The 60,948-nt window shown below is 35.1% G+C and overlaps 2 protein-coding genes and 1 non-coding gene across 3 annotated transcripts; 2 read left to right on the forward strand and 1 right to left on the reverse strand.

Annotated features, from left to right (window-relative positions):
* Nucleotides 1–25,155: 25,155 nt before the first annotated feature.
* Nucleotides 25,156–31,764, forward strand: LOC147384034 (BTB/POZ domain and ankyrin repeat-containing protein NBCL-like). Its single transcript, XM_086426481.1, has 2 exons — nt 25,156–25,880; nt 26,651–31,764. Exons 1-2 carry the CDS (start codon nt 25,416–25,418, stop codon nt 27,638–27,640), a joined length of 1,455 nt encoding a protein of 484 aa, XP_086282607.1. The 5' UTR covers nt 25,156–25,415; the 3' UTR covers nt 27,641–31,764.
* Nucleotides 31,765–39,213: 7,449 nt separating this feature from the next.
* On the reverse strand, nt 39,214–39,320 carry LOC147384035 (small nucleolar RNA R71). Its single transcript, XR_015173161.1, has one exon. It is a non-coding gene; the product is annotated as a small nucleolar RNA R71 (small nucleolar RNA).
* A 1,327-nt stretch (nt 39,321–40,647) lies between these two features.
* Nucleotides 40,648–58,650, forward strand: LOC147384036 (uncharacterized). Its single transcript, XM_086426260.1, has 9 exons — nt 40,648–41,013; nt 41,695–41,847; nt 41,947–42,138; nt 42,970–43,041; nt 54,354–54,503; nt 55,191–55,428; nt 56,303–56,383; nt 56,942–57,526; nt 58,460–58,650. Exons 1-9 carry the CDS (start codon nt 40,648–40,650, stop codon nt 58,648–58,650), a joined length of 2,028 nt encoding a protein of 675 aa, XP_086282386.1.
* Nucleotides 58,651–60,948: the final 2,298 nt, after the last annotated feature.

The raw sequence follows: 60,948 nt of genomic DNA on the forward strand, positions 1-60,948 counted from the left end.
AAAGAAAAAAATCCTAATTTGAATCTGAACTCTTAGCAGCTCGGGCACTCGCACATGCCTTATGCTCCTCAATATAGGCCAACATCTATCTCTATTGTTCAATCAACAAGTGTTAACTAGTCTGCAAATCTTTATATTATTGGTTGACCTTTTTGAGTCCCCTAAAAACCTTCCCAAAGGCATTTCTATGCCCTTGCTAAAGTACTTGATCAAGCCAAAAGACATCCTCAAAGTCAAGGCTAGGTGTACGCTCATCGTCAGGTGCTGGTTCGTCAAACTCTACCCCTACGGGTCCATAATCATGAGGGCTACCATGTTCTTCCTCGTTAAGACCAAGAGTCCAAAAACCATGAACCCAAGTTTTAAAAGCCCTTTCTCTTTTAAATGTTGGTATTTTCCTGAGTCAATCCTGAGTAAATAGGCCAACCATGGGAATACCCATCCGTCATTGAAAAATACAACAAATAAGATAAGGCAAGTCCAAGGAATGAATCTAGGTCATCATCACATCGGTGATTGTCTCAAGAACCAAGCGGACCACACAAAAGGTTGGATCACGAATTTGAATAGTGTGTAAAATATAGAAATGTTTTGTGTACATCTCAATTGAATGTTGAGTGCCCAAAATATTGCTCGTGATACATCACTAATAGAGGTACTAATTCTCGTAAAAGCATTTTGACTTGAGACCACCATCAGTAAAGCGGATTTCTTATTTAGAGAGTCCGGGCTGGGTGACATAATGTTCAAAACAAAACTTGGCTCGCAAACACCATTCTCAACCAACTTAATGCCTGAAATTGTATGAATATCAAGGGCATCAATTGTGATCAAAATTCCTCAAAAGTTGATATTGATTGACGGGATGGATAGGTTAACAGAGATGAAAGAATCATAGAATTCTTTAACGAGTTCGTTAGAAAATGTCTCACCACCCTCATAGAATAACTGACTCTATCCTCGGACAAGGAGCTCATCATGAAACCACGCTTATTGATGTGAATTGAAGGGTTGTGGTGTAAGCTTCCTCAGAAAATATTGTCCAAACTTTTGATGGCATGATTGGAGAGAGGGTGAGGACAAAAGGTTTCTATGAAAAAATAGAATAAGGGAGGCCAATCAGCACCGTAACACTGAGAGAAGGTTGGACAATGGGGTAGGGTGGTGTGGGTTGGTCGATGGTCAATCAGAGTTTGTTCACCACGTGCTATAAGTGCAAATGCATTGATCGATTTCGTCATGGGTTTCTTAGAAGTGGGTCAGTTGAAACTATGGTAAGAAGGGGTTTCTAGAGGTTGGTTATTTATTGGAGAAAAAAATGATGAGAAAGATATTAGGGTTGAGGGTTGTAAGTGAGTAATTTTCTCAAAAAATAAAGTTCCCCCCTTGAAAAAACCTAAGAAAATAATTTTTGAGGAACATTTTTAGTGGAAAATAATTTTTCCAAGAAATTTTTTTTAAAAATTCTGAATCTCTCCCATGTTTGCGAGAATTCTTCATCGAGTCGTCCATTGAAATTTCGAATGGCATTCTTAAATTGTTCAATTTTTTCTATTGGAAAGAATTTGGTTATGAATTTCTTTTATAACTAATCCTATGTGGTGATAGAGTAGAGGCCAAGGAGTTCAATCACATTGTTGCATGATCCTACAGGGAGAGAAAGAATAACCTTAACTTGATACTTTCCTCGTTCAAGTTACCATTTTTAAAGGTCTGACACAAGGTCAAGACTTCATTGAGATGGTTGTAAGGTTTTTCACTCTCAAACCTATGAAATTTTGGGAGCATATTACTTGTGGTTGGCCTAATTTCAAATTGTACCACATTGGTTATTAGCAATGTAATACAAGAAGTTGGACTGGCTATGATAGAAGCAAACAACTCATTGAGAGTTTTTTATTCTTCTATGATAGATTGACATTGGATAGGCTGTTGATCCATGTCAAGAATTTGTTGAATAGGTATTGATTGAAATCTTTCCTTATCTTAAGGAGTGGGTAAGATTTTGTGATCTCTATATCAAATAATTCAAGAGGTTCTTATTGAGATCTCCTACCTACCATACACTACGGATTCGCATAGAATACAAGAAGGAATTCACACAGTGCCTTATCGATTCCTATAGACGAGACAACTCCTAACTATTTCAAAAGAATAGTCTAAGCCTCCAACCCAGTTATCTGAAATCAAAGTCAACCAATTCAATCCCCAATTAATAGGTAGCGCACAATGGTAAGTAAGGTCACTCTTAAATCACCTTCTGGTCTAGAATAGACATAGGTTATCCCCCTTGTATAGTAGGGTATAGGGGACAAGATTCTGCTTAGGCACTAAACTTAATCAAGAAGTGCAATTGGTACAACTTAAACTAGTTTTGCCTATTAAACTGGATGGAACCTAAAGTCAATTCTATCTAGATTTTAATTAATTATGGGTTGATTGTATATTCAAATTTCTATTAAGACAAGAAATTGGTGTTGAAATCCGATTCTTATCTTATCGTGTCATCCTCGTAAGGGTGTCTTTTTTATTAAGTACAATTCAAAGTGTGCAATTAATTCACCCAAAAGTAATACAGAAAACCTATTGACAAGAGTTTTATAGGCATTTGAGTTTTACCTCTGTAGACACCCCATTTTTGCATTCGCCTGATTAATCAACTCGTCGACCCGATCGCAAAGGTTCCCAATGATGGATGTCTATTCCAATGCTTTATTTTGTTACCAGATATGTTTCAGAAATCCGGATGAGGTATCTCGAACTGACAAAACTTAGAAACCACGCTACGTTAGGAAAATACGACCCCAGAAACATAGAAATCATCATCTTGCAAACCAAAAAAAAGCTTCACGATAAAAATCACTAAAATTACCAAATTACCCCTAACATCAAAACAACCCTAGAGCCTACATTATGCTTAGGAAAACCCACTCAAACACATTAAACAACAAATCGAAACCAAGTAAACCACTTCGCCAATTTTCATAAAATTTGACAAAATTACGAAAATACCCCACATAAAGTTCACAATCATTTCATACAAAAAACTTCATAAATGATAAAAACCAACATTCCCATTAAATTCCTTACGAAAAACTGATTCCAAAATATCCTGAAACATTGAAAAATGACTTAAAACGTAAAAAAAATCCTCTCCGAGGGCAAAATGGTAATTTCACAATTTTCATAATTAAAAAATTCGAAATTAATAAATAAAACATTAAATAATTAAAGTAAAACATTAAATAATTAAAGTAAAACATTAATGAAATTAATTTAAAATTTTGAACCTAAAAAATTGATCAATCGGACTTTCGGGTAAAATTGTTGAGGGTTCGTGGGATATTTCTTTAAGGACCCCTCCATTGGGGGTCCAAAGAATTAAAGATATAATAGAAGGGGGTTCTCCAAAAATTAAAAGTAAATCAAGCAAGACTGAAGTCAAGGTATTAAAGTCAATCAAGTGAAACTGAAGTCAAAATTAAAGTCAATCAAGCAAGACTGAAGTCAAGGTACTAATCGAGTCAATCTCATAAGACTAAGGTCAAAACCCTAAATCAAAACCCTAATCTAAAACTAATCAAGTCAATCTCATAAGACTAAGGTCAAAACCCTAAATCCAAACCCTAATCTAAAACTAATCAAGTCAATCTCATAAGACTAAAGTCAAAACCCTAAAGACTAAGTCAAAACCCTAATTGAAACCCTAAAAGAAACCCTAATCAAACCCTAAATGCTTCTAAAAACTTTATAAATAGGAGCCTCCACACCCTATTTTCGTATCAAAGAAAAAAACCTAGGAAAAGTAGGTAAAGAAGCCTCCATAGCCTCCCCAAAACCCTAATTTTGGAGCCCCAACTCCTTCCCTAACACCCCTACTCCGATTTTAGCCTAAAAAACACCCAAAAACCTTTCAAAAACACCCCAAAATCCACCACAAATTCGAAGCATCCAGATCCAAGAAAGAGACACCTTGTCTCGGAGATCAGAAATCAGATCCGGAGACAAAGCGAAGCAAGGAGTACGGTACAAGGAACTATTTTTCAGATCTGAGGGAATAGTGCTTTTGCAGATCGAAGGTAAGGTTTTTTTATTATTATTATAATTTTTTTTTAATCTAGGTTTTATCATTAGCAATGTAGATCTATTTGGGATAAGTAGAGACCGGCATTGGCCGGGCGGGGTTGGTGCCTAACACCTTCCAACCCCGTAACATAATCCCCGGATTCAGATTTCTATAGTAGATTAGTTCTTTTTATCCATTGTAGGGTCAATTTGGTTCCTAGACCGTAATAACTAGGTGGCGACTCTCAAACCTCAAGGGTCAAAAGCGGATCCGCGCACCCCGCGGATCGAGGGGCGCTTTCAGTGGCGACTCCACTGGGGACTATTGATGATCAAACTTGGAAAACCCCAAGTATGGGAGCATTGCCAAGATGACCTAGTTTTTTTTTTATTATTTAATTGGATTTATTTTATTTATTTTTTCTGTTTATTTATTTTTTATCTTGATTGTAGATGATTTTGGGTATTGCATTTTTTTTCTCCAATTAAGGATCATTTTTTGATGACCCCTAAATAATGAAAGATTCAAATTGACCTATGAAAATGATGGAATGATGAAGGTTGGACAGAAATATTAAAACATTTTTAGAGAATATTCTAGTGAGAATTAAGTCTAAGAGCCTATTAATAAAACATAGATCTCGCCGAGTAGATTAATTTAGAATCTGAGTTCACTCAATTTCGTTATCGGAAGCCTTAGATATCATCGATGCAAGTTCAATCTGTAAATTTGGAATTATTTCTGAATGAAAGTTGGGACAGCAATGTTAAAATATTTTTAGAGAATATGCTAGTAAGAATTAAGTCTGGGAGCCTCTTAATAAAATATAGATCTCGTCGAGTAGATTAATTTAGAATCTGAGTTCACTCAATTTCGTTATCGGAAGCCTTAGATATCATCGATGCAAGTTCAATTTGTAAATCTGGAATTATTTCTGAATGAAAGTTGGGACAGCAACGTTAAAACTTTTTTATAGAACATTCTAGTGAGAATTAAGTCTAGGAGCCTCTTAATAAAACATAGATCTCGTCGAGTAGATTAATTTAGAATTTGAGTTCACTCAATTTCGTTATCGAAAGCCTTAGATATCATCGATGCAAGTTCAATCTGTAAATCTGAAATTATTTCTGAATGAAAGTTGGGACAGCAACGTTAAAACGTTTTTATAGAATATTCTGGTGAGAACTAAGTCTGGACACCTATTAATAAAATGTAGATCTCATCGAGTAGATTAATTTAGAACTTGAGTTCACTCGATTTCGTTATCGGGAGCCTTAGATATCATCGATGCAAGTTCAGATTGTATTTTCCTAATTCACAGAAAATCTGAATTTATCTAATGTTGGCACAATTAATGTTCTTGAGAGTGAGCTCATCTCAACCATTGTCATTCTATCATCAATGTAACACCTATTGGAATCTCGATTTATTTTGGATCACTCAAAAGTGATCATTGATTGGACCTTAAAAATCATAAAAATTATGCCTATTGCAATGTTTGTTTGATCATTATTATATGCCATGCTCATTAATTGATTTGCCATGATCTTGACAGATATATTTGTGATGTGTTTGATTTCATCTTAATTTCGATGTGATGGGTTTGGGATTATTTTCTTGATCAATATTCATTTGATATTCATATGTGATGACATAATCTAGCCCATGGGCCCATGTGTTTGAAAAAGGCCCCGGGCACACCCCACCCTGTTTTGCACACACCACATGCACGTTTACTGCTTTACTCACTTACACGTCCCATATAGCCAACGTGGCACTAGTGCGTGGCCCGGTCTCTTCGGAGATGCGACGTCATTCATGAAAACCACAACTCCAGTCACGTACCTTAGGGTATATCAAACTGGGGGCATCAATACCGTCTGATCAGGTGATTCTGAGAGATATATTGATGCACCCAGGCTGGAGCGACCTGAGCCTTTGACCTATTGTGAGCCACACAGTCACATGTCCCGATTGCCAACGTAGTACTAGTACGTGGTCGGTCCCCTCGTGGGATGCCAAACCATTTATGAAAGCTACAACCCTTGACTCGTACCCGTAGGTATAAAAGATAATCTAAGTATATCAATTGTACTTCTTGGTCAAAACCGGTGTCTAAGCAGATCTTGCCCGTAACATGATCCCCGGATTCAGATTTCTATAGTAGATTAGTTCTTTTTATCCATTGTAGGGTCAATTTGGTTCCTAGACCGTAATAACTAGGTGGCGACTCCCAAACCTCAAGGGTCAAAAGCGGATCCGCGCACCCCGCGGATCGAGGGGCGCTTTCAACCTCCTGTTCTGGATAGAGGATGAACTATTTGACTCGACTCGGGCCACCGACACTGATCTTGGTGTACGACCTCGAAGACTAAGACAATTATGTCCTATGGTCGTCCTTCCCTAAAACTATTACACTCTAAGCCTTCTTGAATAAGTTAAAAACTATTTAAAACTAAAATAAAAACCTTCAATAAGTTTGATCTTGAGAAGAAAAGAAGAGAAAAGATAAAGAGTAATGTTATTTCTTTTGAAGAATTTGATCTCAATGATCGAATAAAACTTCAATCAAAGTTCTGTGTTAACTCCTCATCCTGAAATAGCAGACAAATCCAAAATCAAAAATTTACAATTCAAATATTTCATTCGATTCAAAATTAATGTAAGAATTTTCTGCAAAGAAGAAAATTTACATATCTTGAGGTTTCATCGTGCCATCCAAGTCACTTTAGGCGCCACAATAAATTTTCCTATTTTTGATTTTTTTTTTTTTTGCTTTGGTATTCTTCTAACAAACTAAGAATTAGAATGAATTTTTTTTTTTAATTTTAAATAAAATATGGAGTTATCATAACCCTAATCAAATTTGTCAAAAAGAAATTAGATCAAACCGTTGTCCCCAATAGCGACACCAAATTGTTCGATGTAGATTATCAATAAAATTAAAAAATAAATAAATAAATAAAAACCTTGGCAAGCAAAGGTCGATCCACAGAGACAACATTGATCTAACAATTATTTTTTACTTAAAAACGATCACAGTTCAAAGTATTAAAAAAAACTAATCTAAGATGAACAAGAGTAGGAATCCCAATGTAAAGAATTAGATCAGTCAAATTCACCAAAATAATTCATCTTATTAATTGATTTGTATACTTCATTATCTCAATACAATCGACAAATTTAATGTTATTGGGTCGGAAGATGAAGTATGTTAATCCAATTATTGATTTTAAATTTTGTGATGATATTCTAATAAGATAAAATCAAAAGATTAAATATTAAATCTATAATAAGGCCTAGTTTATACGAGCAAAATCCTGAGAATAAATATCATATCTAATGATTACTACTTAATAAATTGGTTTCATAATAAAGAATTAAAGCATAATTAAAAATAAATAAAATTATCTAAGATGATCTTGTTGAGGCTCCATCAACCTCTCTAACAGAGGTCTAGTCACAAATCATAGCAAGAATAATAAAAGCAAAATAAAATTAAAATAAGGAAAAGATTGGGAAGAAAGTACTACTCCTTTTATTAATCTTGGCCTAAAACTGGTTGAGAACTGGTTCTGTTTACCAAGCTTGAATAGTAGGTAGACTAAAATAAAAAGTAGAGAAAATAGAAGATAATAAAAGAAAATGATTCTAAGCTCTTGTTTGGTCTCTTATTTATAGATGTCAAATTAGGGTTCTTTTAGAATTCAAAATACTTTTATATTTTAAAAGAATTATGAAACCTAACGTGCTATGTTACAAATCATACCACCTCAATATTGCACAAATCTCGATGTTAAGTTTGTTTACATCACCGCGTCGTCCAAGGTGTTCACCGTGCCGCAATGCTTGTGGGCCTATTGACTTTAGTCTTCTGTCCATGGTCATGTCTTGGGTCTCGAATTGTAATGTAAGTCTTTAATTGTCTTGATTCATCCTTTTGAATCTTGCGACTTTGACCTATCACAAATAAATAATCATAATTAGTCCAAAAAATTACAATTTAATAATAAAGATGGACTATTAACGTATTATATCTATTTAGGATATTTTATGTATTATTCAACCTTAAAGTCTTTCTAAATAGGGTCTTAGAAACAACCTTCTAGGCTCTGATCACAAAACATGTAATGGTTAATTTGGCATATCTTCCAACAGATCCCGAGCTCTATACATAAATTTCAAATTACCATCCTAATGATCAAGATACAATTCGAAGAGCATATTTCCAAAAGGGTCCTTGTAAACCTCATAATCCCAATTTTTCTCAAAAGAAATTTAGAAATATGTTACGACAGTTTAACCTTATTTGGTTTAATGACCCCAATAATTGGTTGGAGTATAGTATATCAAAAGATGTCATGTTTTTCTTGCATTATTACCTTTTTAGGCCAAATAATGAAAAACAAGGGAGTGATAATTCTTTCGTTAATGATGGATTTACAAATTGGGAAAAAAATATTCTAAATTCATGTTGGAAGGCTCAAAAGTGTTCATAACCAATTTTTTAGAATGTCTCGGGATTATTAAATAAAAAACAATACATTCAGACTTTTTTTAGTAAATAGTTAGATCAAAATTGAAGAGAATATAAAGTTCATTTAAATGCATCTATGGATTGTACTAGATTTTTTTTCTACATTTGGGATTAACTTTTCGTGGGTATGATGAATCCGATGAAGCAAACAATCAAGAAAACTTTTTTCAATTTCTACAGCTTCTTGTTGATCACAATGAAGATATAAAATGTGTAGTTCTGAAAAATACTCCTGAAAATCTTAAATCGACAGTGCCTAACATTCAAAAGGACATTGTTAGTGCACTAAAACCACTAATGTTATTATCAAGGAAATTGGATATGCATATTTATAATTTTGGTTGATTAATCTCAAGATGTATCAATCAAAGAGAAAAATGATGTTTTTTTAGCGTTACGTGGATAAATGAAGATATGTAATTGGGCATTTTCTTTCTTAGGAATTATACATGTTAATGAAACTATTGCTATTTCGCTCAAAACAGCTATTGAAGCACTATTTTTCAAGCACGGATTGAGTATGGCGAGATTATGTAGACAGAGTTATGATAGGGCCAATAATATGTAAGGTGACTTTAACGATTTTAAAATGCTTATAATGAAGGAGAACGAATCTATCTTTTATGTTCATTCTTTTATGCATTAACTTCAATTGGTTCTTGTTAGTACTACAAAAAATCATATTCAAATTGCTTTACTCTTCAACTTGATTTTTAATGTATTAAACATTGTTGGATCTTCGTACAAATGTCGAGATATTCTTTGAATGAAAGAAGTTGCTAAGATTATTGAAGCACTCCATAGTGGTTAATTTTCCAATTGACAGAACTTAAATCAGGTGACTCTAGTTGAAAATTTCAAACAACGTTTGAAAATAGTGTGAAACGATGAATGAGATATTCTCATAAAAGTAGTTTTTTTTTTTAATTTTATGTTAAGTATGATATCAATATTTTTTACATGGATGATAAGTTTTCAGTTCGGGGCGACCACGACGTGAAACTGAAGAATTTAGAAACCTACATCATTATCATGTTGGATTATTCTACACTCCCATTGATATGCAGCTTCAAGAGCTTAATAACTATTTTTATAGAACTGAACGTCAAACTACTTCTTTGTATAGCATGTAAAATCAAGTGATTCATTTTCTGCTTTTGACAAGCCTAATTAATTCAACTCGCTCAATTTTATCAAGTCGAATTTTCTGTAATAGATCTTACGCTACTTGAAAATCAGCTTAAGACTTACATTCTTGATATGCGCTCCAACAATGATTTATATTAGAGAAATAAATAAGATTAGAAATGACATTTTATATCCATTAATTTATTTGATCATTGCATTGACGTTACTCCTACCAATTGCCACTACTAGAGTTGAGAAAACAATTTTTACAATGCATATTGTGAAAAATCGTTTGTGTAACTGAATGGGAGATGAATGGATGAAAGATTGTCTGATAACATAAATCGAGGAAGATATTTTTAATGGTATTGACAATGAGGCAATTATGAAACACCTTTAGAACATGAAAATCCATCGAGAACAATTGAAAAGAAATTTTTTAGTTGAAGGACAAATTGAAAATTGATTTTTTTTGGAGAAACTCCTTCTATATATATTTTGTTATTGGGGTCTTAATCCCTTTATCAATGGTACCTTGTTTATATAAAGCTAATACTTTTCTCTATCTTCTTTTACTATAGATAAAATAAACAATATTAGTTGATTACATTCCCAAGCCCCCCCCCCCCCCCCCGAGAAAATCATGACTATGTCCTTGAATGTGAGTACATGTTGTTCCATCTTATTGCAACAAATCGTATCAAGACATATGCTCCTCTTTTGGTATCTTTCTTGGAAAAAAATTTGGATTTTCAAAATTCTGTCTCCATATATTACTAGTCTATTTGAGATAAAAACAAAAATATTATCATTAAAAAGCTTTTTTTGATATTTACATAATAATACATGTATAGGAAAAAATTTGCAACTAATTATAGATGTACCGCATACATGAATTTTTTCTAGACTTTATATTAAAAAATAGGAAGAATGAACTCTTGACAGAGTAAGCTCAATGCGAATAGGAAATTGTGGTTCCTCAGGATGAGAAATGACCTTATTTGTAATATATCTTAATCATCTCGTGTAAATAACCCAACTTCATACGAATGACGTACAAGATTGGCCTATTGTGTGAATTCATTACTTGATGAGAATATACTTTGTAAGCGTAATTGATATTGTGAATTCTGAAAATTGATAAATATGGATCCCAAATATTGTTGAATTGTTCATAAGATCAAGAAGCTAATGAAAGAAATTACTGAAAAATTAGGATTGAAGGATAGCTAATAACTAGATAAATAGAAAGAAAAGAAACCATTGTTAAATTGCTTTTACACTATAGTCTAATTTAAGCCTCAAAGATTCTTTAGCAAGTACCACATCAATACCTGATGATGAAGAAAACAATGGTATTCCATTGGTGATCTTGAGGTGTTGGCAATCGACCAAAAAACTACTACATATATGTTGTAGTATGTGGCTCATCTTGAGTGGAACACATATATAGAGAAAGTAAGCGGATGCCGGAACGACGACATCTGTCTTTTGGGATGATTAATAGTTTGGGGGTGTAGTGTGACGCCCCGCCAAACGCTAACACAAATCCCAATACCGCCTCGAGGCACTAGGTGGCGCCTCGAAATTTCGGCATGGTCTCCTCTGTTTATGTTAGCGTTTCACGGAACTCAAACCTGATAAACCATACCAAACAATCCTGTATAAAGCAACGATAGACAATAGATTTTATGAACAACAAAATAAGCAAGATCAGAGTTGCGCAAAAAGGTATAAAGTTATACAGGATTACAAAGTCTATCCTCCCTCTAACATAGACCTAGCACTCGGTCCCAAAATACTATGTACACCTCCTAGGATGAACAGACTCCTAGTAGAAGTAGTCGTGTTGCTCACCGGGCAACGGACTCTGGTCGTCGATCTGACCGACCAGGCGTTCCTCGGCTAATAGCTCAGCACCCGCTGCGCCAACTGGAGGCTCTGCAACTAAAAAAAAATGGAAGGAAAAGGGTGAGTAACAATGGTTACCCAGTAGGTCCACAAATAATTCCTACTAATAACCTCCCCTAACGTGATCGAATAATCATACTTCCTTATTTCAAAACATGCAAGTTTTACAATTGAAACTACGATTAACTGGTACATATAGCCAGGGATGAGCAACTAAACAGTTGTAAAAATTACACATAACATCAATCATCCATACTCAGTATACATTTTCCATTTATGCAAATAATATTGACAACATTGGAATAATAGACATGCTTCTCAGTTTGTAATTCGAAATATAACAACAGATACATAATACAAATGGTGGAGTATTGGAATTAAAGAGTTGGGATTCACGACTGGATCGCTCCCAGTCAGGACATGATATTCCTCAACATAAATCTGGCTTTTAGTTCCTGATTTTGTGGCCGGTCGCTGCACTTACCACACTGGTGACCATTTATCCGGCTCAGGCTGGCCGTTTGACGTGACCGTAAGCAATGGGTCTCTTTTCGATGTGTCAAAACGTTCGACTACTACTAGATTGTTAGTGATCACTGACTAATCATCTTCGTCTATGCCTATCAGGCGTGCATGTGATTCTCAAATGACACTCCACTCGTATACGACCACCTTTACAAAACACGTTCACTGGTAAAGATAAGAAAGGAATGGACCCGGATTCCAGTTGTGACTCCACTCTCATACGCGTCCCATACCACGTATGAGTTTGGTGGTCCCTACCGTACATCCCAGGATAGTGCACCCCTCCGGATGATGTGACACACTATCCCTTCAGGCATTCACAAACCCTTTAACAGCTCACAAAATAGCTACGTATATATATAGTTTTTCATTTAAAACAAAAAGAGAAATTAACAGAACAGGGTTGAGAACGGATATCCAGTTCCTACCATGCAACCGTGGCCCCCCGGCCTAAAAATAAATAACAGTACTCAGCGCACGCGCTAACATAATCGGAAATAAACATGCAACCCTTTCATTAATAACCTGGATATCCTTTCACCAACCTACACACAACATACAATGTAAAAGGCAGACATCACCCCTCGGGTGTGATTCTGACAATTTACCGTTTTATCCCTTTCCCATTCTTTCAACATTCTCATTTTTCGTCTTTTCAAATCAACCATCCATTTCCAATCTCTCAAGGTCATTATTTCGGTCTTTCCATTGAAATTCATCAAAGTTTATTAAAAAACAAGGTTCCAGCGATACTTGTGACCGCAGCTGTTAAAAATAGTAAAAGCTGGTGAAAATTTGGCTAAGTGTCAAAAACTCAATTTTTCAAAGTTCTCGAAATTGAAAACGGGTTTTTCGAAATGAAAGTCTCGATCATGAGATTCGACACCATATAGTTTTTGTAATCTAATTCAAAGAAACGCGAAAGTTATTTCATTTTGAAAACTTGCCGAAAACATCGAAAATTACGTTTTGTTCTTGAAACCAAAATTCGGATTTTGATCCTTTGAGATTTGGATCTTAAAACCATTCCCATTGTTCCGAAATGGGGGGTAAAACCTTAATTTCATTAAAGAACTTAAAGTAAATGGAAAGTAAAAATTAAAGAGGACATTTACTTTAATGTTTTTAATGAAATAAAGGGTGGAAAATAGTGTATAAGGTGTGAGGAGGTCAAGCCAAGAGTCAGAATACTGTTCTGAAGAGAACTGTGTCTGTCGGTGGCTGTCGGCGGCAGGAACAAGATGCTGTCGGTGGAACCGACATAATACACATCGGCAGATGTCGGTGGGACCGACGGTCCTGCCGACAGAACAAATTTTTCGGCGGCTTCTTGATTTCATCGGTGGCAGAAGCAACATTCTGTCGGTGGGACCGACAGAATGCCTTCGGTAGGTGCCGGTGGCACCGACCCTTCCCACCTACAGCCTGAACCTCACTCGAACCTTCGAGTTTTCGATCCATGTTTCGGATTCTTCTTCCATTCTTCGAATCATTCAACCCACCCACGATTTTGTTATCAAAATTCGATAAAACATAAACAAAACGCCTACTTCTACCATGAATTTGAAATCAAACACCAATTTCTACGATTTAAATGCAAACAATAAGTTTTGTTAAAAATAACCTAAATGCACATTTTGAGAAATCTAAAGCTACCAATAAGAATTGAAAGTCCCCTACTTGTTTGTGGATGCCGAAAGCGATAAACTCGTATAAGGATCAAAGTTGGTGGTGAAGGAGTTGGTGTTGAGTTGAGTTTGATGCAAAGTGAGCTAGGGTTTGCAAATCCCCTTTTGACGACGGCACTCCTTTGCTTCTACAATGAATGGTGGCCCTAACTCTCACTCGATGGAACCCTTGATGAAGATGTGTTAAGATTCATTCGAACCACACGGCTGGGTTTTGATGGAAGATGGAGAAAACAAATGAGAATGGGTTAGCAAAGAGGGTGAGGTTGTAGCTATCGTCGTAGCCGACAACTTTGTCTTCTTCGTCGAAGTTCAACGGTCATTCGTTCTTAACGGATCTTGAGGAGAAAAGAAGAGAAACCTAGGTTTTTGGGAAAATCTGAGCTTTGGATGTTTTGGAGGAGAAAGAAAGTGATTTAAAAGAAAATAAATTTTCTTTTATAACAAGGGCGAGGGCATACTTGTAATTTCCTTATTATTTCTAGTTTCGACCGTAACTTGACTATCCGGACTCGAAAAACGACAAACGAATATATCATTTCGAATAATTTTTCGTTGCGGTCCTAATGGTGTGGTCGAATCTTCCTGATTCTCGCTCTAACGAAATTCCACTGTTTTGGGATCCCACTTAACGCGAAATTCGAGGATTTGTTAACTTTTTCACCCGAACTTGAATTCAAACTTGCTTACAGGCTAAAGTATATATTTCGATCGTTTTGAAACTAATGGCGAAGTCGATCTTCAATAAAAACGAACATATCATAACCCGGGTACTTGACTCTAAGTTTCCTTTCTAAAATATTCTTCAAATAAATACTATCTATTTTCCCCGAGATACGAGTTAAAAATACGGGGTGTTACATGTAGGGACAACACTTTCACGATACAATACAGCGGTATTATTGAAATTTTCTAATACCTATTGTACGGCTAGAGTTTACTATAAATTCATTTGATATTAACCCTAATTTGGCATATAGTAAAAATTCAACTCTTCGCTCATGTGGATGTAGACACACTATCGAACCACGTTAAATTTGTGTGTTCCTATTTCTTTCTTGTTTTTCTCTTTTCGTACTATTCATCATAATTGCCACACGTAACACAACAAAATATACAATATCTGTAGACACCCCAATTTGCACAAACCACTTTAGAAAAATCCAAATTTTCTCGAATTGATTTTAATTAAGAATTTAAGCCTCCCAATGGGCTCGTATTGCCACTTGGCATCATTCCCATGCATACATCCATACATGCATATTGTCATATAGTTTTGCATGCTTAACCTTGTCTCATATCCATCACCCATACACTAACCCAAGTCCATATCCTAATCAAGCCAAGTCACCTCAAGACCCAAGCCCATTATCCATAAAAGCAAAGCCCATAACCTTAAATATCCATTATCCATAAACAAATTCCATTCTAAACTCATTCTCTCATACCCCCTCAAAAGGTGACACATCTTGATCTCCCATAAGGCCCCAATACCCAATGCTTTAATCTAATTGGAGAGTCAACTTCCTCCTTGTGAAAATCCTAGAATACCCTTTCCAAAAAGTGTGATCAAACTAAAAAGGTTATTTAGTCTTTGATAATAATCTATAAAGTTGAGAGAACTTCTAATCATACTCTCAAAAGGTGAAAATCTTAAAGTACATACATGGAACTCTCCCATTAGTCAATTTCAAAAATACACTTGCTTTATGAGTTATTTACAAATGAACTAAGGTCTACTTTTCACCTACCACTCCACCTTTACACATGCCATTCCCGTACTCACCCTCCTAAAAATACTTTTGTTCTCCCATTGGTCTATTTCAAAAATATACTTCCACCCTTGCTTTATGAGTTATTTATATATAAACCAAGGTCTACTTTTCACTTACCACTCCACTTTTACACATGTCACTCCCCTACTCATCCTTTCAAAAGTATTTTTATTCTCTCATTGGTCCATTTCAAAAATATATTTCCACCCTTGCTTTATGAATTATTTACAAATGAACCAAGGTCTACTTTTCACCTACATTTTCACCTTTACACATGTCACTCTCTTGTTTACCCTCCCAAAAGTACTTTTGTTCTCTCACCAACATTTATCAAAAAATCAAATATCAAATAATGCTTTTAGGGTTTCTTCACAAATGTCACATTTATCCTCATACAAATGAGTTATTTACAAATGAACCAAGGTCTACTTTTCACCTACATTTTCACCTTTACACATGTCACTCTCTTGTTTACCCTCCCAAAAGTACTTTTATTTTCTCACCAACATTTATCAAAAAATCAAATATCAAATAATGCTTTTAGGGTTTCTTCACAAATGTCACATTTATCCTCATACAAATGAGTTATTTACAAATGAATCAAGGTCTACTTTTCACCTACCACTTCACCTTTACACATGTCACTTTCTTGTTCACCCTCCCAAAAGTACTTTTGTTCTCTCACCAACATTTATCAAAAACCAAATATCAAATAATACTTTTAGGATTTCTTCACAAATGTCACATTTACCCTCATACAAATGAAAAATCCAAAAAGAAATAACTTGAATCTCATGTCCATTCTCTTTATTTTTAGGGTTGGACAACTTTATCCCCAAAAGTTATCCAAAAACTCTATAAATACCTTCATTTTATATGAACAATTCATGCTTTCAAGCCCCCATCTCTCAACCTAAAACTCTACTAAAATCCCTATTCATTCTCTCATCTTTCAACATTCAACTCACTCCACCCTCAACTACATTACTCAACACTCAAGTTTATATCTCAAAGCTCAAAGTTCATTCAAGACTACCAAGGGGACAAGGTGGGTTAGAATTTAGTTGCTTTTAAGTTGCATCATCTTCTCCTATTCCTCTATTTTTTTTTCTTTTTAGTAGTTTTTAGGATGTTATGGAGAACCTTCCTTCATCCCGAGTAGATTGAACATCAACATTAGGCATGGAATGCTTGAGGCGGTTTGGTCAAAAAGATGGAGGTTGAAACTCTTCTTAACCCATTTTCTATCATGCATCATATGTATACTATGCACAGATACCACACATGTTTAGCCATGATGAAGAAAAGTATGACTCTCTCGATAGGGTTGAAACACTAAGTTTCTAGCTAAATATGTATTCATTAAGGTTATAGATCTAAGAAAATTCCATCCATGGAACTTCTCTAAAATCCTAAACCAACATTTTCACCCATGTAAAATGTGATGATTATATGGGATATCCTATTCTATAGGATATTCCTCATGTCTACACTAAAATTAAATCATTTTTCAATGAGGTATATACACATCATGTGCACCCACTCACTTTATGCATCTCATGCATTTTCTTTGTTATGTTAGTCTTTTTCAAAAATTGCCAAATTTAAAGGTAACCACCTTAGATAGAAAGAATAGAGTGCTTCACACCTTCTCCATTCTCTAATCGAATTTCCTTACCTAAATTTTAGGTAGACTATACATTTTCCATAAATGAGAGTCACTACAATACTATGAAAAAATGATTTTCAAAAAATCGATTCGGGTGCCCATTCGCACCCATTTCCAAAAAAGAATGGTGGCGACTCCAAACAACGTAGCATTGAAGTTCAAAGATGAATATTCTCATGTCTACATTATCTATAGTTCCCTTTGAAAATCGAAGGGTTTATTTGTTATGACTTCCTTCGTCAGCTTTTTGAGTTTTTTGGCTTTGAGTTGCAAAAGTTATGTTTATTAGGATAGCTTCTATTTTCGTAGATTTATTTTGAAGCCAAAAGTCATATTTTATAAAAGTAGTTCCAAGTCTGCTTTTGTGCGAGAGCCATTGCAGAAAGCCATCACCAAAAAAAATTTGTTCAAGTGAAATGTCAAAATTACCCCCATTATAAAAACACAAAAAAAAAAAACATTTTATTTGTTCCCTAGTTTGTTTTCCCTTTCAACAAGACTCATAAATATCCTGATCCCAATCACTACTTTCTAATCTTGCTTCTAGAGAAGCAACTCAATTTGCCAAATTTTTTTAGGTAGTATTAACATTCCCTATGACATTAGAGTTCCAAGCGTTGAAATCACCTTTGAGCCTTTAGGGCTTAATAAAGAAATGATAAATGGGAGAACCCTCGGCTCGAGGAGACTAACTATTACAAACTACATCTAAAAAATCACTTCTCTTTGTTCAGAAATTCATAAATCGAAATTGGTTGCGTCTCAAAATCCAATAATCGACAGATAAAATAAATGGGCAATGATCTAATGATAATCTAGAATAATGATTAATCAAGGGATTTCTTAAGCTAGAAAACCATGAGGCAGAAAGATGGATTCTATCTAAACAAGCCCAAATGTGATGATTCATATGTCTGTTGTTACACCAAGTATAGCGATTACTAGAGAAACCCACATCAACAAGACCCAAGTTAGCAATCCAAGCTTTGAATTCCACCATGGAAGAGTTGTTGGGAGGAAGACCACCTTTCTTTTCCTCAAGACACGTAATAGAATTGAAATCTCTTGCGACCATAGTCACATTTGAAAGGAAAATTTTAAGCTCAAGATTTCTCCAAAAGGTTTTTTACCCTCCAGATTATAACTACCCCTCACAATGCAAACCTTAGAAGAAATACTGTTCAAACAACATCAAAAATGATAAATCGATTATCAACCAAAGTTAAAGAAATCAACGAAGGATTACCAAACCAGAAGAACCAAATGGAATGATTAATTTCATATTTTAATCTCTCAAGAGAAGAGGTATTCATAATCCCTCTAATATTCCAAATTATGGTTGTAGTCATAAAGAAACTGAAAAATCACGACAAGCCAATATTCTAATTCCTATTTATTATGATTAATTTATCTAGTGAATGCCTATTTTTGATCCTTGGTGTCACTTCTTATACTTTGTTGAGATAATTTGATTAAATTGTCATGTTTGATAATATATTTGTATGAATAGTTATCAAGATTTATGTCAAAATGTTGCATTTTACAGTTCTTATACATGTAAGGGCATTCTAGTCATTATTACGAAATCCAAAAATAAAATTTGTGAAAGAAATAGCTTTTTATACTTTTGACGAAGTCTAGTACTTCTGTAGCTTTTGTAACAAACAAGATTCTCTCAGTTGCAGCTTCGCAAGAAATAACATTATACATTGAACAATGTAATTAGTGTTTGTCTGAGATTTTTTCCAAATATATTAATCCACATTATCCTCCTTGCCCTCTTGCTCTTGATTTTCTTTTTGTAAATTTTTCAAAAGTTGTATCTTCTTATGCATAATTAAATTCATTTGTAATAATAATAGTACACCGAAAAAGTTCATTTCCAATTCTTCACGATGATACCCATTATAATTAAGTATATTGTTTATTTCAGGTCTATAGATCCACCAGTTACACTAATTTAACTCGTCTTGGAATGAAATTTTCAAAACTATATGAACTAATAGAACCACCAAACTAAATATGTGGAATATAGAACCAAAGAGATTAGTCAATTGCATTGTATTATCTATTGTTTTTGCAATTATTTTTCAATTTGTAGTTCAAATTTCATGAAATAGAATATAGAGAATAAATGGGTGATCCCATGTATAATAAAATTGTTTTTTTTTTACTTAAAAGTTATTTACTAAAAGATTAGTGTTTTAGTATAAAAAAATTTATTTATGTTTTTTGTACTTTTTTGCAACCAAGCAACCATAAAATTTTGTAGAGAATTTTAAGAAGAAACCATCGCAAATTAGTGTTTTAAAATATCATATTGTAAAGAACTATGCTGGAGTGACCTCAAGCTTGTACCTCAAATCACACTTTTCCTGGCGTGGAAGTATGTACGAGGAAAAGTATCCATGTACACACTTCCACGCCACAATTGTACTATATGAGGTACAATCTTGAGGTCACTTTAGCATTATTCTATTGTAAATGTCATAATTACTAAACTTTACCTTACATAGAATTTTACAACATATTAACAAGAGCCATAGTAATTTTGACAAACTTGCGCGTTTTTTTTTTTTTTTGTTGTGAGTATCACTATTAAAAACATAAAACTAAGCAATGCCAATACTGGTGTAACATAAAAAATAAAAAATAAAATAAAATAAGCAAAGCAAATGCCATTACTTAAGGAACATGATGCAAATTTATTAATAAGGTAAGAAAAATTATTTTATTAATTTGTGGGCATGATTGATTATAAATTTCAAGTTTTTAAGGGTGCTATAGGAAAATTTAATTAATATGTGATAGTGGATATCAATTGTTACAAAAATCTCTAAGAGAACTTTCTAGTAGTACTATTTTTATTTCAATTAGACTAATTATAAATTGAAAGATACGACATTTTGAAAATTCTAAAACTATCTTTTAAGAGAAAGAAAAGAAAGGGGCCACGATCAAAGACCATTTTCAATGTATTTTTTTTTAAATTACAAGATAACAATCCAAAAGATATTAGAAAATAATACCGTAAAACATATTTTAATTATTACAATAAATTATTGAAATGTGGTCTCATAAGGACATTTCAGGAAAAATCAGATGGTCCTTTGACACTATCACAATGGTAAGTACTTCAGAGAAAAGCACATTTTTTCCAAATAGAAAATATGTGTGTGTGCACTTTTGCATATACGCATACATGAGTGAAGAAATTAAGTCACAAATACAATTTTTTATCGCTAATCAAGCAAAGGTGCAATAAATAAATAAAAATGAGGTGATACAAAGTGGAAAGTGGCATTCCCCTCGGATTATATGGGTCGAATGTTCGGAAGAGGAAGCAAGTCTCCACTGTAAATTTTTTTAACAAACAAAGGCAACTCAAAGCAATGTTATATAAATAGACAATCTAAATTGTAGTCCAAGCAACATTCTTAGCTCAGGGATCGACTATAAAATTTTTTTTTCTAAAATCACATTGAATCAACTAAATATCAAAAACACAATTGATCCAAGGTTTATTCTCAAAGGTAATGGACGATCTTGATGAGTAGGTTTTATACCTACAAATTAATCACTTTTAAATATAATATTTTGTTAATTTTATAGTCTTTTAGTTATTTTTAGTTAAGTTTAGTTTATTTTATCATTTTTATGTGATTCTATGTTTTTATTTGATTTTTATGCTTATTTTACAGTTTAGGAACAATATGAAACATTAGGATATTTGACAACATTTAGGAGAAATTCTAACTCCAAATTGGTTCACTTTCGGAAGAAGAAAGCTAAGCATACAAGCTAAAAAGTCTTCAAGCTGCAGCTTGATAGAAAACGAGACCGCAACGGGAATTCAAGAATTACATAACAGAAATATGAAAATACAAGCCGCGGCATGACATGTTTTGAGGCCATGGCCTATTTACGTTTCCAGCTTTACACATTAATTTTTGGGACTGAATTAGAGACGGATTTTGAGACTATTAAATCCTAATGACTCCATACCTATAAATAGGAAAATTTAACCCTTATTCTGGGATAGAAGTTTTGAGATTTTTTTTTTAGGCACAAGATCAAGAAGGAGAACGAGAGCTGGAGATTCGACTTTTGAGTTTTATCTTTCTGAACTTTGTCTCTTCTCTTGATATTTGTAATCTCTAAGAATGGCTGAATACTTTTGTGATTTTATTTTCTTTTCAATGATGAAATAATTTCTATTCTATGATTATAATGGAACCCATTCATGATATTTGATTAGTTTTATTTATTTCTTCTATGATTTCACATGTGATTGTTTATTCTATCTTATGTTTAATGCGATTTAATTAACTGGTCATTGATTGAATTGAATCGATGAACCTTAATAATATCGACAGAGTTGTTTTGTGTTCATGACCTAGATAGAGTAACATACGCTAATTTGAAATAGACATATACTCACGTTATGTGGGCATCTCTTATGAGAGCTTATTCTTAATGAATTCTTCTTGATTTAATTATCATAGACATACAGAGAGTTAGTTTAAAAGGGTATTTTTACATGACCATTGACAGAGGCTTTGTAGAGAATTTAGTGCTCTTGGGTGACAATTATAGTGGATTAATTTATCATAGAAGGAAAGATAATTTAATCAAATGGATTGTTTGGGAAAAATTATAAACCTAGATTTTATCACTCATTGATTTTAAATCTGCAAATTTATTCTCTCCGTTATTTTTCTTGTTTATTTTTTAAATCCTATTTTTACTTTTGTTTGGATAAAATTAGAGTGATAAATTGGTAATTAGCAATAGATTGGTATTTAGTCTTCGTGGGAATGATACTTTCTTATCACTTTATTACTTGTTTTGATACGAATACTTACGTGCGTAAATTTAGACAACAGATCTCCATATTCTTCCCATCCATGTTAAAATATTCTAGGAATATTTACGAAAAAGTGATTAATTTTTTATGAATTTACATTTCTAGCTTACTGTTCATTTTAATTACCAAAGCGTGAACAATAATAAGTTTGGAGGTTTTTAAAGTGAATATTTTGTAGGTTTAAAGTGACTAATTGGAAATAGTCACTTTAAAACCATCGAATTCGTTATCATTCTAAAAAAAATATTAACAAAAATGTGATTATTCACATTTTGATAATTAAAATAAACAATTAGTCAGAATAGTAAATAACTCATTTTCAGCTGACAAAATGATAATTCACCCAATATTTTTTACATTAGTAGGGCACAGATTTCAACAATGTTACTGATAACTTCTCCAATTGGAAAAGTCATAATACACGTCCATCATGTTAGTCATGCTATTTCACCAAATGATAAAATTTCTAATCAATTAAAATGATAAATTATTGGGTTTAATCAGTGGCGGATCCAAGATTTTGCTCATGTGGGGGCAACCAAGAGTACAAAAATAAATTGTAGGAACAATTTAGAGTGAAAAAAATAGTTGTGAGGGTAATAGTGATAAATTTTTTAATTCACCGTTAAAATTTGTCGCAATAACACATTAATTAATAGAATTTAAAAACTCTTGGGCCAAGTGCCCCCACAGCCCCCACTCTAAATCCTCCCCTAAGTTTAATGGATCATAAATATATATTGCAATGCAATTTTGAGATTGTAATTTTGTATTTAATTTACCCATTAAACAAGAAAACAAAATATTATAAAGAACTTAACATTATGTTGTTAAATTCACTAAAATAAACACTAATTTCTTTTCAAATTATTTAGATTATAAAAACAAAAAGAAAACAATAAGGGAGAGAAGGAAAAAGATGTAAGATGTGTACCAAGCATGAAGAGAAGAGATACGGTTAGTAAGAAAAGGAAAAAAAAAGATGAGTTTTGGGGGGATGGAGTAGAAGAAAGAATGACTAGTCAAACGTCAAATCAAAGGTCTACAAATCATAAGACAGTCAGTGATGTGTCAATCGATGGGATTTGTATTTTGTTAGGGTTTGAGGGCAAAACAACAGCTTCTCTCCTCTCCCTACTACCCTTCTCCTCACACGTGCAAACTGCATAAATGAACTTTGGTAAGTATTTACTTCTTCACTGTACCATCCAGTCCCCATAATACACCCTCCTGACACGGCCGACACGACATCCAATGCTCCACCAAACTCACTTCTTTCACTCTCACCTTTTATTTATTTATTTTTTTTATTCTATTTTTTCACTTTATATTATATTTTTATTTTTATTTTTATCTCTTTATAACTGTTATCAAAGACCAGGTTGACTAAACACATCATTTTGTGTTTAATTTTACTAAAATACCATCCTTACTTAGGCTTATAAGAAATAATGATGGATAAAGTAATAAATGGAGGTTTAATGTTAGTATAATAATTGAAGATACCAATTTGGTAAGTTTGGTACATTGTCACAAAATTAGTTGAATTATTGTTGAAAAATTCAGGAAAAAAAGGTTAGAGAAGAAGTTAATAAAAATAAAAATAAAAAAATGGAGGATTCTTTTATTTCAAAAAATTAGTTATCATTTAGAAGAAAAAAAAAATTGTCTATCTTAAAATATTGATTTTTTTTTTTTTTTTTTCAGTCATCTTCCCACCTAGAAAATTATCTAATGCAAACTTATTTAATATGATTTGATAAAGTGAGTAGTAATATCTAAGATTTGAAATAAAAGCTTTGCCTTGACCTTTGTACCTATGGAATAAAAAATTAGTTGAAATAGTAATTTGATTACTTTAACTCTTATAAACATGATCTTTATGCTTTCATAATCAAAATTAAAATGAAAATATTGATTTTGAGATGATCAAGATTAATCTTGAAGATGTCTAATTTGATAAGTATAGAATTCAATTCAACCAAAAATAATCTATATATAAAGATCAAAGAAGACTTATTATAAAATAATGAAAGCTATAAGACAAATGAGGAAAAAGTAAAAATATTACATGCATGTAAGATAAGCTACTTTAAGAACTCTCCTCAATTATAAGACCCCACTTTTAAATTAATATTTTAAATAAAAAATTAGGAAAATCTTTAACAATCTTACATCACAAATGAACAAGGTTCAAATGTCAATAATGACATTATGAATCGGTCTTTCCTTACTAAATAGGTATAATGAGATGAAGGATGATTAAGTTTTAATTGAATAATAGTTGTGATGATGATTTTTCATTGTCTCTTTACCTCAAGATACATAACAAGGCCAACCTTTCTTAAATTTCTTATTTTGAGCATTAATATGGTATTTGTCAAAGAAACTCTGATGTTTAATTAAATGTGTAATCTTTAAAAATACATACATATATATATCTTCTCAACAATAATATATAAAACTTATTAAAGAAATGAGAGTATTAATAGATATTCTCTTTTTTTTTTTTTTTAAATAAAATAAAGTTACCATTACTCCATAAGATTGTCAAATTTTATATATGTAAAAAAAAAAAAATTAAATGTTTCTTTCTGATTCATTCCTAAGAGTGTTATGGACTGAGTCACTTTATTATTATCAATAGTATTGAATTAATTATTTTTTCCCTTCTCCTCAAAAGTATTTTTTAAATAAATTAAATCCATATAACTTATGAGCTATTTAACCTAGAAATGTATAGTGTTGGCTGCATTATTCAAGGTTTTGAATGGTCAATGATTGTAGTTTCTAACACTATATTCAATAATATACGTCTTAAAATTTATTTCAATATCTTTATATATGGACGAGAAGGACTAGTTATATAATTAAATCACAAAATAAGGGTAATTTCGTACTAACATTCTTTCCTTCACATTATTTAAATACCTCAGCCGCCCAGCACAGCCACCCAAATTGCTCTCTCTCTCTTTCTTTTGGTGGAAATTACACTCCCAAAAAATATCTCATCACACTACACACTACACACTACACACTACACACCATCGATAGAATCTCAAAAGACACAACAGTAAACATTAGAGAAAGAGAAGAAGAAGAGGAAGAAGTGTGTGTGTGTGTGTGATGAAGGACACTTTTCTTTGTCTCCTTTCAACTGTTTCTCCATCTTATCCTACGCCAATTCATCTAACTTACACCATCTAATCACACACCCAAAACTCATCTTCTCACATCAAATCCTAAACCATGAGCCTAGAAGACTCCTTCAAGTCTCTCTCACTCGACTACCTTAACCTTCTCATCAACGGCCAAGCTTTCAGTGATGTAACTTTCAGTGTTGAAGGTCGTCTTGTTCATGCACATCGGTGCATTTTAGCAGCCAGAAGCCTTTTCTTCAGAAAATTTTTCTGTGGGCCTGATCAACAAACCGGACTTGACCCGGTCGGTTCAAGAATGAACCCGGCTTCTCCAAGGGCTGGGAATTCACAAGTGATCCCTGTGAATTCTGTTGGTTATGAAGTTTTTCTGTTGATGTTGCAGTTTTTGTATAGTGGGCAAGTCTCTATTGTGCCTCAGAAACATGAACCAAGGCCTAACTGTGGTGAGAGGGGTTGTTGGCACACACATTGCACCTCAGCCGTTGATCTTGCTCTTGATACCCTTGCTGCCGCTAGATCTTTTGGTGTGGAGCAGCTTGCCTTGCTTACTCAGGTGAGGTCACCCTTTTTATTGCTTCATAGTTTATGCTCTCTCTCTCTCTCTCTCTCTCTCTCTTTTGGATAGTGTGATTTTATAGGGATTGGGTTTGATTTTTTAGGCAAGTGAGCTAAAATTTTCAAGTGGGTTCTTTAATTTGTGGTCTAATTTTAGGCATCAAGGCTCAAATTTTCATGTGGGTTTTGTTTCGTTCCTCTTTTTTTTTGTGAAATTTTCTTGTTTACTTGTTAGTGTTATTTCTTTATATTTATTCCTTTGTTAGAAGTTGGGTCTGATTCTGATGGAATAAAATATCTTTTTGTTCTATGGGTTTCATCACTTCATCTTCATCTTCTACTGTTTTCTTGCATAAATCTGGTTTGGATTTCTTCTCTTTGTTAAAACTGTGAGTTTCTATTCTTGTGTTGTATATATGATGAATTGGGTCTTGATTTCATGCGTCATTTTGGATTTCTTTAATTGGGTTCTTATCTTTTTCTGTTAAACAACAATGACTTTCTAAGTTTAGATTCTGATCTGGTCTTGTCTTCCACAGTAATCTCTCTAGATCTTTCTTACACAATTCAACTTTCCTCATTTGGGTCATGGGTTTTTTTACATCTATCATTGACAATTTGAATTATTCAAGCACTAATGAAAGAACTACTTACAGCTTACAACACTTATTATCACCTCAACAACTTCACTCTTCATGGCTAATAATAGCTTTAATATTAGGTAGAATTTATCTTATGGTGTGCCAATATCGTTGTTTTGTGTTGCAGAAGCAATTGGCAAGCATGGTAGAGAAGGCCTCAATTGAAGATGTAATGAAGGTTTTAATAGCTTCAAGAAAGCAAGACATGCACCAGCTATGGACAACCTGCTCTCACCTTGTTGCAAAATCCGGACTCCCACCAGAAGTCCTCGCCAAGCATCTTCCAATCGACGTCGTCGCAAAGATAGAAGAGCTTCGCCTCAAAACCTCCCTTGCTCGCCGTTCCCTCATGCCTCACCACCATCATCACCACCACCATCACCATGATCTCAGTGTTGCTGCGGATCTCGAAGATCAAAAGATTCGAAGCATGCGCCGTGCCCTAGACTCATCCGATGTCGAGCTTGTCAAACTTATGGTAATGGGGGAAGGTCTCAATCTTGATGAAGCGCTTGCCCTACATTACGCCGTCGAGTATTGTAGTAGAGAAGTTGTTAAGGCCTTACTTGAACTCGGTGCCGCCGATGTCAATTACCCAGCCGGACCAGCCGGGAAGACAGCATTACATGTCGCAGCGGAGAAGGTGTGCCCCGACATGGTAGCCGTATTGCTCGATCACCACGCGGACCCAAATATTAGAACCGTAGATGGAGTAAGCCCGCTCGACATTCTTCGAACTCTCACTTCAGATTTCCTCTTCAAGGGAGCTATCCCTGGACTTTCCCACATTGAGCCCAATAAACTTAGGCTCTGTCTTGAACTTGTTCAATCCGCTGCGCTGGTTCTCTCTAGAGAAGAAGGCAATTCTAATGCTCCTTCAAGCAATGCAATCTATCCACCAATGACAAACAACCCTAATAGCAGCAATATGGTTAGCCTTAGTCTTGATTCAAGAATGGTTTATCACAATCTTAGTGCAGCTCAATTGGGTTGTAAAATTGATGGAGAAGATGAAAGTAGTCATAATAGTCAGAGAGAATCAATGAGTAGACATGGGTCTCACTCTCAACAAGGTGGTTGTGATCCATCATCTATGTATCACTCTCATGATTTCTAGCTCTAATGGGCAACACAAGCAAAGTGCATTGAAGCTCATGGAGAGACTATAGAGTATAATTAGAACTAGACCTTCTCTTCTATGCCTACAATTTCTTTCTCTTGCTTGAGTTTTCTTCTCTGTTCTTCTTTGGTGGTCTTTTTTTTTTTTTTTTGGTGTTTGTAGGGTTTTGATGATCTTATGCCAGTTGCAGTGCCACTTGAACATGGATTCTTCTCATGGTGAGGAGACAAGGAGAATCTAAGTTTGCTCTGATTGATGGAGGAGATACAGGTCTATCTTTTCAACCAGGCCTGTCCGGTCCTTTTGTATTTAGTGTTTTTCTATCTAATATTATGGACTCTTTAATTATTATGATATTTTTAATTATACTTGTTCTCCCACCCACCTCTCTTTCATAATATAATATCGTGGGGTATTTAATTATAAATAATAAATAAATATATATATATACTTCATTTATTAGTGGAACCCTATTTGAGAGGTTGTTATAGGGAACCCATTTCTAGGGTTTGTTTGGATGTGGTGTTTTGGATATCATAATGAGAGAAATTAGCTGTCTCCTTACTTTTTCTTCTTTCTTTTTTATGTTAAATACATGGCTAATAGATTGGTGGATATTGGTTGGTGTGATTTTTATTAAAGGAAATCATTCGGTTATGGACAAATCATGGGTTGTCTTGCATGAATGCAACAATGTGGTGTGGCTACACGACACACTTATCTAAAAGTTTGGATTCCTTCCTTGTAATACTCCTTTTTGTCCATCCTTGCCTTTTTTGGCATCTTATAGATTCAAAGGTTACAAATTGCACCCTACATTTTGAATATTAATTTTCTTGTCTACCATAGTGGTGTGTTGATAATTCTTATCTTTTGAGCTTTATTACCATTTGTGTACATATGGTTTTTCTTTCATTCTTTTTTCATCTCTTTAAATGGGTTAATTGCTTTATTAGGAAGAGGGGGAGAGTATGAGATGAAAGGAAATTGGCCAAAATTATATATGTTGTCATCTTAGTATTCTTTTCTTGGGTATTCATTTCCATATCTTTGTCGTTTGCCGACTTTTTTTTAGAAAGACCATTCTCATGTCAAAGAGATCTTGAAGAAAATGGAACTCTATCGATGTTCATATATATAACTTGGAAAGTTGGACTAATGAGCTCTCTGACTTCAAATGTATGTTAATCTTTTTTTTTTAATTGTTTCATAGGTTAATTCTTGATTTAGCTTCCTCATGTTGTAACATAGTTAAGGATGTTTAGATAGTTACGTGTGAGTTTAGAGCATTTATTGCTATGAAGTTTATTACCTCTCCATGGTAATTTCTATGGGGAAAAAAAGTGAGTCACTAGTTCACTCTTTAATGATAGCTTCTTTTGTATTTATGAGGACCATAAATTTTCTTGCAAAGTAGCATTGAGCACCCTTTTTTCTTCATTGGAGACATTGAGCATTATCATGATGACACTTATCTTATAGCAACTTTTCTTTCATGTAAGTTAAACTCATGTCCCTTCGGTTGGATAACATGAAATGAATTAAGACTAATATCAAAAGCCAATTATTTATGCAGCTTTGGAACCTTTCTTCCTCCAAGAGTAAGTAATGTATTAAGAGAATTTCAAGTGAAAAAAATCAAACCTGAACTATGTTAATTAATGAAAAATGTCAAAGCCAGCTAGCTTGTAGAGCAAAACCGAGGTCATGAACTCTAACAAAGGATAGAAAATCTATAAATTATTTTCATTTTGAGCAATGTGCATCCTTCTTCATGTTGTTATTGATAAGGAATCACAGTTTATTTATTTTTTTATAATTGATTGATTACATTGACTTCAATTGAGGGTTTGTATAGAAATTTTTCACATTATCCTTTCTAATTCAAATTAATCAGTGCTAGTTGATACTTATAGAGATGAGATTATGATATGATGGGATATACTGATCATAGTGTTACAATTTATCTCATGAATACTTTATTACAATTATACAAGTCCACCGATCGAAATTAATACTATAATTTATCTAATCTACTTGATACTACCATCCTAAATAGTTTGAATTTTGATGAGATATATTGATAATTTTAAGTATAATGTATCTCATATATACCTTATTAGAATGACACTAGTCCGATAACAACAATATCAAAGCCTTATACCAAAGATTTGGGGTCGGCTAAATGACCCATGCTCCTCCATTCCTCTCTGGCCAAAAGGGCAAGTCTGTCGTTATTGAGAGTGAGTTCATGTATGCTTTCACTATCTCTATTTATGCTTTTTCTCATTCTTTTAGGACTTTCAAGTTGAACATCTCTTCTATCTGGTGTCCTAATCATCTCTCACTGAACATGCCTAAACCATCTCAATTAACTTTCTCTTAGTTTGACACCTATTGGAGCTACTCCTACATTTTATTGAATTTGTTTGTTTCTAATTTATCTTTTTGTTCTTTCCACTCATCCATCTCTACTATGCTCAATTTATAAACATAATGCTTCTTAATCTCCCAAAGGCATAACTCCATGGACACAAACTAATCTTAATGTATCTTATCTAATCAATATATACTAGTATTCTAAGTAATATAAATCTAGCAGAGATATACAAATAAGGTTTTATTAGGTCTCATGTATACTGTATTGCAATACACAATTCTATGGGTAGAAAGTGTTCCTAATCCATCTAATCTAATATTTTTTGCTAATTAATTAAGTAATGTATTAGAAAAAAGAATATGATATTTGATGCTAATATCTTAAATAATATGAATTTGGACAAGATATACCGATAATGTTTCAATTTATCTTATATATACCTTATTGCAATGAAACATTATTCAATGTTTTATCATAATAGTTACTTTCTTTAGAGAATCTAATTCTCAGTAGTAGATATTAAACTCGGCTTGTGTATCAATATTAGTACGTTTGTATTAGAGTTTGTCTATACAAGGTTATTCTAGCTCAAGTATTGTTAAAGCATTTAAAACTATATTTCATATTCATGGGTAAGATGAAGCTATGATACCAAGTTAACAAAAATTATTTGTAGAGATTCTTTGAATTAGGGTACACCAATTTGATTATGAAATTGTAGGTGCTTGCAATGGAACAGATGGGTTTTCTCTCATAAGTAATGGGTGGCATAGCCTGTTTCCTGGTTCAGACCATTGACAATGCCTAAACCTAAAGATGTTACAAAATAATTTCCCAGATGGAAATACTTGTATGATCTCTCATGTTCATGTTATAAATGCAATAATTAAGCAAGTTTTGGCTTGCGGCTTGTAAAATGTGCAACTCATTAGAGTAAAATGATTTCTAATGATCTTATATCATATTTGACTTTCCTTTAAAACTATATTCAGAATGGAACAATTTCAAATGTGTCTGATGGTGTAGACATAACTTTTCTTTGATGCTTGAAATATATAAAAACAGGAAATTCAGGACTCTCCATATTTAATCAAAGAATCACTCAATAACTCATGTGGATCTTTTATTTATTTTTTTGAAAACTAACTCATGTGTATCTTTAGTGTGGTTTGATTGCATTTTTTTTTTCTCATTTTATGTGGTATTCATGTGTTAAGGTTTGTAATTTTGCATTGGGACGTATGTTAGGCCGACTTTGCAATGTCTCCTAGCGTAACACGAACTTGTAATTGCTGCCAGTTTCACACATTTAGATTCAACAACAATAAAAGAAAATGGTTCCAGAAATGTTTGGGTCTGATTAAGACTGTTTGGGAGCATTCTTGACAATTTCATGTTTGGATTGGTATTATATGTTAGTAGTTGTAGTAACCTTGCAGGGATTTTGATTGAATGAATTTTAGTTTTGAAGTATGCAAAGTTTTTGTAATTTTGTAAGTAGAATGACTTATTCCCTCATAAATGTCATAATTGGGATACTTTCCTAATTATTCTGATTAATATTAGTAAGGGGTTGTTTCCTGTTAGGAGTTTACTTGCTTTAAGAGATTAGGAGCATAATTGTTATTTGTTTTCATTACGATTAAGATATTTTTAGGGATTTGTTTTCCATGAGGACTGTTTCTTTGAGATATATTAATTAGGGATATAATTGGATTAATTAGGAAGCCATGGAATTTCATGAAATAAAGTACATTATAAGGAGGTCGACTCCCCTATTGAGTGAGCTTACAGGTGTATTTGATTTTATTAAATGTTTCTAATTAATACTACCAAGTACTGTATGTTGATGTCTTACACATGGAAAAAGTTTAGGATTGGGGTTATGATTTAAAGTATGAATAATGATTTTCTGACACTCTCCCCCTGACATATGCTCCCTGACATCATGTGCACATATTTACGGGGATGTATGGTTGTGTATCCCAAGGAAAAATCTATGATTCTAGCATATGCCATGTCAGGGAGCCTATGTCAAAGGGGGCGTTAGAAAATCACAATGTAGGGTGGGTAAGATCTAGCTGTCATCAATCAAGAAACACAAGATTTATGTGGTTTGACTAATACTATGTTTTAAGGATGAAAGATATATGAGAGTTTTACTATTGTTGAGAATGATTATAGCTCAAACTTCTAAAACTCTAGGTTTTCGAAAAAAAAAAAAAAGAGCGAGAACTATTGCCACACCAATTCCTTTGTAAATCGCCAAAAAATTTGCATTGTGTGGCATTAACAAATGTTGGTGTGGCAATAGCAACTCTAAAAAAAGTCATGTTTATTTGCCTAAGAAGCTGTCTCACTACCACATAGATATGGTAACGGTAGATTTGCAGGAGCATGAATATCAGAATCACTTAAATATATATTTAGGTCAGCGATAAAACATACGTGGTAAAGGCACAGAACCACAGATCTTTTTCTTCGGGATGTACAAGGAAAAAAGATCAATGGTTTTGTGCCTTTGCTGCGTACAGACCGTGTATGTTTTGCCACGTTGTGTTGATTTATGTATCATTAGTCATATATTTATCTAATGGTAGCAAATTTTGAACTACCACAGAACTTTAAGCACAAATCAAGTGGTACATATTTTCTGTGTTTTTCTTTTTTCAAAGTGTCCTCAATGAGTTCATGAAGTGTTCACAAATGCATTTAGTCCTTCAATTTTCTATTAAGTAGAACAATATAGTTTGAAAGGTAAATATGATTTTTTAACTTCCATCTTGCATGGATCCCACAAGTTGCATGTATCTTCAGCCTTAGAATTTAACGTACACAGCTGAGATTAGAAGATGGTTCTAGAGATTACTTACAAAAATGAATCCCTAGGAAACCTAGTGGGATCCGATCTTGCAAGTGAAATGTGGTCACTAATATGCACACTCATGTTCATTGGTGGGGCCTTAATATTACATTGAGTTTGGATTTTAGTCGATCAATTTGAATGGATGAGAGTCGTTTTGTACTTATGAAGAAACATATCTCACAATATCAAGATCACGCCAAATAACTTTTTTCACATATAAAATGACAATCAACTTCAACATGTTTTGTTCGTTCGAGCATGGAAGACGAGAGATTCAATAACTAAAAGAAAGATCGATTCCTTTCTTCAAATGAAACTTGGGTTATTGTCACTGGGCTTGGTTGAGCCAACCCTATAGTCTATTGGGCTTTAATTGGCTATATGAGAAGTCCTCCCTTAAAGGCCCAATTCAGGCCCATATTATTTTTCACGTTCTATGAACGTTAGATTTATGCAATATTTTGAAATCATGTGGAGTTGTTTGATATCGGCTTTTTTTTTTTTAATCAAAATAGAGTCAAATCTCTATCACCCTATTGTATTTGTAAAGCTTGAAAGATTTACATGGTGAGATGTAAAACAGAAACAAGTAATGGTTGGGTATGGGCCTTTAGGCCCAGACACAACACCTATGATTTTCTAGGCCATTGGCAACTGAACTGGCCAGTCCGCTTCAAATTTTGAAGGAACCCTCCTCATTACAAGACATGTCGCACTTTGAATTTATTTTACACTCCTACATTTCACCCAAAATTTGAAACACTTCCTTGGAAATGTCACATGTAATTCAATGGAGAGGGTTTCTTCAAAGTTTTTTTCCTTGAGAAGAAGCTTCATTTCTTAGTATAATAATGGCAGATTTGTACATAAACCCATCAGCCCATTTATTACAAAATATCTTGAGACTATTCTTATTCCCCATAGATTCTTTGGGGAAATTGGTTAATCTATGTTTCTGGTCAACATGTTAGAGGTACCTCTAATTTTTATGGTCAACATTATAGATACCCTTTGTGTTTTTCACACTGATGACATATCTTCTTGACCTAAGTCCTCATCTTTAAGCCTAATATAAATGACATAAATACCATCTGTAGAGGGCAATAATTGCATGATTATCCAGATCGTATACGTGTCCATGCCAGTTAAGTGGTATCATGTATAAGTCAACTTTCCCAACACTGTCCAATAGCAAGACAGACCAAGATAGAAGGCGTCCAACCTGACAAGTAGGGTAGGATAGCATTAGTGTAGACCTAATCTGCTTGGTAGGGCAGCCTTGATATGGAAGATTGCACAATCCTGATTTACGTGTGTCAAGTCCGGAGATCTCCCTAAAATTGTGGATTCAATCCCATAGATCTCAATTCCATTTAGGATTCTAATAATCAGAAGATTCTTCCGAGATCACATCCTATTAAAAGAGGAAATCCTGATTCGAAGGAAGGATACCTACAATTTTTATGGTCGACATTAGAGATATCCTTTGTGTTTTTCACACTAAGGACATGCCTCCTTGACCTAAGTCTTCATCTTTGTGACTAATATAAATGACATAAATACTATCTATAAAACTATCTCTACAAATCAGGTTTGTTCTAAATTGACAAAGAACGAATTGCAATTAAACTCAAACAGAATTAATCGATCCCATGAAACCCATATGTCTTTCTTCAATTTTTTGATCGTTAATCTCTTATAGGAATCTATTTCTTTTGAAAATCCCTAGAGAATATCCTCCCAACCCAAAAGTTCGTTTAATGGAAAGTTGAAGATAACGTGTGATGAAAATATTTTTCTATAAAGAAAACCTATATCTCGGTTTTCACCTTGACCATCTGTTGGATACGCGTAGGTGCAGCACATGAGCCCTAAGGAGTTGACTTCTATTCAACTCCCCCAAATTTCCTTCCCCTGCAACTTATACATTCTTCTTGGTCCATGAAACTACACTCTAGAAGTCCGTACATATAATTATTAGTTTTAGGTATCTTTAAGGACTTGGAAGTCAGTCAGACTTTGATGAAACTAAAGCCCAATTCTTTTTTCTTTTTTCTTTTTTTTCAAAACACCCTTTAAAAACTTTAATTACTCAATCAAAATTTGAATAAAATAGAACTTCCATCATTAATTCTTCAAAAGCAAGGGATATTGACCAGCGATCAAGCAATAAAAAACTAATATTTCATTTTTAGGAGGTTAAGCCTAATATCACGACTTTCGTAAAAGGGTATTGTGGAGGATATTTTTTGTATGACATCAGAAAGGGAAATATGGCACATTGGGGATTACAAAAGGGGAATTTCGAACTATGACATCCGAGTTCCGACCAATATAAAAGGCATCAAAGATGATGAACATAAGAAGAATCCAACCTATCAAATCTCACTTCTTGATAAGGCCAGATGATAGGAAATCGACTAATTGAGAAACTCGGATGCGGGAAGAAATTGACACTAGACTTCGGAGTGAGTTAAGTCGAAACATAAGGAGGAGATTCAGTATTGAATCTCGAAAATCAAGGATTTGATCACAATAGTAGCAGGAACTTATGAAGATAAAGGAAAACCCCTAATTGGAAGGGACAAACTAACATGGAATAAGGGGTAGATACATTCCTAGCAAAAGAAAACTACTAAAATGGATAAGGTTGAGTTTAAAAAGGAGATTGTGGAAGATCCTAGGGTTGGAACTCTATAAATACAAGGACACTGGGCATAAACGAGGTATGTATTCCTACTCTCTAAAAACTTTATATCTATTTTTGTACTATGCTCCTGACTTGGGTGTTGGAGAGGTGTTGTTGTAGGCACACGCAGGAGCATAGGAGGAGGAACTCAACTATTCAATGGGAATCTCAAGGTAGTACAAGTTTTTGCATATATAATTTGACGTCGTCTGTGGGAATCATTACAAGGTGAAGCGAGTATAATGGTGAGGACAAGATAGAATGGAGCTAGGGAGGTAGAAAAACTTCTACAAGACTAGCAACCGATCCAACAAGACCCGTTGCAAGCAATGCATCTCTTGTTGATAGAGATGAGGTCAATGATGCGGCAAGGACTTCTGTGGCAAAACGATGAATATTTTGCCATGAAAATGAAGAATGAGGAACTTAGTTAGAGGTTGGGTGAAGGGACTGAAACTGGAAGAGATCCAGAGGTTGGGGAAGGCGGCAAAGATATCCATAGCCTAAAGAGTAACGAACCGATGTTGAGAAGATTGTTAACTTAACTGGTGTAGGAACATAGGAAGGGAGCTCTGAAGCTCGGAATCCCACGACAAGAGAATAAGTGGAACAACTATTGCAAAGAAGAGATGATGAGAACGCTCGGGGAAGGGATTCCAATTGCTACGCTTTTCAACCAACTTTTCTATTGATGTGTCTAGGGGGCATACAGCTAGAGTGGCTGACTACCCCCACTATCTTGTCTTGCATAAGGGTAATAACGTGATTCAGGAACTCAGGGGATCACCCTTCTCATGTCTACAAGACCTCTATGCTAAAGTGTAAAAGTATATTCTGGTGGACGAATCGATAAAAATATGAAACAAGTGGTGCAAACTACTATTGTTAATATTGTGGATCTCAAAACTCCAAAGGAGTCCGAGCGATCAAGAGATGAGAAGACCAACAGAAAGCAATGTCCAAAATTGAAGGGTCGGTTAGGTTAGAGGACTAGGCAAGTTTACACACCGTTGAATAAAAAGATGTTTGAAATTCTGAGGCACGTACATAATGATCCAAGTTTTGTACAATCACCATGAGACTATCGAAGGAAGCCCAATTATGAATACTACATGGCAGGGGATCACCCGACTGACAACTATTACAGATTGAGGCCCATCATCCAAGACATGATAGAATAAGAAAAGTTTTGAAGTTTTGTCACTACAATTACCAGAGAGAGAGGTCGAAAGGAATAGTGAGATAAGGAACGAATGCTTCATCTCCCACCATCATGAGAAAAGAAATGTCAAGAGCAAGATGAACGAAGAGTAGTGCACACAATCACTAGGAAGTATAGCTTTGGGAGGTAGACAGGGAACTTGGCAAGAAGATACGACATGAGGTCAGAATATATTAGGTTTCAATGGGGGTGAGTGTTGTAAGGGTACCAGAGTCAATCTGGGAGGATAAAGCAATTGTGTTTACCCAAGATGACCTTCGAAGAGTTGCTACACCACATTATGATGCCCTAGTAGAATGCTAATGGTCAAGAATGTACATCTGAGGAAGATCCTGGTGAATGTCGGGAGTAGAGATGATATCATTTTCCTAAAAGTTGCAAAAAATATACGGGTATCAGAGATCCTCAAGCCAATGCATGTAACCGTATTCTGATTTAATGGGGCCTCAACTATTTTGATTGGTGAAATAACACTCTTAGTCACCTGATGAGTGGGTTTTATACCTGCGAATTAACCACTTTTAGGTATAATATTTTATTAATTTTAGAGTCTTTTAGTTGTTTTTATTTAAGTTTAATTTGTTTAATATTTTTGTGTGATTTTATATTTTTATTTGGTTTTTATGCTCAATTTTACAGTTTAGGAGTAGTATGAAACATTGGGATAATAACATTTAGAAGAAATTCTAACTCCAAATTGGTTCACTCTCGAAAGAAAGAAGATATACATACAAGCTAAAAAGTCTTCAAGCCACAGCTTGATTGCAAGTGAGGCTGCAGCACGAGTTCAAGAATTGTACAACACGAAGATGAAATACGGGCCACGGCATGGCATGTTTTGAAGCCATGGCCCGCTTACGTTTCCAACATGATTCATTGATTTTTTGGGTCGAATTATAGGTGAATTTTAAGACTCTTAAATGCTAATAACTTCATACCTATAAATATGAAATATTAAGATTTTTAGAAGGTTCACAGTTTTTGAATTTTCTTAGAGGCACACGGTTGAAAAGGAGGACGACAATTGGGGATCGAGTCTATAATTTTCTTTTCCTGAACTTTATCTCTTCTCTTGATGTTTGTAATCTCTAAAAATGACTGAATACTTTTGTGATTACGTTTTATTTTCAATTATGAACTAATTTCCATTCTAGGATTATAATGGAACTCATTCATGATGCTTGATTTGTTTATGTCTTTCTTCTTTGATTATTTCTACATATGATTGTTTATTCTATCTTATGTTTAATGCGATTTAATTAACTAGCCATTGATTGAATTGAATTGGTTAACCTTAATAATATCGATAGAGTTGTTTTGTGTTTATGATCTAGATATAATAACATATGCTAATTTGAGATAAACATATACTCACGTTATGTGTGCATCCTTTATGAGAGTTTATTTTTAACAAATTCTTCTTGATTTAATTCTCATAGACATATAGAGAGTTAGTCTAAAAGGGTATTTTTACATGATCATTGACAGAGGCTTGTAGAAAATTTAGTGCTCTTAGGTGACGATTATAGTGGATTAATTTATCATAGAAGGAAGGAGAATTTAATCAAGTGGAATGTTTGGGAAAAATTATAAGCCTAGGTTTCATCACTCATTATTTAATCTTTAAATTTATTATTTGTATTAATTTTCTTATTTATTTTTAAATCATATTTTTTACTTTTGTTTAGATAAAATTAGAGTGAGATAGATTGGTAATTAGCAACAGATTGATATTTAGTTTCCGTGGGAACAATACTTTCTCATCATTTTATTACTTGTTTCGATATGTATACTTGCGTGCGTAAATTAGACAACAAGTTTTTGACGTCGCTGTCGGGGACTAATATATTAATCTTTCTGTTAATATTAATTCAATCATATTTGGTTTTAAACTAAACTTTCTCTTTGTTTTGCATGTGTTTGGCTAATGTATGCATAGTACAGGAAATTCGGAACTTATTCCTTTTGATCTTAAGATCAAGAAAACTTGTTGAAGAAATAGAAAGAATAAGCGAAAAATTTCTCAACACCATACAGTGGCCAACCAAAATAATGGTAATGAGGGTCCTAAATCTATACGGGACTATGTTGTTCCATTGGTGGATGGGATTCACATTAGTATTCGTTGTCCAACGGTGTAAGCTAACAACTTTGAGCTCAAGCCAGCTACTATTCAAATGGTACAAGCATCTCTGTTTGGGGGTTCACATGTCGAAGACCCAATGCACATTTAGCTAATTTCTTGGAGATATGCGCATCACTTTCAAGTATAATGGTATTGATGATGATACCATTCTCATTGCGGGATATGGTCAAGAATTTGTTGAACTCATTGCCAAGGGAATTTATCATCACTTGGGATGACTTGGCCAAAATGTTCCTTGCTAAATACTTTCCGCTGTAAAAAATTACAAAGTTGAAGAATGATATCACTACTTTCATGCAGTTGGATAATGAGTCTCTCTATGAAGCCTGGAAGAGGTATAAAAATCTGCTTCAAATATGTTCTCATCATGTTCTACCAGACTGGTTGATCATCCAAACTTTCTACAATGGGTTGGTTGGATTTATTAGAACGATTATTGATGTTGCAGCAAGTGGGTCTCTTATGACGAAAACATTTGAGGATGGGTATAATTTATTAGAGGAGATGGCCTCTAACTACTTCCAGTACCATACAGAGAAGATGAATCCAAGAAGAATAGTAGAAATGCATGAATTAGATGTTCTTACTGCTTTAACAGCTCAAGCGGCCTCCTTATCTAAGAAGTTTGATTCATTTGGAGTTCATGCCATTCAAACCCCTACTGTTACATACGAGATTTGTGGAGACAATCATTCAGGAGATATGTGCCTTAATAATCCAAAGTTTCTCGATTTTATTGGTAACAAGCAGAATAATTCATACTCCAACTATTACAATCCACGCTAGAAAAATCATCTGAACTTCTCTTGAAGTAACAACAATCAAACTATATTCTCTTTATCTACAAACCCATGTTCTCACCGAGTTATCATCCTCAAGCTCCTCCTAGAGAAAAGAAGCCTTCTTTGGAAGATCTAATGCATCAAATGGGAACCAACACTAATCAATTCATGACAGAGACTAAAACTCAACTCCAAAGTCAAGCAGCTTATATTCGGAATATAAATATTTTGTTGGGTTAGCTTGTTTCAATAATTAACAACCGTCCTCAAGGAACCTTGCCTAGTAATATAGAGATTAATCCAAAGAGAGACAGGAAGGAGTACTGCAAGGCTATCACATTGAGGAATGGAACAAACCTGAATGATATTGTCAAGGAACCAAAGGAACCGAATGTTTTAGTGGTAGAAGAGATAGTTTCTGATGAGCAGAGTGAACAAGAAAAAGAAACTACAATACAAGAGAACAAAAAGTCGGGCTTGGAAAAGATTACTCCTTATAACCTACCCCCACATTTACTCAATATTTCAGGAAGCAAAAACATGACAAGCAGTTTGCCAAGTTTCTGAATGTCTTTAAAAAGTTGCATATTAATATCCCATTCGCTAAAGCTTTAGAGCAAATGCCAAGTTTATGAAAGATATCTTGACCAAAAAGAGGTTATTGAGTGAATTTGAAGTAGTGGGTTTGATTGAAGAATGTAGTGCTATCATTCAAAGGAAACTTCCAGCAAAGCTTAAGGATCTAGGGAGCTTCACTATATCATGCACTATAGGTAATCAATTTTTTAGTAGATCTTTATGTGATTTAGGGGCCAGTATTAATCTAATGCCACTATCTATATTTCAAAAATTGGGATTGGGAGAAGCCAAGCCTACTACTGTGATAATCTAGTTAACAGATAGATCATTGAAGTATCCAATGGGGATAGTTGAAGATGTGCTTGTTAAGGTTGACAAATTCATATTTCCTATGGATTTTATTGTTCTTGATATGGAGGAGGATAGGGATGTTCTACTCATTCTTAGCAGACCATTCTTAGCCACAAGCAAAACTCTTATTGATGTGCAAAAGGAAAATCTTACTATGAGAGTTCAAGATCAAGAGGTGAAGTTTAATGTGTTCAAAACTATGAAGTTCCCCACTGAAGAGCTTGAAGACTACTATAGAATTGATGTAGTGGACACATGTGTTCGATATGACCGTGAAGAAATACTCCCATCTGACCAGCTTGAATTAGCAATCCTTAATGCATACAATGAGAAAGATTTGGAATGTTTCGAGTTGGTGAACTAATTGGAGGCTACGCCAAAATTTAGTCGTTCTAAACCAAAGTTTGAGTTGTTAGAAGTGTCATCATTAGGCTCTCATTTGAAACCTTCAATTCAAGAACCACCATCATTAGAGCTCGAGCATTTTCCTAGTCATTTGAGGTATGTTTTCCTTGGTGAATAGCCTGTTTTGTCGGTTATTATTTCTACCTCTCTTAAGACTGAACAGGAAGACAAGTTATTAAAGGTGTTGTAAGAGTACAAGAAAGCGTTGGGATGGTCCATAACGGATATTAAGGAGATTAGTCCGTCTATTTGTATGCGTAAAATCCTTATGGAGGATGATCATAAATCCTCTATTAAGTACCAAAGTCGGTTTAACCCAATTATGAAGGAAGTAGTAAAAAAGAAGATTCTAAAGTGGCTTGATGCAGGCATAATTAATCAAATTGTTGATAGCTCATGGGTTAACCCGGTGCAATCTGTACCGAAGAAGAGAGGAATGACTATTGTGACGAACGATAATAATGAGTTTATCCCAATAAAGACAGTGATTGGGTGGCGTGTTTGTATGGATTATCGAAAGTTAAATAAAGTTACTCGGAAAGACCATTTTTCCTTGTCGTTCATTGATCAGATGCTTGATAGACTAGCACGACACTTTTATTATTGTTTATTTGATGGGTATTCACGATAGAATCAGATTACTATAGTACCTAAAGATCTAGAGAAGACTATGAGCCCATCTTACAAGGATTGGTCCAAGCGATTATACAACGCATTATGGGCTTATCAGACCGCCTACAAAACACCAATTGGAATGTCACCTTACCAATTGGCTTTTGGCAAGGCATGTCATCTCTCAGTCGAACTGGAACACAAGAATTTTTGGACAATAAAGAACTTGAATTTTGAATTAAAATCCACTGGTGAAAAATGTCTTTTGCAGCTCAATGAAATGGATGAGTTCTGTTTCCAAGCCTACGAGAATGTCAAGCTTTACAAAGAACAAACCAAAAGATGGCATGACAAGAAGATATTGGAAAGACATTTTGAACCAGGACAATGTGTCCTCTTATTCAAATCCCGTTTGAAATTTTTTCTGGATAAGCTCAAATCAAGATGGTTGAAGCCATTTACTGTGATTAAAGCACATCCACACGGAGCTGTTAAAATTTAAGATGAAATCACGAAGAACATCTTCAAGGTGAATGGGCAGCATTTCAAGCATCACTAGAATGGTGGAATTGACCATCAAAAATCTACCATCACTCTAGCAAACCCGAAATGACCTTAGACAAAGTGAGGCTGAAGACTTTAAAACAAGCACTTCTTGGGAGGCAACCCAAGTATTATAAACTCTATCTCTTCATTTATTGTGATTTTCATTATTTTTCAATTTCCATTAAAAAAAATAGGTTATTAGTTGGCTTTTATTATAATTTTTAGAATTTTCTTTAATTCTATTTAATTTTGTTTTGTTGAAACATGTTGGGAGTTTCTAAGCAAATCAAAGGCATTGGTAACATGACACAAGGCTTTGAAAATACAGATTGAAGAAGTCGTGGCCCTTACTCATTTACAGTCGTAGCATCTAAAGTAGACAGTAGGTCTTGATTTCACAGTTCGAAGAGTCTATGGCCTCAACCCTTCTCAAGTTGCGGCACTAGTCCGTGACAAACTAATCAGAAATATAAAAACATGAGCCGTGGCATCAACATCTATCGAGCAAAGGCATTGAGTTGTACACAGACAATTGAGAAGAAGAAAATAATTGGGGGCTGTGGCATCTAATTTTACTAGGCCGCGGTCCAAACTCGTACCTAAGTAGAAAAGGGGTGAACTTACCCTTTTCTTTCTAATGTACACAATTTCACAACCAAACCTCTATTAGGGCCTTTACGACACAATACCCTCTATCTCTCTCCCTCATCTTCAGTATTACTCTTACATTTCTTTCTTAATGTTCAAGGATGTCCATAGAAAGCTCAAATCCATGGGTACCATTTCACCAGAATTTGCCGATTCAATTACATCAATTCAGGTATTGAAAGCGCCATCAATCCGCGGGGTGCGTGGATCCGCTTTTGACTTTTGAGGTTTGGGAGTCGCCACCTAGTTATTATGGTCTAGGAATCGAATACTGACTCTAAATAGATAAAGAAACTAATCTACTAAAGAAAAACTAAATCTGGGGATCACATTACGGGGTTGGAAGGTGTTAGGCACCAACCCCGCCCGATCAATGCCGGTCTCTACTTATCCCAAATAAGACTACATTGCTAACAAAAACCTAGATAGAAAAATAAAAGAGATTTTACCTTCGAACACAACGGTTCTATTTCCTCATATTTGATAAAATTGCTGCTTATACCATACTCCTTACTTCGTTCTGTCTCTAGATTTGATTTCTGATCTTCGAGGCAAGGTATCTCTCTCTTAGATCAGGATTCTTTAAATTTTTTATTGTGGATTTTGGGGTGTTTTTGAAGGGTTTCTAAGGTGTTTTTCAAACTAAAATTAAAGTATGGGTGTTAGGTAAGGAGTTGGGCTTCAAAATTAGGGTTTGTGGGAGGCTAGGGAAGTTTTTTGACCTACTTCTCTTAGGATTTTTGATTTGATACGAAAATAGGGTGTGGAGGCTCCTCCTTATAGATTTTTTTCTTTTGGTTGGCTTAGATAGAATTAGTGTTTAATTAGAATTCTTTTAATTAGAGTTATATTTTAGTTGTAATTATTTTAGGTAGAGTTGTATTTTAATTAGAATCGTTTTAGGTAGAGTTATTATTTAATTAGAACTCTATTAGGATTTTGACTTTTGGTCTTATTTGATTGACTTTAAGATTTCGACTTTAGTCTTACTTGGTTGACTTTTAATATCTTGACTTTAGTCTTACTTAATTGATTTTAATTTTGACTTTAATCTTACTTGATTGACTTTAATACCTAGACTTTAGTCTTGCTTGATTGACTTTAATCTTTTTGGAGAACCCCCCTCTATTATATCTTTAATTCTTTGGACCCCCAAATGGAGGGGTCCTTAAAGAAATATCTTAGCAACCCTCAATAATTTTGCCTGAGAACCTGATTGATGGATTTTTTTAGTTTAAATTTTTAAATTAATTTTATTAATATTTTAATTTAATTATTTAACATTTTATTTATTAATTTCAAAATTTTTAATTATAAAAATTGTGAAATTATCGTTTTGCCCTCGAAGATGACTTTTCGCGTTATAAGTCGTTTTTTTTATGTTCTAGGATGTTTTAGAATCGGTTTTTCATAAGAAATTTAATGGAAAGGTTGATTTTTATCATTTATAAAAAAAATTTGTGTGGAATGATCATGAACTTTATGAGGGGTATTTTCGTAATATTGTCAAATTTGGTAAAATTTGACGAAATGATTTATTTGATTTCGATTTGTTGTTTTATGTGTTCGAAAGGGTTTTCCTAAATGTAATGTAGGCTCTAGGGATATTTTAAGGTTAGGAGTATTTTGGTAATTTGGTCATTTTTTAATGATTTTTATCATGAAACTTCTTTTTATTTGAAAAATGATGATTTCTAAGCTTTTGGGGTTATATTTCCTAGCGTAGCGTGGTTTCTATAGTTTTGGTAATTTGAGATACCTCATCCAGATTTCTGAAACATATCTGGTAACAAAATAAAGCATTGAAATAAACATCCATCATTGGGAACCGTTGCAATCAGATTAACGAGTTGATTAATCAGGCGAGTACAAAAATGGGGTGTTTACAGATGTCCCTCTTTGGCAGAGGGTTAAAGCAAACTAAATAGCAAATCTATTTTGGTAGATAGTGCGATATCCAAATGCCAAACCTAGTGACAGCTCATTTTGCAGCCTGATTTAGCAATTCATCAGAGTATTCGAATCATTGAGCGTAAAACTCTCCCCGAACTAAAAGGTTGTCAGGTCATTGAGCGAGAACTCTCATTGACAGTGTCAGATCCTTGAATTTTTAAAGAATTCTCATTGATTAAAAAGTGCAAGTGTGAGTGTGTGTACTGTGTGAAACTGAGTAAAAATATGTCAGGTCCTAGAGATCTTCTCTCATTGACAATAATGATTCAAAATTGAAATGTACTTATGCAACGAAAACAATCATGGCAAGGTTGAACAATGAGGTAATTGGAGTCATAATAATATAGGAACTTCATTAAATCCTATTTGAAATTCTTTTTTTAGAGTTCGAAAAAGTATGAGTCTCGTTTATCAGACTCGAACATATTGTAGCCACGCTTCTCGGGCTAAAGAACTTAAACAATCCTGTTAATTCAATATGATTCAAACAAAGCTGGAGTTTCATTTCTCAGACTCTGGCTAAGGTTTACAGGAACTTAAACAATCCTATTAAAATTGGAGTCTCGTTTCTCGAACTCGAACTAAGGTTTATAGGCACTTCAAAAAACATATTCATTTTACGATTTAAAAAGTTGGAGTCTCGCTTCTCGGACTCAAACCTAGGTTTGTAGGCACTTCAAAAAACCTACTCATTCTATAATTCAAAAAGTTGGAGTCTCGTTTCTCGGACTCGAACTTAGGTTTATAGGCACTTCAAAAAATCTACTCATTCTATGATTCAACAAGTTGGAGTCTCATTTCTCGGACTCGAACTTAGGTTTATAGGCACTTCAAAAAGTCCACTCATTCTATGATTCAACAAGTTGGAGTTTCGTTTCTCATACTCGAACTTAGGTTTCTAGGCACTTCAAAAAGCTTACTCATTCTTTGATTCAACAAGTTGGAGTCTCATTTCTCGGACTCGAACTTAGGTTTGTAGGCACTTCAAAAAGTCTACTCATTCTATGATTCAACAAGTTGGAGTCTCTTTTCTCGGACTCGGACTAGAACTTAGGTTTGTAGGCACTTCAAAAAACCTACTCATTTTATGATTCAAAAAATTGGAATCTCGTTTCTTAGACTCGAATTTACTAAGCCACGTTTCTCGGACTTAGATTTATAAGAACTTAAATAACCTTATTAATTCATTCTATGATTCAAAATCGAGCTCAAAGTTTGAAAGATTGGGCCTTTATTGGCTTATCATGCATCTGGACTCATAATTATCATTGGACTTCATTGGACTTCTAAGTAAGATTTTTCTTTTTATCATGTGATTAAGAACAAAACTTTAGAATTAAATGACTTTCAAAAATACCCCTAGTTTCAAGGTTGGCTTTAACTAGAACTTGACTACGAAACTGATGGAATGGATTATGTTTGAAAAATATGGACTTTGATGTATGACAGATAGAAGAACTGATATTCCTTTAAATTTAAGACTCTTAAGGTTATTATATGTGCAATACGAGATTGATCATTTCCTTTCGAATTTCTTTTGAAAAATACTTGAGCTGGACTTTAAAAAATCTTGATAAATATTAAAATAGAAGATCTTTCTCTTCAAAGTGGTTGATGGTTCTACATCTTCCATTAGCGAACACTTAAACAAGTAAACATACTTTTGAAGATCCTACAATGTTCAAAATGACTTCTGATTTTTTCAACTTCAACATTATTTTCGTCTCGACTTCAACATTGTCTTCGTCGGATGTGAGCTCTTGGCTGAAAAAAGAATATTGTGACTTGAATTGTTCTGCATTTTTAAGTTTCTGCACAAGCTTCCTTCTAAATTTTTCTTTTTGATGGGACATTTCCTCCCATTTGATGATGCCATAATTTTTGCCTAGATCGCCTTTTCAGATTTTCAATCTAGCTGACTTTATTTTTCTTTTTCTAATGATGCCTTGATTTTTTCCTAGGTCGCCTTTTCAGATTTTTAACGTAGCAGGCTTTCTTTTTTTATGGTTATGCCCTAAATTTTGTCTAAGTCATCTTTTCAGATTTTCAACTTAGCGGGCTTCTCTTTTTTTCTTGATGATCTTGAATAACCAACTCGACAACTTCTTAGTTCCCAGCACCTTAACCGAATCAATTAACATTCAGGAGGACTTAATAGGTGGGCTTAGGATATGGTTTAGAAAGAAAAGATATAAGGTTCAAGTTCCCAAAATACCCCTAGTTTGATATTCTCTCTTTTCTGTCAATTATTTTGATTTTTTCTAAATGTCCCTAGTTTGGCATTCTTTTTTTTTATCAATTTTTTTTATTTTTTTTCGAATGCCCTTAATTTGGCATTCTGAACCTTTCAATAGGGGATTTTTCTTTTAGATGACACTTTTTTTAAGAGAATACACTTATTCTTTGCGTGACCGGGCCTGAAGTAACTTCTCAGGTTTCCTACGTACCCCAAATATTTCTTTTTTTTTGGATCAGGTCAAAACGTAGTTCATACTAAGATTCCCTCCCAAGGTTGGTCGATGTGATTTAGCAAAAAATAGGCTATTATTTTTTGAAGGTTGCAAAGGGTTAGAAATGTTATCTTTTTCTAGGTAAAATAGGAAAATAGTTCGACCAAAGAAGGCTTCCTTTGGTGAAATACTAATTAATTTAGTCAAGGTTCTAGGAACTCGGTATCTAGATTGCTCTATCGAGTAAAGTCTTCTTTTGAGAATGAGTAATCTTCAGTCTTCTTCTGAGAAAGAGTAATCTTCAATCTTCTTCTACGAAATTGAGTGTGATTGAGTTCTTTGTATTTGACATTGACTCATTCAATCTTTTCTAAATTTTGAAAGAAATCTCATATTCTTTTGTGAATGAGAACTCTCTTCACTCGAGTAAAAAACATGATGAATCCCTTCTTGTGGATCTTAACACCTTTGTCGATGGTTTCAACTACATCATTCTTGACTGATAATATTTGATTTTGAAGTTCATCCTCAATTTTAGAACTTGATCTATTTTAATACAATCTATCAATATATCATCACGAGACCAAGTAGGAATGTTATTGAATTTCTCAAGTAAGTTTATAATTATCTCATGTTCCCCTAAGAATAATGTAGTACTAATTTGTACTTCTTGAGTGTACTCTTTAATTCCAATATTTATCAAATTTGATTAGGGAGCTTTAAGTCATTTCTTATGTTAGATTTTATGTTCATATCATTATTGCACACAGGATAATCAAAAACTTCTTTATTTATTGGAATTGAAAAGAACATAGACTGACAAACCTTACTAAAAGCCAAAAATAAAGATGACTAACTGAATTCAAAGACTTACGCAACTGAAGCTAAAAAAAACTAAGAAGACTTACAAGACAACATCATTCTGAATGGAGGGACACAATTCTAGAGTGTATGTCACTTCGGTTATCTTCGATGGATGACTTGAACTTGCCTGCTTTTACTATCTCTTCATATTCTAATTCAAGCCTGTCATATGCGGGACAACCCGTTGTTTCAATAATTTCTCTATTCTTCAATTCTGTCACTGCCTTAGGGTAGTTAAGCTCATTCTGGCATGGAACGAATGCACTGTTAAGATCAATTGGATGAATGAAGGAAACTGGGTCAATTGATTCAATTTTGGATATGGATATTAGGTTTAGAGTAGGAGGGGGTTGATTTTGAAAGGAAGGCAAAGGGTTAGTCTTAACATTGGATGCGGTAGGAGTAGGTATGGTAACATTTCCTTATTCAATCAAGTCTTGGATAGCATGACAGAGAGTAATACACCTGTCAAGAACATGACCAGGTATCTGATGGAATTCACAGAATTGTCCATTATCTATGTTTGGGAGAAGAGGATTAGGTAAAGGCTTAAGTTGTAAAGGTGTTAATAATCCTTTTTTCATTAATTTTTGATAAGCAAGACTAAGGGACATTCCAAGATTGGTAAACTGTCTCCTAGGTTTAGCTTGTAAAAGTTGAGTAACTTGAGGAGATAGTGCGAAGGAGGTGTTGGCCACTTGTAAGGAATTGACATTAGGTTTGAAATGTTTGGATTTTGAATCAGACGAGTTATCAAAAAGTCCCAAAGAGTAGGCATCCTCAACTTGATTTACAGCCTCAAGGAGGGATTAAAAAGTGGGAAAGTATTGAGGCATCAAGTACTTAACATAATTTGGAGTGAAATTCTTGATGATAATCTTGAATTGTTCTTTCTCTTGAGGTCGGTGCCATAATTGAGCGACTTTAGATCTCCATTGAGCAATGAACTCAGTGAAAGTTTCCCCGGGTTTCTATTTAGTAGTTTATAGGTCTCTTCTTATGAGTTCAATATCCGTGTTGAATGAATATCGACCAATAAATTCTTTCATCAATTTATTCCATGTTCTTACCCGAGATGAGTCCAATGACATTAACCAACGTAGGACAGGACCTGTAAGGGTTCTTTGAAAAAGTTGAGCCATCTGTTCTTCATTCAGACCTTGAGATTACATTATGCCGACATATACTTTTAAGTGAGTCCTAGGGCATCCAATAGCGTCAAACTTCTCCATATCTAGCATTGTGAACTTCTTTGGTAGACGGACTGTGAGAAACAAGGTCATTACTCTGAATCCAAGAGTAAGACCATCGGGGTCTTTAATATTCTTCAAAATAGTTTCAACCTGAGTTATTCGATAAGCTAGGACAGGGTCGACGTGTAACTGATCATCTTCTTAGTTTTCAACGAGGTCAAACACATCTTGAGGTTCTATAGCTTTATCTTTTCCCTTTTCAATTTTCAGGGATTCGATTTGTATTTGGACAGAAGCAATAATCTGTGTTTGAAAAGATTTTAAAATCTGACGGAGCGCAGCTTCATCCATGGTATTTGTTTCTTCTCGTGACAAAGACTGACTACTTGGCAATAGTTCTCTAAAAAGACGGCTTTTACCACAGACCCAAAATGGTACAGATGGAGGTTTAGAACGTTTAGGACCAATTATCACTTGATTGGAAGTAAACCAAAGTTAACCATTGACTTTAAAGGTTGGACTCTTAACCACATGATTAAAATTTCGATATAGAATAGCCCAAGTCCGATGGAAAATATCGAATCCAAATGCACTATAAGTCTATAGTGACCAAGAAAGTGAGAAAGGTTAAACGCGGGTTTACCCCTGATTGGGATTGAACCTTTGATTAGACAAATTAATTTGATCCTAAGATCGAATCTTTCTATACAAAGTGGTCTGGATCTTTAAAAGTGAAACCAATTAATCCAACTGATTTGGTATTGATCAATTTGATCCATTTGTCAATTGAGCCAACTGATTTAAGTGATTCAACTTAATCGGTACATTTCACTGATTGGGTTGGACCGATATTGCGGGTTTTGTTTGATCAGTTTAAACCAGTTCACCTACTTACCTGTTGGTTGGATTAAATTGAGCAATCCGGGAACACCCATAGTCAGTTCAGGTCGTGACCTATAGGAAAGCTTCTAGCCTCTAGGTTTACTACATGCAATGCAATTTATCTGGCCACCTTGCCCAAGCACACGTATATACCTCTCGATACGTGGTGACTTGGTTTGATATACCGTATAGGTGATAATCTAAAACTTCAACTCACTTCTCTGAAGTCAAAAATAAACAATTTGATCCTCAGTTGAGAGGTGGCGCACAATGCTGAGAAAGGGCCCACTTAAATACCTCTCGTCTAGAATAGATGATAAGGTCCCAATAATTTCACTTTAGGACCGTAATTTCTCCGAGATTACTATTGTATAAATACTAGTTCCCTTAAAATAATAATAAATTTTATTTTAATCCCAAATTAATGTGGTTAACAATAGTTTGTTACTAATTTCAGGTGAAAAGGGCTCATTCGGAAATCAACAAAAGAAATAATAATTACTGTTACAACATGCGAGCAAAAAGGAAGTATCCGGCAAAATCTCGAGGATTTTGGACGCCACGTCACCGCGCCGCGGCTAGCCATGATCGCGCCGCGGTCATTTCGAGGAATTGGCCCTCGAGATTTTCATAGAAGCTTCGGTGGTTGTAACTGATTGGGTCATTCGAATCGAATTATCCGCCAAATCACTCCGATTACCCGAATACGAACATTATAAATTGGGAGGTTGATTTCAAAGGAAGGGGCTCTTTTCCTCTTCTCTTCTTCCATAATTTTTGATTTTTCTTTCTTTCTTCCCTGTAATTTTTCCTTTGGGTGAGCTTTTGAGTGTAGTGAGAACATCAAGAGTAAGCCATTGGCTCTATTGTAACTCTTTTGAGAGATTATCAAGAAAGGAATCAAGTTGCATTTCTATTTTACATTTTCTTTCCATCTATCTTCTTGCTTGTAGTATTGTTGCAATATAACCCTTGCAATGAGTGGCTAGATCCTCATTAGAGAGATCAAGGATGCCGAAGCAAGTTTATCCCTCTAATGTAGTTTTAATTCCTTATTTTGCTTACATGTTTACTATTCTAGAAATTCTACTTTGATTAGATGATCTACTTATATTTCTGATTCAAACTTTGATAGTCATTACTTAGATAAGTTCAAGAACGGCTATGCTCTGTGAAGAATCTGAATATAAGCTAGGTAATCTCAATTAAATCTGAATTTTCATGAATGTCTCTTGGTTACCTTTGATAATTAACCGCTCTCCACCTTCCGATCCATGAGCAATGACTTGCTACATGGATTGAGTTATTCTTGGAATTGATCTGCATTATGGATAGTTTGCAAAAGCTGATTTGATTTCTCTAAACCTCCTTTTTTATATCTTCAATCTCTACTTTCTATTTTTATTTCAAATTGCAAGTTAATTTCCATTTCATTTGTGCAACAAATCAATTTTGTTTTTAAGAAAAATCTGTTTTCTAATTCTGTTTTTGTTTCTAACCGAATGAATCTTTGAATCTTCATTGTCCCTGTGGAACGAATTCGACTTGCCCAAAGTCTTAATTCACATCTTAATCTCTGCATTTATTTAGCAAGATCTACAATCGATCAAAATGGCGTCGCTGCCGGGGACAGCGAGTTGATTCATTTTCCAATTCGGAAAGTTTCCGAAACAGTTTCCGAAACAGAACCGAATGTGTTTTGCTTGAAACAGAAGCCAAACGAACAGAAAAAAAATTTGAAAAAAATTTCATTACAATCCTCAGGATATCAGAAACCATTTCCAATTTGAAAAATCGATTTTCATCAAAATTTTACCGCGCCGCGGTTGTCCCTTGGTGCGCCGCGGTGACGTGGCAACATTTTCTGCTGATTTTTGTTGGAAAAGTTTCTAACATCATGGACATTGTAATGGTCATATTGGTTTTTTTTTCTTAGTATTCTGATTTGAATAATTTTGTTCTGTTCAGGTGAAGGACTCGACGGAAGTCAACGAAAATTGACGAAAGGCGACACGTGAAATTTTTATCCATTGAATTGATTCTAGCACCAAGAAGATCAGCAAATTCAAATTTTCTCTGCATTTTTTATTTTTCTTAGAAAACAATTTGTATTAGGTACTTGAATTTGTATTAAATTTTAATTGTATCCGAGAGGGCTCGGATTGTAATAGAATTAGGGACGGACGATAGTGGGACGAAACTATCTCAGCCCCTCGGGTTCGTACACCAAATTTGGTGTTGGTAGCCCGAGTCGACTCAACTCGATCATCCCCCGTCTAGAACGGGAGGTAAATTTCAAAACACTCACGCATCACTCGCTAGTGAGTTTCTGTAATGCTTTTGAGTGACTAATTTGTACACATTGGATTGCACCTAGTAACAAGGGCACCCTACGAGGATGGCACCATAAGATAAGAGTCGGAGTTCATTACCGATATCTTGCCCTTCTAGGAAACTCAAATTCACAACCAATTAATTAATTAAAATTAATTAGACTGGACTCTAGGTTCCATCGAGCTCATTAAGCAAAGCTAATCAAAAGTTGCACCAATTACACTTCTTGATCGTGAACAGTGCCTAGCGCAATCTTGCCTTGTAGTTCTACGTGAATTCAGGGGATAGACTACGTCTATTCAAGACGAGAGGTGATCTAAGAGTGCCCTTGCTCAGCATTGTGCGCCACCTCTCCTCTGGAGATTAAACTGGCTGTTCCGATTTCAGAGATTTGGGTTGGAGGCTTTGATTAATCCTTTGAACCAGTTAGGAGCTGTCTAGTAATAGGCACCCTTCTCACGTGTGAATTTCTCCCTCTTATTGTGTGCAATTGGTAGTGTATGTTAGGTAGGAGATCGCAGAAAAATCCAATTGTATTTGATCCGGAGATCACAAGGTCTCACCCTCTACCTAAGGTTAGAAGAGAAAGCGACACCGTTCTCACTCCACCAGTCCCAGAAATGGATCCACATCCACTTCCACCTCATCACATCCATGAGGATCAACGAACACTCAATGAGTTGTTCGCACCTATTACTGCCAACCATCCATCATGTATAATTCTACCTGCCGCTAACGTGGCACAATTTGAAATTCGGGCAGCCACCATCAATATGTTGCCCAAATTCCACGGTTTCGAAAGCGAACAACCGTACAATCACCTCAATAAATTCTTGACCTTATGCCAGACATTCAAAAATGGTCACCTCGACGATGAGAATGTCAAGCTTAGGTTATTTCCACTCTCTCTTGAAGACCATGCTGCAGCTTGGTTAAACTCATTGTCCTCCAACTCTATCACTACGTGGGATGAGTTGTCGAGAAAATTCATGGCCAAATTCTTCCCTATGGCAAAGACGGAACAATTCAAAAATGCCATTCGGAACTTCAAGGGAAGACCGGATGAAGAATTCTCCCAGACTTGGGAAAGGTTCAATGACCTTCTTGTTAAGTGTCCGCACCATGGGATAGACAAAGCCCAATTAGTTAATTTATTTTATCGTGGTCTCCCAATAGCCCAGCGTATTCTTCTCGAGTCTATGCATCAGGGTAAATTCATGAATCAAACTCCTAATCAAGCTTATGAATTCTTAGTCGAATTGACTGAGAATGCTCGAAATTGGAGCACAAACATAGGAGATTTCGATAGAGGAGATTTAGGAGTCAAGAAGCCGGGCATGTATGAGGTTAAGTCTGACCCTGAACTCAAGAATGTCATGAATAGCCTTGTGAGTAGCTTACAAAGTCTCAATAAGAAGTTCAACGCTTTCAGTGTCAAATCCAACTTCCACGAAGCCACTCCAATTCTACAAGTCGCCACAGAGACATTTTCATCATGTCAGCTGTGTGAGAATTTCAATCATTCTACGGAGAATTGTCCCACCTTGACTCTCTCGCAGTCAGAGCAAGCCAATGCTGTTGGAAATTATAGCACATATAGGAAATCCACTCCTAACTCCTATAGTCAGACGTACCATCCCGATAATAGGTTTCACCCCAATTTCTCCTATCGACAAAGTGAACCTATCCAATCAGGAGGTCCTCCAGGGTTTCAGAAAAGTTTCAATCGTCAAACTCATGCTAGTACGAACCTATCTTTGGTTCCGCAACAATCCTATTCTTCACCTCAAAATTCTGATCAACGGAAGATCGTTGTCGACCCTATGACCAATTACTCTCCTCCGGTTGCTCAACCAAACTCAGCATTAGAATCAATGATGGCTGAGATATTAAAGCAACAACAGCAACTTATACAGCAACAAATCCAAACTACCCAGAACCAGTCTCAGACCAACCAGGTCACTGCGCAAGCAATCAAAAATTTAGAGGTTCAGATGGGTCAGTTAGCTTCATCCATAGGAGAGAAAAACAAAGGCCAGTTTCCCAGTCAAACTGTGCCAAATCCAGCAGGAACTGTTCTAAGAGGACAGTATGAAATCAATAGTCAGGCAGGTCCCTCTAATTCTGTCCAAGCCGTCCACACCTTACGATCTGGTAAATTGGTAGACAATAAAGTTGAAATGCCTGAGGAGGTTCTATCCAAAGAAACAACCTCTAGTGCACCTTCCACAGAAAAAGAAGACCAGTCTAAGGAGACACCTCCTCCTTTCGAAAGTCGAGTAATCATTCCCAAAGCTCCATTCCCTCATAGACTTCTAGACAACAAAAAGGGAAAACAATTGGAAGGAATTCTATAAGTATTCAAAAATGTTCAAATAAATATTCCCTTCCTTGACGCAATTTGTCAAATTCCCTCATATGCCAAGTTTCTCAAAGATCTCACCACAGTGAAGCGAAAAACTCCTGTGCCAAGAGAGGCTATGATGACAGCCCAGTCTTCCTGTCTGATTCAGCAAACAATTGTTCCTAAATTCAAGGACCCAGGCTGTCCTACAATTTCTGTGCACATTGGAGATACGATGATTGAGAAATGTCTATTAGATCTTGGGGCTAGTGTGAATCTTTTGCCTTTCTCAGTCTACCAGCAATTAGGTTTAGGTGAACTTAAACCTACAGATATCACTCTGAGTCTAGCAGATAGATCGGTGAAGATTCCCAAGGGAATAGTGGAGGATGTGATTATCAAGGTGAAGGATTTCTACTTTCCTATCGACTTCGTGGTTCTTGACACTGAACCTGTCATTAACCCAAATTCTCATGTTCCAGTCATCTTAGGAAGACCCTTTTTAGCCACTTCCGATGCAGTCATCAAGTGTCGCAATGGTATCATGACCCTATCATTTGGGGACATGAAGGTCAAAATGAACGTCTTCCAAAATAAATTTCAATCTACTGACATGGATGATTTTGAAGAAGTCAATATGATCGACACCCTGGTCAGTAGCACATTTAAAGAAGCAGAGAACAAGGATCCGCTAGAAGAGTATTTTGGCCAATTCGGCCTTGAGTTTGATACTGAGAAATCCATCAGGGAGGTGAACTCTCTTCTTGAATCTGTCCCTATGATGGATTGGCAGCCAAAAATTCAGAGTCTGTCCTCTCTCTCGTCATCCCCAATAGTGGAAGAATTCCAAAGCTTGAGTTAAGCAATTGCCTGATACGCTGAAATACGCATTTTTGGGTAATGCTGAAACCTTCCCTGTCATTATCTCCCCTACTCTAGAAAAATCACAAGAAAATCGGTTACTTGACGTTCTGCGCGAAAATCGAGAAGCTATTGAGTGGACCATAGCTGATATCAAAGGCATCAGTCCTTCTGTGGTCATGCATCAAATTCATCTTGAGGAAAATTTCAAACCATCGAGAGAACCACAGAGGCGACTCAATCCAGTGTTACAAGAGGTCGTCCGAAAAGAAGTCATCAAACTTTTAGATGCGGGTATTATATACCCCATCTCAGATAGTAAATGGGTTAGTCCAGTTCAGGTTGTCCCTAAAAAGTCGGGTGTCACAGTTGTGACCAATCAGGATAATGAACTCATACCTACTCGAGTCCAAACCGGATGGAGAGTTTGTATAGACTACCGAAAACTAAACACGATGACACGTAAGGATCACTTCCCTCTTCCATTCATCGATTAGATGCTTGAACGTTTAGCCCGTCATGCTTATTACTGTTTTCTAGATGGATATTCAGGATACAACCAGATTCCAATAGCCCCAGAAGATCAAGAAAAGACAACGTTTACCTGTCCATTTGGGACCTTCGCCTATCGACGTATGCCTTTTGGGCTATGTAATGCTCCTGCCACCTTTCAAAGGTGCATGTTGAGTATATTTTCTGATATGGTCGAAGACTTTCTTGAAGTCTTCATGGATGATTTTTCTGTATTCGGGTCGAGTTTTGATGACTGTTTGAATCATTTAAAGCTAGTTTTGAAAAGATGTCGAGAGAAGCACCTCGTGCTAAATTGGGAGAAGTGTCATTTCATGGTCACCTCTGGGATAGTTCTCGGGCATATTATTTCCCACAAAGGAATTGAGGTAGATAAAGCCAAAGTCGATCTCATCGCAAATCTCCCTCCACCTAGAACTGTGAAAGAAGTTCGTTCATTCCTAGGGCACGGCGTTTTACAGAAGGTTCATCAAAGACTTCGGAAAAATTTCAAAACCCTGTGTGATTTGTTAGCCAAAGACATTTCTTTCGAGTTTTCTACAGCTTGTTTATCCGCTTTTGAGAAGCTGAAAATTGAGTTGACCTCAGCACCTATTATCCAACCACCCAATTGGGATCTCCCATTTGAGGTGATGTGTGATGCATCCGATTACGCTATAGGTGCTGTATTGGGGCAACGATTGAAAACTCCCCCTGTCATCCAGTATGCCAGCAAGACGCTTAATGATGCCCAGCTCAATTATTCCACCACGGAAAAGGAACTACTAGCAGTAGTTTTTGCCTTAGATAAATTCTGTTCCTATCTTATAGGGTCCAAAGTAGTCATTTTCACTGACCACGCAGCGCTGAAATACCTTCTTGCTAAGAAGGATGCGAAGGCGAGGTTGATACGATGGATCCTTCTTCTTCAAGAATTTGATATTGAAATTCAAGATAAAAAGGGATGCGAAAATGTGGTTGCAGACCACCTATCTAGGCTAGTAGTTGAAACTCTCTCTAACTCTCTTCCGATTTCTGAAAATTTTCCTGACGAGCAAATCATGGCAATTTCTAATTCTGACACACCTTGGTATGCTAACATTGTCAACTACCTGGTGACAGGTCAAACTCCCACCTCTTGGAGTAAACAAAATCGCCTGCGCTTCCTCGCTCAAGCCAAATGGTTCTTCTGGGATGATCCGTATTCATTTAAATACTGCCCAGACCAGATAATTCATCGGTGTGTTGATGAGAGAGAACAAAGTGGTATTCTCGAGTTCTGCCACAATCACGCTTGTGGTGGGCATTTTGGAGGAAAGAAAGAGAAAGCAGGCAGCTAAAATCTTACAGTGTGGTTTTTATTGGTCCACAATCTTTCGTGACGCTCATCTCTTTGCTAAATCTTGTGATAGATGTCAACGTCTAGGAAAAATCAGTCGAAGAAATGAGATTGCCCCAACAACCAATTTTGATCATCAAAACTTCGATGTTTGTTTGGGGCATTGACTTCATGGGTCCCTTCCCCATTTCACACGGATTCCAATACATTTTAGTCGCAGTCGACTACGTGTCAAAATGGGGTGAAACCACAGCTTGTCGAACGAATGATCATAAGGTTGTTGTTCAATTCTCAAAAACATAGTGTTTGCCCGATTTGGTACCCCTCGTGCTATCATTAGTGATGGAGGGAAACATTTCTGTAACCGAGTTTTCGAAAGCTTGATGCGCAAATATTCAATCACTCATAAGGTAGCTACTCCGTATCACCCAAAACCAGTGGGCAGGTCGAAATTTCTAATCGTGAGATCAAAACTATTCTTGAAAAAACCGTCAATCCGACTCGTAAAGATTGGTCCTTACGATTATCTGATGCCTTGTGGGCCTACAGAACAGCGTTCAAAACTCCAATAGGAATGTCCCCTTATCGGTTAATCTTTGGTAGAGCCTGTCATTTGCCAGTCGAACTTGAGCATCGAGCTTATTGGGCATAAAAACATTTAAATTTTGATCTAGCAAAGGCCGGCGAGCTTAGAAAACTTCAACTCACTGAGTTGGAAGAATTAAGGAATGATGCTTACGATAGCGCAAAACTTTACAAAGATCGAACGAAAATCTGGCATGATAGGCACATTCAGAGAAAATCTTTCCACGTAGGCCAGAAAGTGCTCCTGTATAACTCTCGCCTTCATTTATTTCCAGGGAAATTAAAGTCCCGTTGGACTGGACCATTTTTGATCCACAATATTCACCCTCATGGAAACATCGAGGTACTCAACCCAGCCAATGGAAATATTTTCCAACTCAATGGCCAAAGGCTGAAGCCATTTCAGACTCTCCCTCATCCATCAGAAAATGACTCATTTCTGAGTAATCCTGTGTACCAGGATTAGCTCTAATTCCATGTCTGGCTGAAGACATTAAACTTAGCGCTACTTCGGGAGGCAACCCTTGATTTTTGTACATATTCTGCGTGACCATGTAGGATTTATTTTTCAATTCTTTCTGCATTCACTAACTTTCTTTCAGGTGTACACCCTGTGTAGTGTGCTTTTCACTTTTACACCCTGCGTGGAACACTTCTTTTGGTTGTACCTACAACTTTTGCAATCTAATGACATCCACTTTCAGGTGTACTCTAAACCTCTACTCTTTAATCATTGAGGACAATGTTAAATTTAGGTTTGGGGGTGTGGATAGCACATTTCAATTATTAAAAAAAAAAAATTTACATGTTTTCGGTACATTTTTCAAAAATACCTTCATCAAAATTTTTATATGTACTGTCATCATACGAATTTTTAAACCAGGCTCATGTCCAATTTGTTTATAAATTCTTATTCCTCAGAAACAAGATATTTTGAAAAACAAAATTCACGCCACTTCTGATTGTAGTGAAAAAGTTATTTTGGATTAAGAGTTGTCTTCTTCGCTGTTTAGAATGAGAGGGAAAGCTTGAAAATACTGAACTTTGACATCCATGTCCTTTGGTTGGCTGAATAGAAGAAAAACAGAACTGTAGTTGATATTTTTGGAGACAGCAACCATAGGATTAGACTGGGTACCTTGAAAAGGGCTACCTGCTTTTTGAAAAAATAGAATATCGAAAAAAATGATAAAGCATGAAAAATGTTGAAAAGAAAAGCAGAAAGATGTGAAGGTTAAAACTGAAAAAGTGCAAATTGTGAAAAGAGTCCAATGAGACCAAAATAGTTCAGTAGGGTGAAAGCCGTCAATGGTAAAAACGTGAGTACACTGGAATATCACAGATAAAGCCCCTTAGAGGTATTAAAGTGAACATCCATACTTCTCACAATCCCAGACAGGAGGCTCAGTTTCGAGTTAGAAGTTAGGCAGACCCAACCATCTTACAGTTAAGAAGGAAAATCCTGTTCTGAAAAAATTTGTTACAATCAGAAAAATTTGTGCACACACTCAAGATATTTCTGAAAATGAGGAATAAAAAGAATTTTTACTCAAATAGACCTTTGACATGATTTTTGAAAATTGGTGTGATGGCATTATATACAATAATTTTGAAGTTGTTATATTTTAAAATGTTAGAATTTTGTGGGTATATTCACTGCAAACCCTCACGAGACAAACTCGTCCACTAGGGGTAACCTAGGGATTTAAGGGCTTATTGCATAAGCTAAATGCAGTCGGGAACCTCACGAAAGAGGAGTTGTTTACATTTAAGTTTTGCTCGGGACTAGCAAAATTGAGGTTTGGGGGTGTGATAAGGTCCCAATAATTTCACTTTGAGACCGTAATTTCACCGAGATTACCATCGTATAAATACTAGTTCCCTTAAAATAATAATAAATTTTATTTTAATCCCAAATTAATGTGATTAACAATAGTTTGTTACTAATTTCAAGTGAAAAGGGGTCATTCGGAAATCAACAAAAGAAATAATAATTACTGTTACAACATGCAAGCAAAAAGGAAGTATCCGGCAAAATCTCGAGGATTTTGGGCGCCACGTCACCGCGCCGCGGCTAGCCATGACCGCGCCGCGGTTATTTCGAGGAATTGGCCCTCGAGCTTTTCACAAAAGCTTCTAGAAGCTTCGGTGGTTGTAACTGATTGGGTCACTCGAATCGAATTATCCACCAAATCACTCCGATTACCCGAATATGAACATTATAAATTGGGAGGTTGATTTCAAAGAAAGGGGCTCTTCTCCTCTTCTCTTCTTCCATAATTTCTGATTTTTCTTTCTTTCTTCCCTGTAATTTTTCCTTTGGGTGAGCTTTTGAGTGTAGTGAGAACATCAAGAGTAAGCCATTGGCTCTATTGTAACTCTTTTGAGAGATTATCAAGAAAGGAATCAAGTTGCATTTCTATTTTACATTTTCTTTCCATCTATCTTCTTGCTTGTAGTATTGTTGCAATATAATCCTTGTAATGAGTGGCTAGATCCTCATTAGAGAGATCAGGATGGATGCCGAAGCAAGTTTATCCCTCTAATGTAGTTTTAATTCCTATTTTGCTTACATGTTTACTATTCTAGAAATTCTACTTTGATTAGATGATCTACTTATATTTCTGATTCAAACTTTGATAGCCATTACTTAGATAAGTTCAAGAACGGCTATGCTCTGTGAAGAATCTGAATATAAGCTAGGCAATCTCAATTAAATCTGAATTTTCATGAATGTCTCTTGGTTACCTTTGATAATTAACCG

This window comes from Akebia trifoliata, chromosome 15 (assembly GCF_017979445.1).
Source record: "Akebia trifoliata isolate Shusen 1 chromosome 15, ASM1797944v1, whole genome shotgun sequence".
NCBI lineage: Eukaryota > Viridiplantae > Streptophyta > Magnoliopsida > Ranunculales > Lardizabalaceae > Akebia > Akebia trifoliata.

What these genes read in the sequence shown, in the direction of transcription:
- LOC147384034 (XM_086426481.1), top strand. Translation starts at nt 25,416, where the DNA reads ATGAGCCTAGAAGACTCCTTCAAGTCTCTCTCACTCGACTACCTTAAC. An exon ending in AGCTTGCCTTGCTTACTCAG is followed by an intron (nt 25,881 to 26,650) that starts GTGAGGTCACCC and finishes TTTGTGTTGCAG; the next exon opens with AAGCAATTGGCAAGCATGGT.
- LOC147384036 (XM_086426260.1), top strand. Translation starts at nt 40,648, where the DNA reads ATGGGGATAGTTGAAGATGTGCTTGTTAAGGTTGACAAATTCATATTT. An exon ending in ACCAGTCTCAGACCAACCAG is followed by an intron (nt 54,504 to 55,190) that starts GTCACTGCGCAA and finishes TCAGTCTACCAG; the next exon opens with CAATTAGGTTTAGGTGAACT. An exon ending in TGGGACCTTCGCCTATCGAC is followed by an intron (nt 56,384 to 56,941) that starts GTATGCCTTTTG and finishes ATTACGCTATAG; the next exon opens with GTGCTGTATTGGGGCAACGA.